This window comes from Lissotriton vulgaris, chromosome 10 (assembly GCF_964263255.1).
Source record: "Lissotriton vulgaris chromosome 10, aLisVul1.2, whole genome shotgun sequence".
In the NCBI taxonomy this organism is placed as follows: Eukaryota; Metazoa; Chordata; class Amphibia; order Caudata; family Salamandridae; genus Lissotriton; species Lissotriton vulgaris.
In genome coordinates, this window is record NC_141698.1 from 294,216,608 (window position 1) to 294,288,696 (window position 72,089).

Sequence of the window (72,089 nt, forward strand, 5' to 3'; positions counted from 1 at the left end):
GAAGCCCAGGTTGCGTGCGTGGTCTGTTGGCTTGGGGGCGGTGCCCAGGGCTGGGGGCCACCAGGAGTCGTCCCGAGCGGAGGGCGATGGTCCAAGGATGAGGATTTCCGTCTTGTCTGAGTTCAGTTTCAGGCGGCTGTTCTTCATCCACTCGGCGATGTCTTTCATCCCTTCGTGTAGGCTGGTTCTGGGGGTGTCGGGGTCTCTGGTGAGGGAGAGGATCAGCTGGGTGTCGTTGGCGTAGGAGATGAAATTACTATTCCAACTCCATCAAGTATAAACTCAGAGAAGGTGCTGGACAGTAAACCCATATAAATTAGTATTCCCACTCCACCAAGTATAAACTCAGGGAAGGTGATGGACATTCAACCCATATAAATGACTATTCACACTCCACCAAGTATAAACTCAGGGAAGGTGCTGGACATTCAACCAATATAAATTACTATTCCCACTCCACCAAGTATAAAGTCTGGAAAGGTGCTGGACAGTAAACCCATATAAATTACTATTCCCACTCCACCAAGTATAAACTCTGGGAAGGTGCTGGACAGTAAACCCATATTGATTACTATTCCCACTCCACCAAGTATAAACTCAGAGAAGGTGCTGGACAGTAAACCCATATAAATTACTATTCCCACTCCACCAAGTATTAACTCAGGGAAGGTGCTGGACAGTAAACTCATATAAATTACTATTCCCACTCCACCAAGTATAAACTCAGGGAAGGTGCTGGACACTCAACCCATATAAATTACTATTCCCACTCCACCAAGTATAAAGTCTGGGAAGGTGCTGGACATTCAACCCATATAAATTACTATTCCCATTCCACCAAGTATAAACTCAGGGAAGGTGCTGGACATTCAACCCATATAAATTACTATTCCCACACCACCAAGTATAAAGTCTGGAAAGGTGCTGGACAGTAAACCCATATAAATTACTATTCCCATTCCACCAAGTATAAACTCAGGGAAGGTGCTGGACATTCAACCCATATAAATTACTATTTCCACACCACCAAGTATAAAGTCTGGGAAGGTGCTGGACAGTAAAACCATATAAACTACTATTCCCACTCCACCAAGGATAAGCTCAGGGAAGGTGCTGGACAATAAACCCATATAAATTACTATTCCCACTCCACCAAGTATAAACTCAGAAAAGGTGCTGGTCAGTAAACCCATATAAATTATTATTCCCACTCCACCAAGTATAAACTCAGGGAAGGTGCTGGACATTCAATCCATATAAATTACTATTCCCACCCCACCAATTATAAAGTCTGAGAAGGTGCTGGACAGTAAACCCATATAAATTACTATTCCCACTCCACCAAGTATAAACTCAGGAAAGGTGCTGGACACTCAACCCATATAAATTACTATTCCCACTCCACCAAGTATAAAGTCTGGGAAGGTGCTGGACATTCAACCCATATAAATTACTATTCCCATTCCACCAAGTATAAACTCAGGGAAGGTGCTGGACATTCAACCCATATAAATTACTATTCCCACACAACCAAGTATAAAGTCTGTGAAGGTGCTGGACAGTAAACCCATATAAATTACTATTCCCACTCCACCAAGTATAAACTCAGGAAAGATGCTGGACATTCAACCCATATAAATTACTATTCCCACTCCACCAAGTATAAAGTCAGGGAAGGTGTTGGACAGTAAACCCATATAAATTACTATTCCCACTCCACAAAGTATTAACTCAGGGAAGGTGCTGGTCAGTAAACCCATATAAATTACTATTCCCACTCCACAAAGTATAAAGTAAGAAAAGATACTGGACATTCACTCCTTACAAATTACTATTCCCACTCCACCAAATAAAAACTCATTAAAGATACTGGACACTAAAACCATATAACTTACAAAAATTCTACAAAACACTCCCATTAATTTAAATATTTCATACAATATAACATTTAAAATGTTATTACAAATTTACATTTAATATTTTTAAATATTTGTTAAATTAATTTCAATTTATTTTCTAATTTAAATAAATAATTTCATATTAATTTTGAAATTAGTGTAAAAAGATTATACAAATTTAAATAAAAAAATTAAAATTAATTTAGAAAATAATTTCAAATAAATATCCAAATTTAAAATAATAACTTTGAATTATTTTCGATTTTATTTTCAAACAAATATCTAAATTTCAAGGAAAAATTTTAATTTTATCCCCTAATTATTTTCAAAAATATATTTAAATTGTTAAATGTAAATCTATTTATTTTCTAAATTAACTTCTAATTATTTTTTCAATTAAAATAAACATTTTCACATAAATTTAGAAATTATTCTCAACTAATTCTCTAAATTTAAATTGTTAATTTAAAAATAATTTCGAAATTAATTTCAAATTAATTTCTACATTTCAAAAAATAATTTCACAATAATTGCAAAATCAATTAAAAAAAATCTAAATTTAAATAAATAATAACAAATTATTTTTGAACTATAATTTATAAATATTTTAAAACAATTCCCACCCTATTCCCCTAAAAACCCCCGCTACTAAAACATAAATTTGTACTAAATTTTACAATTATTATACATTTATTTTGATTTATTTCTATATATTTTATAACACTTCCCACCCTATTCCCCTAAAAACCCACAACCCGCTCCTACATTTTTTTTATTTTTTTTTAACTATATATTTATTTATTTTTATTTAAATTATTTACATATTTTATTACATTAAATAACAGACATAAACAAAATGTTACAAAAATAAATTAAAAGTACAACATTATTAACATTCTACATTCCACAAATCGACATTCTAACAGTCGATATTTCCTCTTTAGATATTCTGACACTCTATTTTTTACATATACAAAAACTCGATATTTTCTACACTCGATACTAGTCGATATTCTATACTTCGATATTTTTGAAAACACTTAAAAATCGATAAAATTAACATTGATATTACCTACCTCGATATTACTGCCGTGTTCGTATTCTGTAGTCGATATTCTGTCCAGTCGATAAAAAAACTCGATATTTAGACTGCACACCAGTGTGACAACAGAAGTAAAAAGGCCAGTCCTCATGGGATGTTATAAATGAAGACAAGGTGGTACTAAGGAGCGACTAACAAGTGATATTGTGGTGCTCAATATATTGGGTACGATATTAAGGCACAATAATATTCCCTACTCAATATTCCGCACACAGCGGCACTTCACTTTTCACATTTTTGAAGAACACGTTATTTAACTTCAGTAATGGTCTTTCTAGGGGATGATACATGTAATAGCAGATTCCTCACCTTATGAATTTCTCCAGGTGCCAGACTCAATCAATCAAACTGCACAACAGTAAGCTGTGCCCCGTGACTCTACGTTTCGATTTGATTAACAGAGCCACATGTTTGCGCCAAACATGCATCCTGACATCAATTTATTTAATGATTTCTTTAGCGCCTGGATTTCTGTAGCCCATCCACAAGTATAAAAAACCAGTGCGCAGGTTCCTAGGTTGGGATCTTTTTAGATGAAGGAGACCATACCACAAAACAGGAAGGTTGAAGAATGGCAAGGAATCTGCAATTAGATAGAGAATCCACCAAAGAGCTTTACTGAAGTTAAGTACCTTGTTCTTCTGATGGATGCAAATAACTGCAGATTCCTCACCTTGTGAATAAATATCAAAGCAGTACCTCCCATGGTAGTGGATCTCTGAAATGGCTAAGACTAAAAAGACCTACAGGACAGAGTGGGCAAAATGCCCATCTCGACAGACTTTACTATGGAGGCAGTAGTACTTTCTGAATATGTGCACTGATGCCCATGTAGCGGCCTGACAAATACCCAGGACAGGCACTGCACGGGATGGGGGCGCTTAGCTCAGCTGACGATATTTGCTGTGCGCAGGCTTTTGTTAAAGCTTAGAAATATGTAAATAATGAGTCTACTATTTCCATTGGAACTATGTATATATTTAGGCCTATTTTCACTGTAGCCCATCAGCGACCATAGACCGTACTAGCATTTGGTCCTATTTCTATGTCAATGGCAGTCCCACTGTTTTTTGTTATTAAAATATGATTACCCAGAGCTTTAAGTGGGATAAAAATACTGGGGAGTCTCTCAAAGCGGTGTGGCCGATGTAATAAAGGGTGTGGCTTAATAAACTCTAAACTAAAAATCTGTGCTTAGCAAAGTGTGCAACCCATCTGGTATTTTGCTGTTTTTATCATTGCATCCTGATGTACAACAGGTAACATTACACATACAATACGCCAGGGATATTTGCTTTATCAAAATAAGATAAAATAGTAATAACTAAGGCTTCATTGTATATAATATTAAAAATGCTTCCCTGAAATGGTGCTACTGTGAAAGAATTATAGCGAGTCTCCTTGAATTTAAATCAAAGGCAGCACAGGGTGGTACTGCTGCAGAGTTAGGATTATTTCTTTCACCCTGAGAGTGAGGGCAAAAATGGAAAGCCCGATAGGGACCCGTTTCAGCACCTGCTTTTTAGAACTGCCGGTGCTGAGCACTGGCAGGACCCGGACCACTTAAAGCCCTGTGGGTACCCTAACAATAGCGTCTATAGGTAAAATGCTAAAAGGCGGTCTGTGGCAAGTGTATTATAAGCGGACAATATTAACTTTTGACAATAAGTGCATACCCATTTAACAGAAGAAATAGGGGGGCTGTATATAGGCTTATTTTGCGTCAGCCTCTGCAAATACTAAGTAGTGTCAGTAACCAGCAAAGTACAATCGATTTTTGCAGGGCCTCCGATTGTACTTTGGATTTAGAAGTGACAATGGCTAACGATTGCTGACAACGGGACTTTTCAGACCGCGCAGTGCTCCGGGACCTGCCACTTGAAGCGCAACATCCCTGCAGTGCTGGTAGGTGACAGTGACATGGAGCTGTCCCAGAGCAAGTGCCTGGACTCTGGATGCTAATCCCTACTGGAAAGTGATTCATGCCTATTAAATTCTGCAAGCACTGATTGTCAATCATCGTACTCCACGCAAAACTGTCTGAAGCTACAACAGATCTTTTTTTTTTTACATCAATGTCACCAAAAAGACATGCTCTCGCAAACTCAATGTCAAAACTTCAGCGACAGGCTCTAAATCACGCACATCACAGGATACCTATGTCGGAAGTGAATAGAATGGGAAGGAGCCTCATTTGAAGAGGGGCTTTAACTGATAGTCCATAACTGCTAAAACACAAGAAACTGAATGAGTGATGTGCGTGCGCTGGAAAAAAAGAAACAGCAATCTCGGTGGGGGAGGGCAAACAAGGCACAGGGAGATAAGCTTAGCATAAATTCAAGAACAGCGTCCCGCGAGTGGTGTGTCTGTACTAGAAAAAATACTGTGATCTTGGAGGGGTGGTGTGGGCAGGCAAACACAGCACAGGGAAACAAGCCTAGCATAAATGAAACAAAAGACAACATGCAGCTGCAATACTGAAAAAGGTGGGACATGATCCAACCATTAGCCATTTGCAGGCTATGATTTTGGAGTGACACAGACATAAGATAATCCAACTCGGTGGGCTGGTTCAGACCCCACAAAGTACATACAACATGTCATCCTGCAGTGCAAGCACTGTAGGCTCGACTGAAAAATGAGAGACTTGGGATTTGCCTTACTATTGGAAACAAAACTGGACCCCGAGTACACTCCTTAAGCAACTGGCCCTCAGAATAACAAAATCAAGCAATTAAAGCCATAATTAAAATATTAAAACAATTTTTCATCAAATTACTCTTAAGTTCAGAAAGAAAACTTCAGAGCCCTTAAATTCTCAAAACAATATAATCCCATACATTGTTATAAAACAGTGAGTGGTTCATTAAACAGGTAGTAAATTGCATTGGAAAATAACGCAAGGTCAGATTAGGTGCAAAAAACAGTGTCAATACCACCAGCATTTATAAAAAGGCAGCATGAGACAGTGCTCCCTAAATATCAAAACAACACAGGACTTTTTAAATAAATTTACGACTACATAAACATGCAAGAAGACAAGGAAAAGTACCAGAACCCCTTTCAGGGTGCCACAGAACAACCCATGGTTACTTGGCTATTCAGTGGGGGTTGAGGCCTTTTACTCCCCATGACCCAAGGGCCATCTTACTATGGAGTCTCAACAACTAGGACAAGTACTTTTTCAGCACTTGACTCTCTGGCTTAGCATGGTCGAGCAGTCCAAGACTCCCTCAATTGGAGGTGTCAATACAGGGTAACAAATACAGGCTCACAACTTAAAACCTGCTCATCAGCAGCAATAAATTATTGCCCAGCCAAATGCTCACTTTTTAGAAAAATTAGAAGTATTTGATTTCTACTATTACTAACACAAAGGAAAAATAGGACATTTACAAACAACTATACAATCACCCGGGTTATGGCTATGGTGTTCCCTTGCCATCTCCCTGTCCTACTTCCTCCATGCTCCAGCGATAGTGGTTATTCCATGCACTATGCAACGCACAGGGTATGCCCACCCACCCCAAGCAATCAGAGTATCAACAGTTCCCAATTACTATTTTTTAAGTCAACAGAATACCCGCACTCCAACACTAATTAGCAGCAAGTGGCCTAGGCTGAATGGCCTAAAATCAGTCTTGCTCGGACCTTGCAGGATAGGAATGACTGGAGTTCTGAGCAGGCACCTGACACAGGAACTGGAGCTTCAGCAGCTGATTCAGGTGAGTTTGCTGCAAACAGCCCAATCGGGTTGTACTCAGTGGTCATAGAGACTTCCTACGTGGTCATGACTCCACAACTGTTCCTCTTTGCAGGTTAAGTCTCTGATTCATCCTGCGAAAGTAGGTGAATCATTCATCCCAGGCAGGTGCACATGGTCCACTGTGGCCTCACTCCTCTTGTCAATGACTCTAACCAGCTCAGACGACTTGCTGGTCCTGGTGACCCCCTCTCGCATATGGGTTCAACGTATCCTTACTGTACTTGGGCTCTGGGCCAATCAGCATGGTAACTAAGGTCCTCTGCAGTAGGACCTCATGGCATACAAGGTTGTGGCCCCCTACCTCACACGGGCTATGGGCCTTATCTCAGGGCAGCCTTTGCTTGCCTATGGGAGCTGAACCGCAATAATCACCTGAGCTCCAATATTTCATTGTTAGACCTGACATCCTTGCCATGGTTTTCCCCGACATTTTTGCCTTCCATCCTCCTGTTTTGCTGACTTTAGGAACCTGCACCCTTACCAGCAGTAACCAGCATTAAAATGCTGTGCTCTCGCCTCTAAACATGGTGAAATCAGCTTACACCCAAAGAAAACATTTAATTTACTGGTATATGCCTAGTAATGTGGTTCTACCATTACTCAGGGCCTGTACATTAAACTCTACTACTGAGCCTGCAGCACTCATTGTGCCACCCACATTAGTAGCCTTTTAAACATGTGTCAGCAAGTCAAAAAAAAAGTCAAGTCAAAAAATGTATATAGCGCGCTACATTCCCATAGGGTCTCAAGGCGCTTGAAGAAGGGTGGGGAATTACTTGTCGAATATCCAAGTTTTAAGTTGCTTTCTGAATGCTAGGTGGTTCTGTGTAAGGCGAAGGTGAGTGGGAAGTGAGTTCCAGGTTTTAGCTGCCAGGTAGGAGAAGGATCTACCTCCCATGGTGGTTTTGTTGATGCGAGGTACAGTGGCAAGGGCTTGGTTGGAGGATCGTAGCTGGCGGGAGGGGGTATAAAAGGACAGTCGTGTGTTGAGGCATTCGGGTCCAAGTTCGTAAAGTGCTTTGTGTGCGTGGGTTAGGAGGCGGAAAGTGATCCTCTTATTTACAGGGAGCCAGTGGAGGTTTTTCAGGTGACCTGAGATGTGTTCTTTACGCGGGATGTCTAGTATGAGCCTGGCTGAAGCATTCTGGATGCGTTGGAGTTTTTTCTGGAGTTTGGCGGCGGTACCGGCGTATAGGGTGTTTCCGTAGTCCAGGCGGCTCATGGCCAGTGCGTGGGTGACCGTTTTTCTAGTTTCGGTGGGGATCCAGCGAAATGTTTTTTTGAGCATGCGAAGAATGCTGAAGCAAGAAGATGATACGGCGTTGACTAAGCATGGGCGAATTTTGCGAATCTCGCGTTCGCGAATTTTGCGGATTTGCGAACTCGCAATCCGCAAAAATCCGCGAATTCTCGCAAATTTGCGGATTTTTTTTTTGTGTGTTCGCGCGGGTTTCTGCCAGTTCGCGAGGGTTTTGTACAATTTCGCAAACGCGAACTTACCTGTCGGGTCGCAAGTTTTGCGAACTTGTTGTTTCTACGTGTCCAGCCTGTTTGGGACACTCTTCTTCATCACTGCCACCCTCTGTCACCACTGCCACTCTCTGACTACTCATGCCACCTTCTGGCCCACCCATGCCACCCTCTGTTTCATCACAGCACCCTCTGGTTGTCCAGTGTACATTATTGTGGCAAAGCAAAGCACACCTTCCCTGCCTCAAGTGACCTGAATTAATTTGGGGCTGATTAATGTGTCACAGAATATTTTTTTAGCTGGCACCTGCTTCCTTAGTGCTTCCTGATTAGTGATCTTTTGCACTTGCTAAGTGCTTTCATTGTTGCAAAATTAGTTACAACACCTGCCCTGCCCCAACTGACAATAATGAATTAGGGGCTGATTAATGTGTCACTGTTGGATTTGAACTTCCAGCCTGGCTCCTGCTTGTCTCCCTTAGCTGTAATTAAGGACCTTTGTGGCATATGTGTAACTATTCTGAGGGTCAGAGCAGGGTCACATAATAGTTGCAAGTAGGCAACTGACCTCTGGAGGGGCCCCTCAGGAAGCACTACAGGAAATGGCTACTAATGATGAGCTTGAACTTTTGAACCTGGTAAGTAGTTTCAGTTTTGCTAAGATCGTATTTCTGCAATTTAGCGCTTATTCGCGGGGCGCGAAGTTGAACTGGGAAGCCGCGAACTCACGCGAACAGTGCGAGCAAGCCATAAAATCCGCTGCTCGGGGATTTGCGGATTTTGTGGGAAATTCGCGAATCTCGTGGATTGCGAATTTACCGAAAATCCACAAAATCCGCGAGCGGAACGGATTTTCCGCCCATACTTAGCGTTGACTTGTCTGGTCATCGAGAGTGAGGAGTCCAGGATGACGCCCAGGTTCCGTGCGTGGTCCGTCGGGATGGGTGCTTTTCCAAGGGCCTCTGGCCACCAAGAGTCATCCCAGGCGGAGGGGGAGGTGCCTAAGATGAGGACTTCTGTTTTGTCTGAGTTCAGTTTCAGACGGCTGTGCTTCATCCATTCGGCTACTTCTTTTATTCCTTCGTGTAAGGTTCGAATATCGTCTGTTGCTGCGATAAGGGCGGTCTCCGTGCTGTGTTTGGCTCGGAAGCCTGACTGTGAGGAGTCAAGGGATTTGTTGGTTTCGAGGAAGGCGGCGAGCTGGTTGTTGACAGCTTTCTCGATGACTTTGGCCGGGAATGGAAGAAGCGAGATGGGGCGGTAGTTTTTGAGTTCGGTGGGGTCAGCTGTGGGTTTTTTCAGAAGGTCGCTGAGTTCTGCGTGTTTCCAGCTTTCCAGGAATGTGGCGGAGTTGAGGGAGCAGTTGATGACGTCTCGGAGGTGTGGTGCTATGATGGAGTCAGCTTTGTTGAAGATGTGGTGAGGGCATGGGTCTGTGGGGGATCCTGAGTGAATGGAGTTCATCAGGCGGATGGTGTCCTCAGTGGAGATTGGGTTCCATTCATTAAGGATGTTCAAGGGGAGTGAGGGTACGGCAGCAGGTTGGGTGGGATGGTCTCCGGGACGGTTGTCGAAGCTGTTGTGGATGTCTGCGATTTTGTTGTGGAAGAATGAAGCTAAAGAGTCGCAGAGGGCTTGAGAGGGGGTGATGTCGTTGGAGTTGGCTGATGGGTTGGTAAATTCTTTGACGATGTTGAATAATTCCTTGCTGTTGTGGGCGTTGTTATCTAGTCGGTCTTTGAATGCGGCTTTCTTGGCAGATCGGATTAGTTGGTGGTGTATGCGGGTGGCGTTTTTGTAGGTGTCCCTGGTGCTGGTGTTTGGTTTTTTTTTCCAGGCCTTCTCTAGGGAGCGACAGAGTTTCTTGGATTTCTTAAGATCATCGTTGAACCAAGAGGCGTTTTTGCTGCCTAGTTTGATTTGACGTTTTTTCAGCGGTGCTAGGATGTCGGCGCTGTTGGATAGCCATTGGGTGAGGTTAATGGCTGCTAGGTCGGGGTTAGAGGAGTGGGCGGGGGAGTTTAGAAGAAGCGATGAGGAGATCTGGTCGATGGTGATTTTGTTCCAATTTCTTTGCAGAGTGGGTTGAGGATGGTTGTGGATAGTGGTCTTATTATAGATAAAGTGAACGCAGCTGTGGTCTGTCCAATGAAGAGCTGTGGTATGACTGAATGAGACATGTTTGCTGGAGGTGAAGATAGGGTCGAGTGTGTGTCCTGCAACGTGGGTGGGGGTAGTGACAAGTTGTTTGAGTCCAAGGTTGGTGAGATTGTCCAGAAGGGTGGTGGTGCTGCTGTTGTTGCTCTTTTCCAGGTGGAAGTTGAGGTCTCCCAATAGGATGTATTCCTCAGAGGGGAGGGCGTGTGGGGTGATAAAGTCAGTGATGTCGTCACTGAATTGTGCACGGGATCCTGGTGGTCTGTAGAGGAGGGTGCCTCTGAGTGTGGTCTTGGGGTCGGTGTGGATCTGAAAGTGAAGGTGTTCGGCGCTGGCAAGGTTGACGTCTGAGATGGTTGAGATGCGGATGGAGTTCTTATGGACGATAGCGATGCCTCCTCCTGTTTGGTCGGTGCGGTCCTTACGGATGATCTTGTAGCCTTCCGGGATGGCAATGGTGATGTCTGGGGCTGAAGAGGCGTTCATCCATGTTTCTGTTAGGAAGGCGACGTCCGGGGAGATGGAGTCTAGTAGATTCCAGAGGTCGATGGCGTGCCTGTGGACTGAGCGGGTGTTGAGCAGGATGCATTTTAGGTGGTTGTTGTCGGATATCTGTTGTGTGTTCGTTGATGAGGAGTTGTTCTTGGTGCCGTCGAACTTGCAGGAGTTGCAAGAGAAGGGTCCATGGGTGTGTCCAGGAGCGGCTTGAGCGCAGGTGGGGGAACGGCCGGGGTTAAGGGCTAGAAGGGTGGTGGCATCGTAAGTGATGCGAGTGGGCTGGGCATTGCGGGAACCAGGGGGTATGGCGCTGGGCGCGGTCCAGGCGCGGACGGGCGTAGACGGGCTTACCTTTGGCGCACCTTCGGCGTGCAAGAGGCGTGATCGCTGCGCGTGAACGCTGCGCGCAAATGCATCTGTCATATGTGGATGGGAAGGGGGGAGGGGCACGGGAGGGTCAGCAGGGAGGCGGGAGCGGGGAGGAGCCACGGGCTGGGAGTGGAGGCAACAACAACAACAAAAATGGCCTCTTAATGAAGAAACGAAATGGGGCACAGCCGAGATCGGCAAGCACAGTTAAATACTTAAACAGTTCAAAAGAGCAGTCTCATGCACAGAGCAGCGCTAACGGCACCAAAAACGAGCAGCTTCTACACCAATTACGCAATTTCTAAGTGTCTGGCAAAGAGAAGTGAAAGTTAATTTATCGTAGGTAGGGCACTGAAAAGCGCTTAGCTGAAACGATACCAGGCGCAGAGGGGGAGCACTCGCAACACGGGTCCAGCAGGGTATCAGGCATCACTGAGGTAGGCAAGCTGGCAGCAGGCGTGGGAGCGTGTGTGAGCGACCGCTTCGGGACAAGCCCAGGTGGTCACAGCGCTAGGAAGGGAGGAGGGATGCTCTTAGTCTGTCTGTGGACGGGAGGGTCAGCAGGGAGGCGGGAGCGGGGAGGAGCCACGGGCTGAGAGTGGAGGCAACAACAACAACAAAAATGGCCTCTTAATGAAGAAAGGAAACGAGGCACAGCCGAGATCGGCAAGCACAGTTAAATACTTAAACAGTTCAAAAGAGCAGTCTCATGCACAGAGCAGCGCTAACGGCACCAAAAACGAGCAGCTTCTACACCAATTACGCAATTTCTAAGTGTCTGGCAAAGAGAAGTGAAAGTTAATTTATCGTAGGTAGGGCACTGAAAAGCGCTTAGCTGAAACGATACCAGGCGCAGAGGGGGAGCACTCGCAACACGGGTCCAGCAGGGTATCAGGCAGCACTGAGGTAGGCAAGCTGGCAGCAGGCGTGGGAGCGTGTGTGAGCGACCGCTTCGGGACAAGCCCAGGTGGGTGACACTGCATCCTGTGTGTGCAATTTAAACTGCCATTTCGACCTGGCAAAGTAAACCTTTCACCGGGTCTAACCCTCCCTTTTTAATACAAATAACTCACCCTTAGGGTAGGTCGTAAACGGCTTAAAGGGCAGGGTGCAGTGTAGTTAAAAGTTGGATATATACTTTTACGTTTTGCATGTCCTGGTAGTGAAAAACTCTTAAATTCGTTTTTCACTACTGCAGTGCCTGCTTCTCCCATTAGTAGATACCACAAGCCACTAACCTTCCGGAACAACCCAGCAGGGGCGATGCTATGCACCCACTTCCCTCATGCACAGATGACCAGCGGGACGGATAACACAATCCCCTGAAAGTATGTCCACAGGGAAAAAGGGATAGGGAGAAAATAACGAACTCTTGTGGAAGGATTGAGAAGACCTCTCCTGCACGCCTGTCCTGAACAGGCACACACCACAGCAGAAGATCCTATGTCTGGAAAAAGAAGAGTGTGTTTAAACAGAGGACAACCCTGTATATACAAACTGAATATTATACATGTTTGCAATCAATATTCACCACTCACTTTAATATTGTCCCTCTGGCCTTGGAGGGATCCGACATACAGGCCCAGTCTCTGTCACACCAGAAATGAGGTCTGCGAGAAAATCCAAACAGTTCGCTCGATGTACAGTAAATTCTCCACAGCAGGATGAGGGAAACAGAAGACCACACAAAATCTGTGTGTGAAACCCAATACGGAACTGCAGGGAAAATGTTGCACTCCTTATACATAAACTGGAATAAAAACAACTAAAGAGCACTCCACCGCAGCTCTCTCTGTGTGAGTGGAAGTAAATAAAATGATGGGAAGTTGCACTCCTTCTGTGAAATAAAGTACAAAATAAAAGAAACAAAATAACAAAATTATCATTGACACTTCAACTCAGCTCTCTGTGCGTGCGAGGGAAAGGTGGAAACAACGGTAATGTTCACCTGCGGAACACACAGTAGACCAACTAATTCAGTCAGAGTCCATAACAGTACTTGCCTCGAGAAAGGGCCCATATTGCAGGAATCAGGAACTGCAGCAAGGCGTGGTCCTCACAGCCCAGCTCGCCGAAGGGGAGGCTAAAAAATGAAGGAAGCAGGTGAGAAGGGCGGGCGGTTCCAGCAGCACTTCTCCCGCGGGATGAAGATCAATCCGGAATCCAATGAACAATGGCAGGCAGGTAGGCATAGTCGATTGACAAGCATCGGCCTGCACGCTTGTCTGGGTAGAAATGCACATAGCTGCTCCCCCACACCAGAGAAGCCCAGAACCCAGCAGAGAAGCCTCTTGGGATTTGTAATACCAACACCCACATTCCTCCGATCTCCAAACACACCCTCGCTCCATGCCGCCTACTAATGAATGATCGAACAGGGGCGTGAGGTGCAGGGGAGCGACCATATTGCGAGATAGCAATAACACCCATTGGATAACATTGGTTTACCTTATTACATTTAAGAAGTGATAACTTTCAATCAGGAGCAGGAAAGAATGTTGAGTTTGCTCTCTGAAGAATAGTAATTTAAAACCCTCTTTAATGGTAAAGTCAGATTTTAAGTCACAATTCTGAAAATAGCACTTTTAGAAAGCTAGCATTTTCTTTTCCAACCATTTGGTGAATGCATTCTGTTTCCTCTGTCACATGACTAGGTGTAGCTTGCAGTTGGTCTTCGTGTATTGCTGTGAGACAGTGAGACAAAGGGGAACATGTGTTAGCACATTGGCCACATTTGATTTGGTAATGGGACAGATTGTCGCCTATCACACTTTCACATCACAAAGACTCTGCCTCAGCATACTTATAAAGGGTTTCACATTGGTCTTTTGTGCCCCCAGCCAAGCTAGAGCAAGTGCAGGGGGGCAAGAATATCCAGCCATCTCCGTAGGGGAGGACTCAAGAAGTGTGGCACCAACTCTTTGGATATCCTCTGGACATTTGGAAGTCTCAGAAGGACTGATATGCTGCTCTGCTGCAAGAAGGACTTCTACTCTGCATCTCTGCTATTCTACTGCCCTGCTGCCTGAGTGAGAAGGACTGACTCCTCGGGCAAAAAGACTGGATTCCTGATCAGAGCCTCTAGGACAGAAAAGGCTCCAACCACCTTGAATCCAGCACCTGGACTACATCTGCTCTACGTCTTGTCCCCCAAGTGGTGCCACCCCGTACTGGACCCTTTAGAAGTGTGCCATTATTCTTGTGTCAGGTGAATGGGGAGTGCGAGAAGGCTGAGTGAAGAGGAGGAGGTGTGTTCAGGACCGGCATCTTAAAGGCACATTTCTGAATGTGCCTGAGCTCCCTGACTGTAACCCTGTGTCAGTACACAGCATAAGGAGACATTCAGGAATCAAGCTCATTACATGAGCAATAGTGATATTACACAAAGACATGTTAATTTTTTAGGTCACCGTCTAGACATCTTCGGGACTTTCAGAAAGTTGACCTGGGGAATGCATTCCGTCAGTGGCTTGCTATTGACTTTGTGGTTTGTACCTCACGTTTTCCAAATTTTTCTTTGCTGGCTTTATTTGCATTAGGCTGTGCAGTTTGAGGTCGTACACCCCCATGCTAAAACCCTGTTTAAAGTATTCTTCCACAACCTAGTTTTTAGTACTAAACAGGCCTTTAAATCTTATTCTTATCCCAGTCACATTTGCTGCCCATTCGAAGACAAAGGTCAAATGTCAAGCTGTGTTTTTGTGGGAGCCTGACTTTTATGTTGCTTTCAGGTGATTTCAAAGTGAGAGCGTTTATAGGAATGCAGCGTACTTCCTCCATGAAGCCTTCTTGTGCCTTTTTAAATGAAATTTATTTTAGACTTAGCCATCTCAAAATGTATATTCTTCTTCATCTGCACAAAACATTTGCACGTTTCTTGCTAAATTCTTCTTCTTTGGTGAGTTCATTTAATTTATGAAGCTGCCTTTTTAGGAACAAATTACAAAATTGCATTTCAGTCTCAGCATCAGCCTAACATATGGGGATTTTGGGCAATTTACACTGGTAATGGTCCATTCATTGTAAAGTACATGATAAGCTTTTTTCACAGGAAAGAGCCAGCCACATTGTAACACAATTTAACAATGCTTAATTTTCACGTTGATGTGTAAAGCATATGCTTTATTTATGATATCTGTGGCAACTTTTTTGGGAGAGTTGGATAGGTTTAAAGTCATTTTTATGGAAGCATTTGTGTTCATGTGTTTATGGTTAGCTACACAATATGTACGTATTCCATCTGCAACTGTGCTTTTATTTGGAACACATAAATTACTGGATATAAACAATTTTCTCATCTGACCTTGCAGGCACTAGTGTCATGATTTCAATTGCGCAGCAGGTGCAGTGGCACAGGAGCCAAAACATTTAGGAAACCCACTGAGCACCAATTATTACAATATTTTACTGCTACACAAGCAGTCACAAGTGCAGTTACCTTGGAGGCACTAGGGTCATGATTTGAGTGGTTCAGCAGGTGCAGTTGCATAAGGGCCTAAAGATCTAGGAAACCCACTGAACACCGATTGACACTATATTTTACTACTAATCAAGCAGTCACAAGTGCAATTATCTAAGTGGCACTAGGGCCATGGTGTGAATGAGATGGCAGGTGCAGTGGCACAGGGGCCAAAAGCTCTAGGAAACTCACTGAACACCAATTATTGCTATATTTTACTACTAAGCAAGCAGTCACAAGTGCAATTGCCTTGCAGGCACTAGGGCCATGATGTGAGTGGTGTAGCAGGGGCAGTGGCACAGGGGCCAAAAGCTCTTGGAAACTCACTGAACACTGATTAACGCTATATTTTGCTACTAAACAAGCAGTCAGGGATCCTTTCTGGATTGATCACAGATGTCCCTCATTTTGTTGGTCCTGACGAGACCCCTTATTCAGAGTCGGTTCGAAACGCCGTTGACGCTTTGTGAAAGCGAACCGTGCAGACAGCACCTATGAATGCATAGTGTTGTTGTAACATTGTGTCATTATTGTCTATTGGTCGCTTTTCATTTTTTGTATACACATTCCCTGGAAACCCTGTAAATATTGCTCACTTTATGTCACTTAATTGTTTTCTTTGGTTCTTTATATACACTTGGGACACACCAACCTGTTTCTGAAACGTAATGGATGATTTGTATGTCATTTAATTCTCTTGTTTGCAAATAATACAAATTTAATTTGGATATGAATACTGGTGTCACAAGCTTTACTTCTCTCTCTAGCATCCCCTCAGCCCTCAGCCTCTATCGCTATTATGCCCTGTGTTTAGTAGAAAGTACATGTATTATTCCACTTGAACCACTGTTTAGATATAATAAGTACGCACCCTGGTTCCTCTGTGAGTATGGTTCCCTTGTTCTCCTTTCTGATATTTTGCTACTAAGCAGACAGTCACAAGTGCAGTTGCCTTGGGGGCACTTGGGTCAAGATTTGAATGGTGCAGCAGCTGCAGCGGCACAGGGCCAAAAAGTTTTGGAAACTCACTAAACACTGATTATTACTACATTTTACTACTTAACACGTAGTCACAAGTTAATTTACCTTGCAGACACTAGGAACATGATTTGAAGAGAGCAGAAGGTGCAGTGGCACAGGAGCCAAAACCTCTTGGAAACCCAGTGAACACCGATTAGCGCTATATTTTGCCACTAAAGAAGCAGTCAGGGGTGCTTTTTGGATTTTTTGTAACCATTGCAAACAAAGTAACACATAGCCTAAACCATCACTGTAATAAAAGTTATAACCTATTGAACTTTTATATCTACCTACAACTTATGTTACATTCAGCGCATTTATATGGCACATTTTTCACAGTGTTTGTATGATCCAAAAATGCTTGTGAATATGGAAACACTAACACCCAAGGAAGGGTATTTTCCATTCTATAATATTAGCACTTCAGCTGTTGTAAACACTATATAAATACTTATAACTTACCATATGGAATTCTAGCCCAAGCACTGGCAAAGCGAATAGGTCTTTCCTAAGCGAGGTCTATTGGTGTTGTCAATGTTTTTAGCCATATTATTCAGCAGCGCTAGCTTCAGTGCTGCATACCTGAATATTTTTTGAAAGGCACTATAACTCAGACAATTCTGGCTGTGTCATACAGCTCTTTTCCATTATTTTCAGCCATTTGTAACATAGCTAAAAAACATTAGCAAAGCCAATAATTCTCATTTAGGAGAGACCTACTGACTTTGCCAGTGCTTGTTTAGGACTTATCGCTGAGTTATCAGCACTTTATCGCAGCCAAAGTGGCGATAAATGTATCGCCCTATTCACAAGCTGGTGCTAACAGCCGATATCACCAATTTTCCTACGATAGCAGCCACAAAAAAACATCGCCACAGATGACACCAACAACTAACGCTAATGAAATGAGGAGTAGGCGTTCCCTTGCAAAGTGCAGCAACAACACCACTTCGCAACATTCTAAACGACCAGCCAGATCGGCGATAAGATCCCTAAACATTCAATAAGGCGCGTTAGCAGAGGGATTTAACACCTGCTCTTACCTGGTGTTAAGTCGGAGACAACCTACACCATAAAAGGGAGCCCAGCCCAGACCCACACCTGAAGAACAACAGATGCCATGAAGCTACTGATCATGCGGCATGGACATGCAAGAGGTCCACAACACTCACTGCCAACACCCACAGGCCCACCACCCCAGAACCCACCAAAGCTGCCCTCCCCCACAGAGTACCACAGAGGCAGCTCAGACAAAGGCAGCGGACCTTCAGAATATGCACCAGCCTCTCAGAAGTAGAACCATCCCCTGCATCCTGACCATCATTGCCCACAGGCTGACGGTACCAACACAGCGGACTACAAACATCCCTCCGCAGACAAAGTTGCTGGCTGTGTTGCACCTGTTGGCCTCTGGTACCTTCCAGCCAACAACTGCCAGAGTAGGAGGAGCCTAACAGCCAGTCCTATCAAAGTTCGTCACACCTGTCTTGGATGCCATCATCAGCTTGGTACCCCAGCACCTTCACTTCCCCCACACTGTGCAGGAACAGCTGTAAACAAAACAAGGCTTCTTCACCATAGCTGGCTTCCCACACGTGTTGGGGCAATTGACTGCACACATGTCCTACTTGTGCCCCCTGCCGACACAGGACACAAATACCGCACCAGAAAGCACACACATTCCATCAATGTGCAGGCAATAGTGGACCACCGGGGACTCTTCACCAATGTTCTTCGCCAACTACCCAGGCAGTGTGCATGATTCCTTCATCTTCCGACAGTCCATCATCAACCAGCTTTTTGAGGCTGGCACCTACAGAAATGCATTGCTCGTTGTTAAGTACCAAATGAACACACCACACAACTCAACTTCACAATCATGCAAATCACAACTCTGGGAATGAAAACATTACAAACTCACATACAACATGGCAAACAACATGCCCACCTACCTGACAAGACAGCACAACTTACTATGGTAACCTGGGCTACTATGTACATAAGCCATCAACGGGATGGCACCTCAGCCACACAAAAACAGATTGTGGGGAGAGGTTGGAACCAGGCATGTGCAAAGGAGGCAAGTGACCCATGAATGAGAATTTACACAATGCCAAGTGTGGAGTGGATGTGCTGGCCAGACCGCAGTATGCAGACCACAGACATATCCATTTTGAAATACACTGCTGGTGTTTGGAGTGTAGTGGACAGTGCACGTGACTATGTCACCTCAGGCAGTGGGGTAGACCTCTGACATGTAGCTGTGTTGTACCCCCCTGTAAGCATAAGCGGAGTGGACTGGCGTATGACAGTCCAGAGTAGGGGTGTGGTTCATCAAACCGGGGCTCTGGGTGTGGTTAAGTTTTGACCTTGCCAAAGAAGTAACTAATGCGTGTGTCTCTGTTGTTGTGTCAGTGCCACCCGTCCCCTCAATGGACAATGTTGCAATGTAGCATGCTAGAACATAGAAAGCCTTACAAGGGGTAAGGACTATCCCTGGGCACTCTTGATGCACAACAGTGCGTAAATAAGTAAATGTTCAAGTGTACTTTAAAAATTGGCAATGTAGTTTTTAATTGGTATAATCCAAATGGTAATCAAAACAGTCTCATATTTGCATATTTCATCATATGTTGATGGCGTTTTGATGTAGACAATATATTTGAAGAATTTAAATCATGAATCCTCCAATGCACAATTCCATAATAGAATCAAGCCCCGATGCATTTTGTGCTAGTTAGCACTTCTTCAGGGGGAATATGTCTAGAAATGAGAAAAAGAAAAAGAAACGCTATAGAAAGCTGATATCTAGGAGCTGCATTAAGTCAAAAGACTGGGTAGGGAGAGTGCTCATAGTAATAAGTTAGCAGGTGCCCGTGAACTTACGGGTATTTATACGAATCAAAATAATGTACACCCGTAGCTTCAGGAAAACATTAAGAATATGGAGTTATTATGCAAAATAGAAATCAAGCCGTGTTAAATTGCATGCAAAGCCATGCAGTGGTCATAACATCCAGAAGTACCCGAACTTAAAATGTGGGAGAGTGAAGGCGGTGAAGACAGTAGTTATAAAAGTCAGGTAACGGGGTGAAAGACGTAATTAATGTGCCGAAAGGGTGCGGGATCTAGTGAGAAAATAAAAGGTAAAGTACAAAGTGCCGTACATGCAGTTAAATCGGTGCCGGTAAATCCCAGCCCGAAAATAGGAAAAACGAACCCGATGTAATACCTCTTACCAGGCATGGGAGTCAATCGGTCACGATAGGAAAGGTGGATGGGTCCGGTCCGACCGAACGGCAACCCGGAAAACGCCGAGCATGCGTACATGCTCCTAATTAGAAAGTAAAAGGTTGAACATAAAAATAGGACTCTGTGGTGAAACTTGAATCGGAAGGTAGCTAAAAGTGTGTGTTCAAAACGGGTGTAAACAATGGGATAGTTTGTATAGGAGAAAACAAAGATGGACGTGGAAAGAAATGCAAACCTGTAAAAGTATGATGTGTGGGGATCAAAAGTGTGTACACAAGGGTGCACAGGATCGGGGTGAATAAGAGAGAGAAAAGAGAAAATGAAAAAAGAACCCGTGAATGATAAGTCAATAAGTACAATAAATTGAAAATACATAAAGGGTATACATTTGGAAAAACAAAGGTCAATGGAGATTAACAGGCAAGAGAGAGATCAGGTAAATCTTAACACAACAATCAGAATGCTCAAGGAGTAATCATAAATGACAGCTAAATTCTAATCTGTCATTGAGTCCTTTCGGCTGTAAAGCATGAAGAAGGTATATCCAATGTAATTCACGTTGTAGTAGATGTTTACTGTTGTCTTTGTGAGGTACTTTGTTAACCACTTCCAAAATTAGAAAACTAATTTGACTGGGATTATGCGATTGTGCAACAAAATTTGCGGCAATGCAGGACTTCAGGTTCTTCGTGCGGATATTACTGCAATGTTCCGTCAGTCTCATTTTGATTTTGCGTTCTGTTTTTCCCACATATGGGAGGCCGCATGGGCACTTCAACATGTATACAACATTGGTTGTATCACATGTGGCGTTCACTTGAAGATGAATCGGGGTGCCTTTCGTGGGGTGAGAGAGAATGTTACCAGGTATAATACTGCTGCAATGTCCGCAGTTGTGACACGGTATAGTTCCTCTAAAAACAGTGTTTGTAGACAATGTTGGTTGTTTTAAAAGAGATTGTATATTTTTGGAACGTTGGTAAGCAAAAATTGGTGGTTTCTCAAAAATCTTATTGAAGTCAGTTTCCAATTGTAACATTGGCCAGTGTTTGCGAATCAACTCTTTTATTTTGGCTGATTGAGTAGAAAATTTGGATACAAATACAAGGCGTTTGTCATCTTCCTGGTGAGTGTTTTTAGGTTTCATTAAGTCTTCCCTTGTTCGAGCCAATGCTCGTTGTTCAGCAGTTTCAGTGAGATTTGTGGGATAACCCAGTTGGTGAAATTTGGTAATTATTTTCTGACTGTCTTGAGCATATAGTTCAGCAGTTGATGCAATCCTTTTGGCACGCAAGAGTTGTGAATACGGTAAATGACGTTTCAGACTTGGTTGGTGGAAGAGAAGTGTGGCTCAGGGGTTAGAGGCGGCAGACCCGGAGGCTGAGATCGGCGATCGGCCCTGGACCAGGGTTCAATTCCCCGCCTCTGCGGGTCTTGGGCTAAAAATTCCTCGGACTCGATAATTCTCGCTCCGGTGCCTTCTCGACTCACCGGTTCACACTCTGCGACTCTGGGCAATAGGTTGCTTAATATCCAGAACGGCCCCTCGTGGCGGGATGCCTGGCTTTCACCTTGTGGATACCCTGCCGGGGTTATCTCACAGGGGAATACCAGGACGGGTTCCCTAAGCAAGCCCCGGGACACCCACTGCGGGTAGCTGTGCGCTATATAAGCTCAAATACACTTACACTTACACTTACACAATGAAGGTAGTTGTTACGGTCTGTTTGTTTGGTATGTATAGATGTGACAAATTGATTGTTAATCAGTTTGATTTGTACATCCAGAAAGGATATTTCAGATCTGCTGGCAGTGTAAGTAAATTGGATGCGATCATTTATTGAGTTGAGGGTTTTGATGGCATTGGTCAACTGAATTTCATTACCCTTCCATACTAGGAAAATGTTGTCAATGTACCGGTGGTATGAACAAAGAAATGGTTCAGAGTCTTGATGTTTCAAAATGTGTTGTCTTTCAAAATAATACATAAACAAATTTGCGTATGCTGGAGCAGCACAGTTGCCCATGGCTACTCCAGATAACTGTAGATAGTGTTGATTGTTTGAAGATTTGAATAGCTGTGTTGGAGGGTGAATTGCATAAGTTCCAGAATAAAGATCTGTAAGTCGGTGGGTTTCCGAGTTTGTATGCCCCAGGAGTGCAGGCTCGGCCAAAGGGGTAAATGAGGGACCCCAAGCACGCTCAAAGCCCGGGATCATACATGCCAACTGTTGTGCGTGTCACTATTACCGCAGCATAAGCCAAAGGTCTACCCTCACCGCGTCGCTAGTTCATCCAGCAATGAACATTACATCTGTGTCCACCCTATCCTTACCATAGGCCTACACACACGTGGCCACCCACCTTCAATGCACAACATCACAGTGTTGTTGTCAGGCTTTCGGACATGCGCAGGCAGACATGACAATGGTGTGCCGTAGGAGTGCAAGTCATGCAACCATCCTACGCTCAATAGTAAATAGGCTTGGGGGGAGGGAGGAACAGCAATGAGGCTACGTAATATAAATTGATGCCGCTCATTTGCTACAAGAAGTACATGTCAAACAGGAATCACTAAGTCACACATATCACACACCAATGAACCAGTGAGCCTGCCAACACATCATGCAGAACCAATTATTGACTCAAGTCTCTCTGCACTGTCACAGGTGACCAAGGATATGCACTCTGCCCTTGGACGATGACATCCCTCCGTGCCCAGAACACACAGGCCCAGAGGCAGTATAATGCAGCCCACAAATGCACCAGGGGCATCGTGGAACGCACATTTGGCATGTTGAAGTCACGTTTCAGGTGCCTGGACTTCACAGGTTGAAGGCTCCTATACAGCCGAGACATCGTGTGCAAGATGATCATTGCATGTTGTGTGTTGCACAACATATATGTATGCACTTATGACCCATAGCAGAAAAGTTCCAGATGCACCAGGCGATGATGAGGAAGATGAGGCAGGTGGACCACACCCCACTGCAGGTGCAGTAGGAATAGCCTGTAGGAAAACCATCATTGACAGTTTCTTCACATGAGCATGTCAAATTGTCACAGTCCTTAGCAATCATGGGACAGTACAAAATGACCACAGGCACAGCATGTGCAAATAAATTCATTCCAACACAAGTTCCCTGAGTGCATGTCACTCCTCTGTACAAGCACATCACTCTGACAAGTGTAAGTGCAACATGTAGTGCTAACAATCTCGAAAATTGAAAATAGATGGTGGGTGTGTCATCTCTGCACAAAGAGGCTTTCTGGGGTGTCACGTTTTGAAATGCCATTTCTGTGTGTCAAGTACAGAATCCCACTCATCAGCGTTTCACATGTATCCCAAATCATTACATATAGGCTGTCATTTGTGACCTAAATTGACAACAGGGCTTCTTTTGGAGTCAGGTATATACCACCATGATGCAGGGATGCACCCGGTGACTCAAGTCCCACAACATGAGCAACATTGACCTAAGGGGGAATCACTGCCCCTACATTCGTCCATGCTTTCATACTTGATTAATCAAAGACATGACACATATGTGTGTATTAGAATGTATTATTCACGTTAAGTGGAGTGTTGAAGCTGTCTTGGTACTGGGCCATGCAGACAACACTTCACAATGTTGCCCTGTGGAGGGCCAGCCAGAGTCCTTTAGGGATTGACAAGTTACTCGGAAGGGGAAGAGTCCAGTCTGCAGGCTGATTGCTGTGTCATTGTTTTGCAAACAATATATGGCAGTCCATGTCGGGGTGCAAGGTTAGTGTTGCAGAGTGTATCGGGGACAGTGGAAGGTGTTATTCCAGGGCATAATGCAGAGGTCAGAACCAAGCAGAAAGAAGCCATATGGCGGAGATGAATGCTACTGCTTCCTACTTACCACTAAAGCAGATTCATCCTCATTTTCGACCTCTGACGTTTCATGTGCCTCACATGTGCGTGGTGGTGTTTGGTCTGCAGCACTGTGTGACACTGACACATCAGGGGCCGGAGATGTGGATGTAGAACTAGCAGCAGCATTCATCTGAGCAATGTCTTGTGGCATCCCTCCCATGATGAGGATCTGCAGGGGGCATGGAAGACCATCTACAGCTTTCTCATGTGCAGTCGTGGTAGCCTTTCTTTGCACCTGCATCCGCTCCATGTTCTCCAAGACCCTCCTTATGTTTCCCAAATCTCGGATGACATCGCTGTAGCCACTCTGACTAGACAATTGTTGTTGTCTCCGAGACATGACACCAGCGACGCCAGCCATGGATTGTTGGAGGGAATGGGGCGGACTGTGGGTGTCCGTTAGGGAGTGTAAGTGGTCCCTGATGGGACTTAGACACCCAAGTATGGCATCTAGTTTGGCTGCCATGAGTTCGAACCCCACCCCCACCTGTTCAGTCAGCTCCTTCTGGCAGTCTAACACACGGCGTTGGAACTCCATGTGTTCTTCGGTGAGGTGCTCAAAGCCAGGTGTGGTGGTGGGTGTTTCCTGCTGTGTGGCCTGTGCAGGGGTTGGGCTCACCTCGATGGTGCTGGGCTGACCGGTTACTGAAGGTGGGGTGCGGAGGGTGTCCATGAACCATTGGAGTTTGTCTAGGTCAATGTCCTGGGGGTCGTCTCCATCATCACTGACGTGATGTAGGGTCTACTCTGCAGGAGGTGTTGATTGTCCTTCCTCAATGTAAAGGGGAGATGCAGTTTCACAGTGTGTTCCATGTATGTTGACGCATTGGCAAAGTTAACATACAGCCTGCATAACAATGTACATTGTGACTGTTTGTGAGGAGATTCTTATTTGATGAGGGAAAGTGGACATATGTACTACATCACGGATGTGAGGTTGTACTCGTACATTGTCATCTCAGTTTCCAGCTATGCCAGATGTGATTGGCCATTTTGGACACACATCCGGCACCAGATGTGTCCTATGTTCTGTTGTGAAAATGTTGCAGTGTGTACCACATTGTTGTCAATGTTGAGGTGCTCTTATGTGTGTGTGCTGCATTGTGGGTGAGTCACCCCTGCAGCTCTGATTTGGCTGCCCCTCATCCCTTTCAGGCGGTGTGCCTTTGACTTCTGTGCTTCTACAGTGCTGAGATGTAGCGGACTTGGGTGAATTGGGCTCTTAGTCGAGTTGTGACTCTTGGGCATGGTTTGTCTGCAGATGTGTTGTTGACGTCAGGGGTTGTTTGTGCACATGCATGTGTCAAAGTGTGACCTGCTCCTTTCCTGAAGTGGTCCACACTCAGCCACCTCAGTGTTGTGGAATGCACAATGTCATGATGATTCGACTGCAGCCATGCTAATCGTCATGTACTGTCACTAGTAGTGTCAGTGTGGCTCACAAATACACATCTTTGCTGGGTTTCACACGTGTGCATGTGTTACTGGTGAGATTGGTGATATGTGTGGTGGGACCCCTTTGGGGACATGGGGTGCGGGGGCCTACTTGGTGTTTTCTTATGTGTGCTGCAGTAGGCCACAAAGATCAAGGGCATGATCCAGAGTCATTGTGGGTGTGCAGTGTGCTCTACTTAATTGTGCATGTGTGCCATTGTGCCCATCTCCCCCGTACCCCCAGTCCCTGGTCGGTACTCACCCTGTTCGCCCACCCGCGCACTTCGCCTTAAATGGCGACCGTGCGAACGCGCAGCGGTCACGCGCAGCGGTCACGCGCAGCGGGCGCGCCGATTGTGCGCCGAAGGCGCGCCAAAGGTAAGCCCGTCTGCGCCCGTCCGCGACCGGATCGCGACCAGCGCCAGGACCCCTGGCCCCCGAAGACCCCGGCCGACCCGCCTGACGTACTCCGCCGCCACCCTCATCGCACTCAACACCGGCCGACTCCCAGAATGCCATCAAGCCACTCCACGGCGCACCCACGGACCCTTCAGCTGCCACGCCTGCAAGTTCACCTGCATCCGGACCTGCCTCGCACCAGCACCCATCAAGTCGAACGCCAGCAGCACCCACCTCAAGTGCATCCTGCTCAACACCCGCTCCGTCCACAGACACGCCATCGAACTCTGGAACCTTCTAGACGCCACAGCCCCTGACGTAGCCTTCCTCACGGAGACCTGGATGAACGCCTCTTCAGCTCCCGACATCGCCATCGCTATCCCAGAGGGCTACAAGATCGTCCGGAGGGACCGCAACGCCAACCAGATGGGAGGAGGCATCGCCATCATCCACAGGAACACCATCCGTCTCACGACCAGCACCGACAACACCCTGAACACCGCCGAACACCTGCATTTCCAGATCCACACCAGCCCGAACACCACCCTCAGAGGCACCCTGATCTACCGACCCCCGGGACCACGCACACAATTCAGCGAGGACATCGCCGACTTCGTCAGCCCGCATGCCCTCCCCTCCGCTGACTACATCCTCCTAGGCGACCTCAACTTCCATCTGGAGAACAACAACGACCGCAACACCAGCACTCTGCTCGACAACCTCGCCAATCTTGGACTCAAGCAACTGGTGTCCACCCCCACCCACCTCGCCGGACACACACTGGACGCAGTCTTCTCCTCCAGCCCAGACATCGACTTCAGCCACGCCACAGAGCTTCAATGGACGGACCACAGCTGCGTCCACTTCACCTTCAAGAGAACGACGACCCACCGCCACCAGCAACAGGCCGCCCGCAGAAGCTGGAACAAGATCACAGCAGACCAGCTCGCCACCTCCCTGAGCCAGCACCCTCCTGCCAGCTCAGCGAACCCCAGCCAGGCCGCCGACAACCTCACGAAGTGGATCAGCAACTGCGCGGACGAGCTCGCCCCGCTGAGGACCCCGCCCAGCAGACCCGGCAGCAAGAAAGCCCCGTGGTTCACCGACGAACTCAAGAGCTCCAAGAAGAACTGCCGAGCCCTCGAGAAAGTCTGGAGAAGGGAACCTACACCGGACAACAGGACCTCCCTCAAGCTTGCCACCCGGAAGCACCACCAGCTGATCCGCGCCGCCAAGAAAACAGCATTCAAGGACCGGTTGGACAACAACGCACACAACTGCAAGGAGCTCTTCAACATCGTGAAAGAGCTCTCCAACCCCAGCGCAGGAAAGAACGACATCACCCCATCGCAAGACCTCTGCAACTCGCTCGCTTCATACTTCCACAACAAGATCGCGGACATACACAACAGCTTCAACAACCAACCAACGCACACCATGACCGAACAACCACCCCCCACCACCACCCTCCACGCCTGGACCCCGATCAGCACCGAAGACACCATACGCACAATGAACTCCATCCACTCCGGATCACCGACCGACCCCTGCCCTCACCACGTCTTCAACAAGGCCGACGCTGTCATCGCACCCCACCTGCGGGACATCATCAACACCTCCTTCGACACCGCCACCTTCCCTGAGAGCTGGAAACACGCCGAACTCAGCGCTCTCCTCAAGAAACCAACAGCGGACCCCACTGAACTCAAGAACTACCGCCCCATCTCGCTCCTCCCGTTTCCAGCCAAAGTCATCGAGAAGACCGTCAACAAGCAGATGGCCGCCTTCCTCGAGACGAACGGATCCCTTGACCCCTCACAGTCAGGCTTCCGAGCCAATCACAGCACCGAGACCGCCCTCATCGCCGCCACCGACGACATCCGAGCCCTGATGGACAATGGAGAAACAGCGGCCCTCATCCTCCTAGACCTCTCCGCGGCATTCGACACTGTCTGCCACCGCACCCTAGTACAGCGCCTCAGCAACGTCGGAATCCAGGACAAGGCGCTGGAATGGATCATCTCCTTCCTCGACGGAAGAACACAGAGTCCGCCTACCACCGTACAAGTCAGAGGCCTCCGAAGTCATCTGCGGCGTCCCTCAAGGGTCATCTCTGAGCCCCACCCTCTTCAACGTCTACATGAGCCCCCTCGCGGCCATCGTACGCAAACACAACCTCAGCATAATCTCCTACGCCGACGACACCCAGCTGATCCTCTCCCTGACCAACGACCCCGCCTCCGCCAGAGCCAACCTGCACGAAGGGATGAAAGAGGTAGCCGAGTGGATGACGACCAGCCGCCTGAAACTGAACTCTGACAAGACGGAGGTCCTCATCCTGGGCTCTTCACCCTCCGCCTGGGACGACTCCTGGTGGCCTCCCGCCCTGGGCACCGCACCCAAACCGACAGACCATGCACGCAACCTGGGCTTCATCCTGGACTCCTCCCTCTCCATTACCAGGCAAGTCAACAACGTCTCCTCGGCGTGCTTCAACATCCTACGCATGCTACGAAAGATCTTCTGGTGGATCCCCTCCGAGACCAGGAAGACCGTCACCCAGGCCCTCGTCACCAGTCGACTGGACTACGGCAACGCCCTCTACGCCGGTACCACCGCCAAGCTCCAGAAGAGACTCCAGCGGATCCAGAACGCCTCAGCCAGACTCATCCTCGACATCCCACGAACCAGCCACATCACCGGACATCTGAGAGACCTCCACTGGCTCCCCGTCAACAAAAGAATCACCTTCCGCCTCCTCACCCACGCACACAAAGCCCTACACGACCAGGGTCCGAGCTACCTCAACAGCCGAATCAACTTCTACGCTCCCAATCGCCACCTCCGATCAGCCAACCACGCCCTCGCCGCCGTCCCCCGCATCCGAAGAGCGACTACGGGAGGAAGTTCCTTCTCCTACCTGGCCGCCAAGACCTGGAACTCCCTCCCGACCGACCTGCGCCTGACCCAAGACCACCTCGCCTTCAGGAAGAAGCTGAAGACCTGGCTGTTCGAGCAGTAGCGGCACCCCCTCCCCCCCCCCAGCGCCTTGAGACCCTACGGGTAGTTAGCGCGCTATATAAGTGTCACTGATTGATTGATTGACTGTTGATGTTGTGTAAGATTATGTTGAGCAGTGTCTGGATCCCCAACTCCTGGCACCGTATCCCAACTGATGACTGTGGCCACCATTTTCTCCATATCATCCAGCTCCTGGTGTGCCGCCAAACCCCCCACCTCCAATCAGTGTTGCTGCTTTCATGTTGGCATCAAGTTTCTTCTTGGTTTTGCCCTTCACATCATTCCAGCGCCTCTTGACCTCTTCCATTGTCCTCCTCAATGCTGAAACTGCATTCACATGGTCCAAGATAGTCTGCCATATTTGCATCTTTGTTGCCAATGACACGTTGGAGGTGACGAACAGTTGTTGGTAGTGTTCTATCACCTCCGCAACGATGATACTGTTTTCCTGCTGACTGAACCGCATCTTTCTCTTCCTCTTATCGTTGGCCTTCCCAGACCCCGAGGTTCCTTGGGAATTGCAGGACTGGTTTTGATTATCGCAAATTTTTGTCTCACGATTGGCCACATCGTAACTTTTTTCACGTTTTTTTCAGCGTCGCATTAGTTTTAATGCGGTCATTTGGCAAGTTATCGTGAGACTTTCACATGGTGCCGCCAGGGTGAGAATACCACATTAACACAGTGTTATTTTCCCGCGATAGACTGCGATGTGCAAAGTTGCGTTAAGCTAATTTTGCGATTATTATCACACGTTCTTAAGAATATCCCCCCATGTTTTTTGCTTAATTTTTATTTATATAGTGCAAACTTCACCCCCAAGGTTTTGGGACACTTTATATGAGCACCAGTTACATTACACAAGCACATGTTCATGTTTTTTGTTTCTTTTTAGGAGAGTTTTGACCTACCACCCCTTCCCGTTATTGCTGCTTCCCCCTCCTACTGAAAATTGTTGTACTCCCTCCTATGGCTTGTCCCCTTGCATTTGGTTTAAAATAAAAGCTATTACGTGGTCAACGCTAGGTGGCACAGTGTGCACTTGAGAAAAACATTTTAGCAAGAGCCGCAGGTTCAACATTGGATTTTGCCAGAAGATTAGGATGCAAACCCCTGCTACCACTATTGAAGATTTATAATGACAAAATGCATTTCAATGACAGTGTACGGAAGTGTGGTATGGGGCTCTAAGGAAGGTACTGAAATTCAAGGGGATGAGAATAAACACCTATGAAACCTTTTAGCAGCTCCCTCAAGCTTACCAGCCTTTATGGTGCACGAGGAATTAATGCAGGGATACATCAAAGATAATATTGCTGCTACCCTTGATATAGTGGCTAAAAATATGGTCCAGACCTGAGCCCAACCTAAATCAAAGTATTTTAGAAGACTGCATGAAGCTAGATAGAGCTGCAGATAATCCCTGGATAAGTTATGTTTCACAGCAAATTTGAGCCCTAGGGCGTCCTGAGTTATTTTATCAACCAAGAAAGTTGTACCCTGATGAGATGAAAGCTATAAAAACTCAGGGGCATATTATCAAGAACGGCGTTTAAATGATTGCCGCTTTAGGGGCAGGAAACTGCTGCTAAAGCGGCGATAATGGGCTTGATAATATGCCCTTGTGAATTCCCATAGAAGCCCATGTTCTGGTGTGAACATGGGCTTTTATGGGAATATAATATGCCCCTCAATTCTTAACTAGAAGATATCTGGAAAGGGAATCCAATGAACTTAAGAAACCTACATGCATACATTTTATGATTATAAGTCCTGGGGTTTTAGATCAACCTTTTTGGTCTTTTATTAATAATTTGCATCATCGTTTTATTTGATGTAGATTTAGATTTAACTGTCTTCACTGGTCCCTTACTGTACCCAAAGGTTTCTCAAAGTTAGGAACCTTACAGCCTTGTGCATGTGATAACTTTTCTGACCAAGATTTGCTGCACTTTATGTTTTTCTGTGATTTTTATAGCGATCTCCGATCAAAATATATTTTACCTCTTTTAAGAAATTGCTATTTTGCAAAAGGAAGAGGGGCCCTGATTTATCTGCAAATGCTACCGTCCCCACTGATTTGTTATGGGGTAGCTAGCTACTTATCCTGGGCAATACGCAAAAAGAAAAATATGGATTGTCCATAGAACTGACTTGGGTTTTATTGGTCTGACTAGGAAATGTCTTTCATTTTATTACTCTGATTAATTGTATTTGTATTCCTAATCGCATTTGTACTGTAGTTCTAAATTTAATACGTATAGGTCTTTTTCTGTGTAATGCACTTGTATGGCCAGAACGTGTCTGAATATAGTTTTATATAGAACGGAACTGAACTGGTCAATGCTGGGCACATCATAGCACTTTTTTCTTGACTTTAAGCAATGTTGCACATCAGCCCACGGTGCTGTGCAACATGGATTCAAGTTAAGAAAAAACGTGATATGACAAGGTCAATACTGGCCCCATCATAGCACATTTTTTAATTGACTTTAAGCCATGCAGCAAGTAGTGTGAACCATTGAAAAAAGCCAATATATCTCACATAGGCGAAACCTATTTGGCTTTTCCAATGCTTGTTTTGACATGATTCTAGGCTGAAGACTACTTACAAATATGGTTGAGTGACAGGTATGTGAAAGGTACCCTCTATGGATTACAATCTGAACAGGATAAACTTACGTACCCAGTGTCTGACGCTGTATTTTGACCAGTGGCGGCTGGTAGAGAATGTGGGTGGCAAGGCGGGTGGTGGGAGGTTGAAAACAACAAATCATTAAAAAAAATCCCTTACCTCTTCCGCCGTCTCTCCTTTGTCATTTCTCCACTTCTTTTCCTGACTCTGAGTCCGGCATAGGAAGCACACAGGCTCACCTAAGCCATTCATGATGCTGCTGTTACCATGACAGCGGCGTCGTGATTGGTCTGAGTGGCATGGTTCAGCTCTCATACAGGGAGTGGGAATGTGTGCATGTTCTCCACCCATGCTGTGCAATACAGCTGGTGGAGAACATACAAAGTGTGCATGACTGTCTGGCAAGCCCAAGACGGCCGGCCAATCCGTCATGCGCACTTATTGAGCACAACCCCTCCTCCTCCATGTGACAATAACATTGTTATTATCATTTTATTTTTCCTTTTTTCCACTGCTCTGACAGCAGTGGGGCGACTCTCCTCCGCCACCCCTGATTTTGACTATAGTTTAATGAGGAATCTCTGCAGAAAACTCTCTCAGAACAGGAAGGAGGAAAACATGCAGAAATAGAACTATTAAATTCTGGTTCTGCGTGTTATTTCCCATTCTGGCAGGAATGACGTTTATTAACAGCGCAGAGGAAGAATATCCGTCTGGAATAGTTGAATCTAACCCTAGTAATTCAGCCCACCCACACCACCACCTGTACGCTGCGCTACTCGGGTGTTAGTGCTGGCATTATTAAAGTCTTGCTTTACGGGTCTGCTCCTTGTCTTTGGCAAAGTGCCTTCCTACTGTGCTGAAAGGCTCATCTTCTGTGCTGCAAAGACCTTGTTCTTCTCCTGTATGTGGCCTCCGCACAAACATTATCATAAATAGTTCTCTTTACAAGTTTCCACATGATGTCAAAAATATCTCTTACCTGAAGTCTGTTTATGTATATTTAAAAAAAAATCTTTTTACGCCTTTATTAGTACCCAGGGGCGAATTTAGTGGCATAATTTTACACTTGTAATTCACCATAGTGCAGGATCCAATAATTAGTGGTTGAGCAATTGCCAGATCAGTCAAAGCTTCGCCCCGGAATGGGGGATATCGAGCAAATAGTTCAATTCCGAAACTCACACCAATTCCCTGTGTGACTGCATCCAAGTTTACGTGGCTAAAATCGTGACGTGAAAACTGCAGATTTTTATATTATGTGCCTGACTTATTCCAATATGGGTGAAAGTGGCACTTGGCACCCAAATTGACATTTGGAACTTTCTGGTAAGGAGGGGGAGGGCCTTTGTATCGTTCAAACTAAAAGAGTGTGTACAGGTAGGGCCGGTTCTAGGATTTGTGAGGCCCTGGGCCAAAAGGGAATGTGCGAAGCCTCTCTAATTTATGTAAGTGACCCCTTGAAAGGAGGCCATTCAGAGACACTGCGGGAGGCCCATTGTCCAGCATTTTAGCGACCCACAGTTTTAACTTTCAACCCAAAAGCAATTTTCACACCCTCAGCCCGATAGGTGTGAGAATTGCTTGTGGGCTAAAAGTTAAAACTGTGGGGGCGGTAATATGCTGGACAATGGGCGTCCCACAGTGTCTGTGAATGACCTCCTTGCATTTGGGACAAGAGAAAGTGTCTCCCTCCCCTAGGCCTCCAGACACCATTCCTGAGGGGCCCAGGGAGGGGGGACACTCCCCTGGACCCTAATTGCAAGGAGACACCTTTCTTCAAAATTGATTGCTTAGGAAACAACAGTAAACACCTCCGATGCGGGGCCCCATGCTGGTAGGCTGAGTGCAAGGCCCTGGGCAGGTGCCCACTCTGCCCATGCCTAGCGCTGGCCCTGTGTAGAGGTAACTAGTAGTTAAATAAACTCTCTCTAGTGATCACAACATAGAATGCACTCATTTCAGGATTGAAGACTTAAAGGTAGCTGTTTCTGCTGGTTTCCAAGACTACACTCTAAATTATAATACATTCCCAAGCTGCAGTCATGATGTTCTGTCTCATAATGAGGTAATTACTGAGCTGAACTATAAACCATCACCAACAAACTTTATAGAAAAATTACACGACAATATTCAATCTACTGCACAGGGCAATTTTCAATATGTTTTGTGCAACAGATTGCTATCTACATACGTTTCCTGAGTCGCTTGGAGAAAAAAAATTACATTCCTTGAAGGGGATACGCGCTCTCGATCAAAACATATTTTGGCTTTTTTCCCTTTTCCTCTCTGAGACTGTGAGCTAGTGTCAGCATCATTAATTTTGTCTTTATTGTCAGAGAACCCCCACAAGACAAGATGCAGCATTACAATAACTCGTCTAGCCATTTGGATGTTTTGCAGACTTCCTGGTCACGCCTGTGGGATTCCCAGGGGCCCTATTATAGGTGCGGAAAACTCACATTTGGCAATTCAAAGTGGCTTTAACGCGGGGCAGCCCCTTTGTGGCTTTCCTAACTTCCTGATATTCAGCATGAGCTGTTCTCTCAAGCCTCCAGTCAAGGAACGCACGGCGATGAACGACTTGCAATCCTCTCGCTCGCCCTTCGACTACTTCCCCCCCCTCCCACATCCTCACATACATTCAGTTGTGTGTCCACTCATCGCCCCATGGTATGCTACGAGTGCGCCGATTTCCCCCACGTGAGACTATTTTCATGCTTATTTTGTTCTATTAACATTTATACAACGATTCATTCTGCATGCCTTCCAAATAACGCGAGTTGAGTAAATAAATACATTTTTAAAAAGCTCAGCCTTATACTGTTATGTACCACGTCCTCCTTGGTGGGATTTACAGCACAGAGGAGCGCAGGCCAAGTCACGAATACGTCTAAAACCCAAGCGGTTTAACTAGTGGGCTTCATTTGTGAAAGAAAAAGCATTAAGGGACAGATTTACAAGCCCCTTGCGCCACTTTTGCGTCATTTTTAACATGAGAAAAATGACGCAAACGTGGTGCAAGGGACTTGTGAATATGCCCCCAAGTGCGTAAGAGCAATGTTTCTCGTAGGAGCTGCCAATGCCAAGGGTGTTTACTCTAGATTTCACCTCCCGACTCTTTCCACCTACCTCCAATTCTTGCCTCTTTAACTCACTCTTGCACAGGGGCCTGGCTAGACCTTTTGACGCCCGGGGACTTTGCTGCCCCCAGCGGCAGCAGGTGAGAGGGGGGACGCTGGCGATGGTCCCTGCGTTTGACTCCCTTGATGGCCGCAGGTAAGAGAGGGGGGGAGGGGTTCCGTCTGCCGCCCACAAAACTCGTGCCGCCCGGGGCAGATTGCCACCCCCTTGCTACGTCACTGCTCTTGCAGGTTCGTTTTCTCCCCTGCTTGCTCCCTTAGTCACTGTTTCAGTTACCCTTTCTCCTCTTTTTCCCCACTCTTGCCTTTTGCTCTCTTGCTTTGGATAAAAGTCCAAGGTTCAATGACAGATTGGCCCATGGACCAGTCAGGCACTGCCTGGTGGACCAGCTTGAAAGGACTAGCATGTGGGCTGTTTTTTTTTTTGATTTCTTGGTCTTGTGGGCCATGACGGGATCAAAACCATCCAGCCTACATACTGATCCCTCAAGCTGACCCACCTGGCAATACCAGGATGCCAGACAGGCCAATGCAGCATTGCTTACAAGGAAGGTTCTTGTCCCCCCAAAATGACCAGTGCACAGCACTTGCAAAAATTAAGCACTCTTTTCAACATTTGCTCCTATGTTTCTTAGACGTGGTGTGTAGAGAGCAGTGCCCAATTGTGACTGTATGTTATGCATGCACCTAGTAGGGTATCCATAGCGAGCCTAGGAGGCCTGAACCTTCCCAAATGGTGAGGCCGAGGAACATGTTACTATTTTGGCGGGGAACATGGCGGTCGCGCAGTGAGCGGCCGCGAGCTCCCCAGGAGAGAAATGCATTCTTTGTCATGGTGAGCATCCCGTCCGCCCCCACTCTCGCAACACGTACCTGGCAGAAAGGCCAATTAAGTTCTGATGGTTTCTCTGTGGTCTCTCCGTGACGGTGGCTGCTGCGTACTCTCCTGAAGTGGTCAGCATTGGGATTTCACGCTTGGAGGAAATCACCAGGGGCCTACAGAGCAGCAAGTGCACAGGCTCATGGTTACTACAGCACAAGTCAGCAGGGCAACCAGGAAATCCTTCCACCCTCCACAGCAGCAAATTCAGAGACATGCAGCAGCTCCCAGGGGAGCAGAAGATGGAGAGACTGGGAGGCTGCTGAGGAAGACCAGGGGGCTTGGTGCCCCACTCATATGGCTGGAGCGGTCAGTTTTTCTGGCAAGGCTGGTAAGGCTGGTGGCAAGACCTTGAGGTGCACATTGAGTACCAGGACTATAGCGGCAGCGAAGGTAAGTTCTGGGTTAGAATTTCCTTCTCTGTATGTCTCTGCCACTGCAAAGGATACAGTGAAAGGGCAGTAATGTATGCCTGGAAGGGCAGTAGATGTTGAGATCATAGCCCAAAAAATTGGGAAGTCTACAACTCCACTTGGTAAGAGCCCCAGTGGTAACGGCAGAAAGGTTCCGGTCCTCCAGATCAAAGTTACTCCTTCTCTTAAATCCTTTTTTAAGGTCCTGACTCTAACGGCCCTACAAAGTGTGGAGGGAGGCTCAGAAGAGGACATGAGCTGGCAAGGCTTGAGTACGGAGAATTCTACTACTACCAAGAATCCCCCCAAGGGAGGATCCAACCTCAATACTTGATGGGATAGAATGAAGGACCCCGTCTTGGGCACAAACTGAACACCCCTCCGGAGATGTCAGACCGCTGCGTGGTGATTTCTCAGCATGCAAGGACACTCCTTGTCAGCGGAAGTGCCTCCTCTGCTAATCTATCAGGATTCTCATCTTTTATAATAGAAAGCAGCCTTGCGATATGCGTATAAATTAGTGATTTTATGGATATGTAGAAAGCTCTCTCGCCATTTGGATGAAGATAGAGATGACATTTTTAATAGTGTGAAACAAGACCTTGTGCATGATGTTCAGGGCATTGTGATAATGTTGTGCGAAGCTAGATGTGTAAACAAGTTTAGTATCAGGGAAACTAATACAGTGTGCTAAAGGTCACAGCTGAAATGTTTAGAGTGCGGACAATGTAAGAAATAAGCCGCTTTGCGACATGGGCCTAACTTAGGAATATAACACTTTGTTGCTGGCATAGATGCCTCAGCCGGAAATCGTAGGTCAGATGAAGGCCTGTGCAGTGTAGCCCAGGTCATCACTAGAAACTGATTTGAGGCTCTTGCAGTAGCAGAAGAGGCAAGATTGATGGATGAGCACCGTCAGCAGGTGACGGCTGTAGGTGGAACACATAGTGCCCAATTGTGACTGTATGCTATGCATGCAACTAAAAGTGCCTCCATAGCGAGCCTAGGAGGCCTGAACCTTCCCAAATGGTGAGGCAGAGGAACATGTTACTATTTTATTTCCATATCCAACTGTATACCATTTACTATTTTGACTTTACCATATATTTTTATCTGCTCTCTATGTACCTCATGTTATTGTTGGGATGCTTACTCTGTAAAGCGCTCTGACACCTTCAGGTCAAGTTCGTGCTATATAAAACTCATACATAAATGAATGAATATACTTGTTATCTATGTTGTTAACATTTGCTGTTGTAGGGCACTCTGACTCAGATACGCTGTATTGACTTGTTATCTTTGATGTGAACATTTACTGTTGTAAAGCGCTCTGATACCTTCAAGTCTAATAAGCGCTATGTAATAACTCTCAAATAAATTATTAAATAAATATGCTATCTTGGCCTCATGGCCCATGTCGTGTGAAGCTCTATTGAGATCATCAGCATCTGGATCTCCTCAATTAATGAGCTCATTACATATCGTTTTATTAGCAGGCAGGTCATATTGCACTTCTAGGGAGTTGTTTGGTCCAACAACCTTAACAATAGGCATGTTAAAAGTAAGCCTGAGGGAAGCACTACTGATGTTTGTGGTTAAAGGTCGAGGATAGTATAATGAATATGATATATGAGTAGCATCACATACCCGTCCTGCTCAAATTCTCACCAAGCAATATAAGCTTCTATTTTTACATCATCTTCTTCCACCAATCCTCAACTCTATCTGAAAATAATAAAGCAAGGAGAGGCTACTTTTAGTACAACTTCTATCTGCTTATCCACTCATTCAGGCAATCGCCGCACCCTCCATTTGTCCCAAGGTACTGTTAAATCCAGAGTACGGGACAAGAGGAAGTTCAAAATGCATTTGACCAGAAGATCAATTCAGCCCATGAATTGAGGAACTGCTGCTGCCTCTTGGTCTTTCTTTCTCTGAGGATGTGATCCTGAACAGCCGCATTTGTGGCAAACTACAAGGTTATTGATTTATCATCAAAACCAGTATCCCTTTTTCTTGGGTCATCATCAACTGGCAGTAAATGTAGGCTTGTGGTGATGCAATCATTAACGTTCTGCAGTTCTGTTTTGCACACATTTAACTCATGGAGTTAGGTCTGCTTTAGGGGTTCCCTTCTGTCTTAATCATACGATTGAAAGGACAAGGGTTTATGATATTCTTAACACACCATATCTACAAACTTCCATGCAGCAAACCCTTTTTTTATTTTTTGCTCTCATTGACCTTCCCACCTTTGTCAGACATTTGTGTTCTGTTTGCCTTGGTCCTTGGGGGTCTCTAGCTTGCAATGGTTTGCACCTTTGTCCAAATAGGGACCCTTTTTTCTAGTCAGGACAGGGGAGATTCACTACTGAAATAACCCCTGCTCACCCCCTTGGTAGCTTGGTACGAGCAGTCAGGCTTATCTCATAGGCAGTGTGTAAAGCATTTTCACTTAACCAACAGTAATACAGTGAAAACACTACAAAAGGGCACCGCACCAGTTTTGGAAAAATAACCAATATTTACCAGTGCAAACAAAACCAAAACGATAAAAGACCAACATAAAGTAACAGAAATATGCTCTTTTCAAGAATGACTTAAAAATGCAGTTCCTTGGAGCCAGTAGCTCCGTCCAGGGTTACTGTGGTGCTGAAAACAGCAGCGTCTGTGCGGACCAGTGTTAGTGTCAGCAGACTCGTAAACAGTACCTTTGGTTCAGGCCGACCGTGTCGGTGAGGGCCGGTTGTGGCAACCGTCGCAGTTGCGATGTGAAGCATAGCGGTGCGGCATGCAGTGCCCTCAAGTACTGGTGCAGGCAATGGCTCGGTGACAGTAATCCAGTGGCATTGGTGAGTCCAGGGCTATGGTGAGGAGTGAGGCAGGGCTCGATGTGGTGCTGACAGATCTTGGTGCAAACAACAGTACCGGTTGATGGGAGCTGGCGTCGGTCGGCCGAGACTGCGGAGTGGGATGGGGCGGTGCATCATGGGACTTACGAGCAGTGCCTTAAACCACAGTGCAGTTATGGGTGCGAGGTTAGCGTGCAGCATCATCGTCTGTGAGACCAGGGCAGCGGAATGAAGCGAGGCGGTGCCCACAGGTCGTGGTGCAAGCAGCGGCTTGGTGGCAGCGGCGGTCGAAGTCGTCGGGGAGACCAGGGATGGATTTCAAAGTGCAGCAGTGCCTTTAAGACACAGAGCCAGCAGAGGTGTTGTTGACAGTGTCAGCTATTTTCCCCCTCTATGGCAACTGAAATCCATGGTTCCAGAGGCGCTACCTAGAGGTAAGTGAAGTCTTTGCTGTCCCGCAGACGTCATGAACAAGATACAAGCTCTATTTCAAGCCCTTGGAGATACTCAATAATAAGTGAAGAAAGTTCAGTCTAGTCCTCTCGCTGTCCAAGGCAGAAGCAGCAACTGTAGGCCAACACAGCACAGGGGCAGTACTTCGCCTTGCAGTTCTTTCAGCTCTTCTTCTTGGCAGGTTCCCTGACCCAAGCGAGTTCTCTGAAGTCTTTCATCTCCATGAGACTTCCAACAGCCCTTGGAGAAAACTCTAACAGCAGGATGATGAGAGTACAATCCAGTCCTTTCCCTGCCCAAGACAGAACAAGCAAGCAGCAGGCCAACACAGTAGAGCACGCAGCAAAGTGGCTGTTCCTCCTGATAGCTTTTCCAGATCTTTTTCCTGGCAGATTCCTTAGCTCAGCAGTAATCTATAGTTCTGGGGTCTGGGCCCCACTATTTATACCACATTTTCCTTTGTTCTCTTGTGGCAGAAGACTCTCAGCTCAGTCCAAACCAGTTCTGCCCTCTCTGGCCCAGCTTCCTGGATGGAGATGGAGACAGCTTTGTACAAGGGAGACAGGGCCTATTCAGGAGCAAGGAAAATCTCGTCCCACCACTCTAAATGTAGACCAGGCCTATTCAGGTGCTAGTGAAACTCCTCCCACTATTCTGAATGCAACCCAGGTCTATTCAGCCCAGCCCTGACTCATTCAGGAAAGACAGGTCACACCTCTACCCCCCAGAGGCTGTCTACAGTGAATGCACATCCCCAGCCCCTGTTACTCCAAAGCCAGGCAGTCAATCTACAAACCAGCAGATGCACTCAGGATGGCTTAGCAAGAAAATACCAGCTTTCTAAAAGTGGTATTTTCAAACATGCAATATAAAAATCATCTTCACTAAAAGATACATTTTTATATTCTCAGTTCAAGCATACTAAACTCACCCTTCCTACCTGGTCCCAATAGGAAGTTATACTCATAAGATGTTATAAATAAACTACCATTCTATCCTATGGGACAGATGGCTTTCCATAGTGAAAAACAAAATACTGTATTTCACTGTAAGGAAATGTTCCCTACACTGCATCCTGCCATGGGTACCTGGGGCATACTTTATGGGTGACTCAAATGTAATAAAAGAAAAGGTTAGGGCCTGGCAAGTGGGTGCACTTGCGAGGTCGACATGTCAGTAGAGACTGGGCGCAGACAATGCTGTAACAGGTCTGAGAACCCTTTGAGAGGCTGCTCGTGTGGGTGACACCCTTGCACCCTTGAAATTGCATTCTCAATTTGCGATTTTCTAATTGCATTTTTCAAAGTGCAATGTGTAGCACATATATGCCCTTAGGGCATGTATGTGCGCCACATGTGCACCCATGCTTATTTCAGGGGTGCAACAGGGTGTCCTTTTGACACCCTTACACCCTTGAAATTGGATTCTCAATTTGCGATTCTCTAATTGCTAATCGCAAATTGAGAATGTCTTCAAATTCATTCCTATGGGCCTCTAGGCCCAAAGGAATGAATGGGGGGTATTCCTTAATTGCGAATCACAATTTGAGATTCGCAATTAAGGAATATGTAGGATTCGCAAAATTTATTGCAAATCCTACATACATAGCATTTTGCGATTCTCAAATAGCGATTCACAAAAAATCGCTATTTGAGAATAGCAAATGAGGATTTTGATACATATGGCCCCTAATTATAAGACATTTTGCTGCCAATCAAAATGTATGAATTTAAGTTATAATGAGTGGGTGTTTTATCACAATTTGTTTCACCAAAGATTCAGCTAAATAATTCAAAGTGAGTTGTTTTTATGATTCGTTTTTGGCCAAAACACAAAAAATATTAATTTGCAGTTTAGAACGGATGAAGACATTTTCAAATTCTTGTTGTTAAGAAACAAGTTGATCCATTATACCCAATGGTATTATTACTTACTGATATTATTACTCTGACTCATGCCCTTCACTGTCCATTACTTTCTAAGGTTCCTGGCATCTACCAGACAGTGACACTACAGTTTTCTCAGTCTAAAAGTCAGTTTTGAAATTTCTTTACACCCTCCACCGAATTGATTCCTCGTTCCTTAGACCAACTCCTATCATACCCACAGTTTTCCCAAAAATAGCTGTAAGATGAGAAAATATTTAAGATTAATTTAAGATAGAAGGATATCACTTAAAGAACTTTACCAGTGAGTATTCTGGTTATAAATACTGCTCACCATTTGTCCCCCAGAAAACTTTACTTGAAAGAGGCAACCTCCAGGTAGTTTCATTGATTTAAACGGTCTCTGAAGGAAACAGAGACATTTTCTATTTCTGCTTGATGTGACTTTTCTTTTTTTTAGAGAAGGCCATTCAGCTTTAGGGGAATGATGAACCCAAAACTGCTGAAGGAAAGTAGAGACAGAATCACCTGAAAATCATCAGAAAAAGTTAGAAAATGGCCTAATGTGATGCTGTTAGACCTGGCATCTTTGGCGTGGTTTCCCCTCTTTTTGCCTCTGCCTCCTGTATTTTTGACACTGGGTGGATTTTGTTTTTGCTGGTATAGATGCTTTGGGCACTTTGCCACTGCTGATCAGTGTCAAAGTGCAAGTGCCCCCTGTGTAAATTATGATGGTAATTGGTTATCCATGATTGGCATATTTGTGTCACCAAGAAGTCCCTAGTAAAGTGCACTGAGTGTGCCAGGGCTGGTGATAACAAATGCTACTAGTGGGCCTGAGGCGCTGATTGTGCCACCCACATGAGTAGCCCTAAAATGGTGTCTCAGGCCAGCCATAGCAGTGTCTGTGTGCAGTCTGTGAACTGCCATGTCCTCCTAGTCAGAGTCCCCACTGATCAGGCCTAACCCTTCCCTTTCTGTGCACATTGGTTACCCCTATGGAAGGCCCAAGGTACCTCCTTGGGCAGGGTTTAGTGTATGTGGAAGGTAGAGCATGTACTAGTGCATGTGACATGCCCTGGTAGTGAATGACAGCCATTTTTCGTTTTTCACTATTGTAAGGCTACCTTGCCCATAGGCTAGCATGGGGAATGCTGGCTACAGTAGATACCAGCATATCTTCCCATAGGAGCAAGGTAGGACATAAAAGTCTGGTATCCCTGAACTCAGAATTTAATAACACATCTTTTAGGAAAGGTGTTTTTTAAATCCTGTTTTTGAGAACAGCACTTTTAGAAAGTTGCTGTTCTCTTGTCTGACATTTCTGTGTGCCTTGGCCTGTTTGTGAATTGACTGTCTGGTTTGTGAGTGACAGGGGATGGGTGGCTCCCAGAGGCTGAGTGGGCCATCCCTGGGCTGAATAGCTTCATCTGCATCTAGAGTGGTGGGAGGGGGTAGCACCTGGGCCTGAATAGGGCTGTGCCTGCGTTTCACAATGCTGGCTCCACCTCCTGCTGGGCGGCTAACGACCCTGCCCCTCTCTCTGAAAGGAAAAGAGAGACCAGGAAAACAAAGTCCTCAAGGAACACCCTGAACTGGTTCAGACCGGGTTCAGAGCCTTCGTGCACAAAGGGAACAAAGACTTCTAGGGGTATAAGTACAGGACCCCTGACTACAGAAAATTAGATCATCCTGGAATCAAGAAAGAAGCTCTGCCAAGGAGAAAGCTGGAAGACTGAAGAAGGAAGACTGTCCTGCAGTTGCTTTTCTGGACTGGACTGACCTGCAGTTGCTGCCAAGGAGAGGGGAAGGACTTTGTTGCTGCTTTGTCCCCTTGCTTGAAGAGATCTCCAAGGGCCTGGTGTGAGCTGGCCTCCTATTAAGAAGTCCCAGGAACAAAATTACTTCACCTCCAGCTTTCCCTGAACTCTGCTGAGAGAGTTCTGCCTTTCCTGAGTGCTGAATCTGACTGAGGGGCATCTGAAAGTTGTGGCCTGCTGTTTGGAAAGCTGGAGAACAAGAAAGTAAGACTATCTGCAAAATGTCACGCATCGCTCGCTTGCCGAGCACATCCCTGTCAGTGCGAGGAATTCCCACTGCCGCGAGGATTGAGATCGTCAAGAACCGACGCACCCTTCACTTGAGGAACGCATCGCTCCGGTGCGGGAAAAGTGCCATCGCTGCGAGTATCGTCGCAGAGCCTGCCATCGCTGGGTGAGATCACCGCACCGCTTGCTTGCAGACCGCATCATGTCGCTGTGAGTATCGTTGCACAGCCATCACATCAAGGGGCCACGAGAGGAGAAAATCAACCCTGCACCGCACATCGCCACCGCACCTGAGATCGTCACTGTCGCGAAGATCGTCGCATCATGCCTTTGCGAGACGCTCACTATGGAACCTACGCACCGGAATCCATACAAGGTATCGCCTCCCTCCCCATACAGACCGGATTCGTCGCAACACGCCCGCTGCGTCCAGCGAGGCTGTCGCATCGCCTCCTCAGGGTCTCAGGAGTGACGCATCGCTTGTTTTCCACCGCACCAGCTTCTGTTTTGGAACTTTGTTGCATCTAAAGGTACTGTTGGCTAAACGTGACGCAACTGTGAACTACTCTAACGCAACTGTGGATTATTTTGACGGAACCACTAAGAACTCTTCAAAACCATATCTTGAACTTTGTATGTTGGATTTTTGTCGTTTTGGTCTTGTTTAGTTTAGATTAAATACTTCTATTTTTCCATACTGTTGTGGAGTCCATTTTTGGTGCTTTCACTGAGTTCCTGTGAGTGTTGGTACAAATACATATACAAATACATACCCCCAGATGCATCCATTTTGCGATTCCTTATTAGCGAAAAATAAGGAATCGCTAATAAGGAATAGCAAAATTCTCAATTTGCGAATCGCAATTAGTGAATCGCAAATTGAGAATGCAATTTTAAGGGTGCAGGGGTGTCCAAAGGACACCCTGTTGCACCCCTGAAATTGATCTGTGCACATATGTTGCACACACACATGCTCTTAGGGCATGTATGTGCGCAACATGAAACTTTGAAAAATGCACAAAAGTGCATTTTTCAAAGTTTTTGCAAATTACCATGAAGTTGAACTTCATGGTAATTTGCTACTCCTATTAGCGAAATCGCTAATTTTTTAACTTGGATGCATTGCATTTAAGGAATCTCAATTTGAGAGTAATCGCAATTTAGCAAATTCTTAATTTTCAATTTTTGCATTTGGGATGATGCATCCCAAATGCAAAAGTACCGGTCACAAAGGGGCAGATTCTGAGAATCTGCCCCTTTGTAAGTGGATTTTACCTTGATGCATCTGGGCCTTAGCACATTGCCTTTGATAAGCCTGACTGCTTGTGCCAAGCTACCAAGGGGGTGAGCAGGGGTTATCTGATGAGTGGTTCCTCCTTACCCTGACTAGAAGCGAGGGTTCATATTTGAACAGTGGTACCTACCCCTGCCAACTAGAGACCTCCAGTTCTAACAGATGCCCAAGTATGTGCTCTACAAGCATGTGTCAAAGTGATTCCCCTTGCCTCTTTGTAAGATACCAAGGTGCATATTTACTAGGAAATGGCGCATCACGGCAAGCAATTTTGCAGCACCAAGCTGCGTAATTTTAAAAATTCAGCGATGCGTCAAACATACACAAGAATATGGTGCACCCCTGTTTTTTCCCTAGCACTGCAGCTAAAAATAGATGGCTAGCACTAACACAGACACCCATGCGCCATACTGCGAAGGTGCCTGCATTGCAGGGATGATTAACTGTAACACAGGTACCCTTCCACCATAGTGCAAGGGTGCCTCTATTGCAGGGAATCATCTCTGCAAGGCAAGCACCCTTGCAAGGGTGTCTGTGTTGCAGGGAATGGTTGTTTATGTACAGGAAGGACACCTTCCTGCACATAAACAATATTTAAAGGTGATTAGCTCTTTCTGTGTGAGTCTGTGCTGCAGAATTCAACACACTAGGGGGAGGGGCATATTTACAAGCCCCTATCGCCACCGGATCATTACTGTTTTGATGCCCTGGTGGTGTAGCACAATTTTCCATATCTTCAATGCGGCACTAAGCCACTTAGCATTCCTTAACACCCCCTTGTAAATATGCCCCTTTCCGCCGCAGAACTCTGCGACAAAATGGTGTGCAATGGGAGTTGCTGTCAGTGTTTCACAGCAACATCCATTGCTTTTTGATGCTGCTCCAGATTTACAAGGCTGAGGCAGTGCCAAAAACGAATGCCATGGAATACCAGGCATTAGAATGGCGATACAAGGAGAAATTTTTCATTTCACCTCGTTTGCTCTTTCCATGTGTACTTCAATCAGCAGCACACAAAGAAAGAACAAATCACCATTATTGACCTTCCTGCACATAAACCCTCATTCCTGCAGTGCAGGCACCCTTGCAACATGGCAGCAGGGTGCCTGTGCTGGTGCTAGGCTCCGAACTCTTGTGAATTCAACGCATCCCTTCCGGCATTGTTTTGTAAATATGCCCTGTAAAAAAAGCAAAAAAGAGGAGAAATAAACCTGCTTCTCCACATTGCACCAATCTAACGCCTGCTTTTGAATGGCATTGGTTTTTGGCGCTGCCTAAGATTTACACATCCTTGTAAATCCAGGGCAGCTTTAAAAGGCAAAACCCATTGCACGCCCCTTTCATGCAGATATCTGCGTGAAAGAGTACGATATTTACAAAGCAGCATTAAGACATGCAAAGTGGCTTAACCCCACTTTACATATATAGAGCAGGGCACTGCGCTACCGGAACATCGGAAAAAGTGCCATTTGAGTGGAACAATTCCCTTGTAAATATGCCACCAACACTCATCTTCTTTAAGTTCTGCCACTGTAAAAGTAATAAAGTGGACACATACTGAGAAGGCAGAAGAGCCAGTGTAAAATCCCAGAAAACAACCGATTAATCGGGGGAATGTACAAGATTGGATTTCACAATTATTATTTTTATTCTTTCAAAACACACCAACATCGATCTCTTAAAGTTAGCCTTGCAGCCATTAAAACTGTGCCTTTGCAACTGAAAGCCCCAGAAGAAAATTGTCAAAGATGAAGGATTGGGCCTGCACTTGGAATCCATTTAAATTCATTCCATCAAACACAACATGAAAGGCCTGCAAAAATTTAATGTACACCCTTAGAGTATAATATAAGTATGAATGGTGTATCGCTATAGAAATCTATTTGGGGACACCTCTCGCAGAAAGTAGCAGAACCTAACCTTCCAAATAAAGAGGCACTAGACAAACACCTCAAAGAACCATTTGTTCCGTAGCAGCCACCAGCTATTGGAGGAGTACAATTGCATGAGCTCCAGTCCTCCTGGACCTCTTTAACACCCTAGTCATCCATTGCCAGGAAGGGATTGAATATTGTAGACTCCAGTGCTATTGTACAGACATGCCATAGAATGTTCAGACCTTGTAGAGACTGATATTCTGCTGGAAAGCAGATTAGTTCAGCCATAGTTTGGTGCACAGCTTTGTAATCACCACAGCAAATTCAGGGAGAATTACCTAAAGAACAAAAATATCCCATTGAAGCCCTACGTCTCCAAGTTACCCCCTCCCCCACAAACAATAGAAAAGCTTCCATGGACAGCAAATGTAATTCTGTACATCAGTGCAACCCAAAAAACAAAAGTAAAAGAATGTGGTTTTCCCAAACAAGTTAACCCCTTCCCTGCGCATGATGGAACCAAGCTGTCCACAGGCGGCGTGTGCTCATGATGGCGTGTTCCGACATGCTGTGGCCGCTCCGCCCATGCGGCACTGATTCCCCGCCTGTGCGGGTGAATTAGTGAGTGGGGGGGGTCATGACGGAACCACGCTGTCATGAGCACAGCTCGGCCGTGACTCATGACGGCGTGGTTCTGTCACGAGCATGGCGGCGCCATGCTCACACCCCAGGCGCCAAAGAAGAATTAGCGCCGTGGCCAAGGGGTTAACCATGCCATCTGCTGCTTGACTGTCAATCCTCATTATGACCCTTTGACACTTCAAGAAAAGAGAAAGACCTGGTGCCATATTACACAAGTGCCCTGGAGGCACACCGGGTATGTGAGCTTGCTTTGAGCATCCCCAGGTCCCTTTATTAATCCAGAAGGGCTGCAGATACTTGCACACCACCCCCTGTAATACTGATGGTGCACATGTAGAACCAGCGCTATCTCGAGGGGGCATTCCCTCATTTGCATGGGGTAAATGTGGTAATCTCTATGCCTTTGATCCTGTGCTATCCTATAGACGTGGGAGCAAAGGCAAAGTAGCCGTCAGGAGGCGCACTGACAGTGCACCTCAAAAAAAATGGGACATCTGTCAGACATCCCTCTGCAAGCTAATGCAGCCACTCACTGCAAGGGGATAAGTCTCTTATCTTCAAAATGCAGGGGGCATTGGGCCTGCACTGTGAAACACGGAGCAGCTTTGAGTAGCACTCCATATTTCACCTGAATGTGCTTCAACCAGGGCAGCATGAGTTTGTAGATGCCCTGGGGGCAGCACATTATTTGCATTATGGTGCACTGTTCCCAGTTTGCACCCAACGCACAATCCACTTTTGCACCTTTTGAAAGGTTTGCCATGGCACAAACAGGGAAAGTGTGACACATGCATGATACAGCTACAGGTAGTCTTATAGAGTGCAGTGAACTCGTTCTGAAATCAGATGTTACCTCTACAGAAGAGACCAGAGCTTTATGACTGACAGGATCCTAAGGCCCTCCCCCGCAGACACAGACCACTTGCATCTCTCATTAGAATCATTGAAACAGCTGGGTTCAGGGGATAATTTTTGGCGAGATGTGCTTTAGACAACCACCCTCATAGTGTCGGCCCCATTTTGAAGTGTGACACCAAAATCCCTTACTTCCAGGGAAAATCTTTCATCTCCTGCCCCATATCTCCAAAAAAATCATCCCTGAACCCAGCTGTTTCAATGATTCAGTTTTTATAATTACTTCCTGAGTGGTGGACGCACATGAACCTCTGCAACGGGTGCGTTACAATCTTAAGTTATTGATAAACACAGCACCCCCCCACCTTCCTTTCCTCCAGGTGAGGGCCCAGTGCGGCTGCACCAGCTGCACTGCCCTAAAGCCGGCCCTGCATAGGATACACCTCCTAGAGAGACCCAGGGCTGAACTGAACTGTTCAGAACCTGCTGCAGGAGAGAAATGTAGCAACAAAAAAAAACACGTCTCTACTCCTAGAGCAAAAAAAACTGAGAATCTGCAACACGATTTGACAGCATTGGGAAAAGTTGCAATTATTTTAACAAGCGTATTCATTTTGTGTGTTTTTTTCTTCAGTGCCATAACAGTGGTGTCATTTGCCCTTCGAATTTCAGTCCCTTAGGGTCAGCTCACCATGTCATATATAACTCGTATTGTTCAAATCATGTACCTCCGGTCTGGGGTATCGCACTGTAAATCACTTATTTCAAATATATTTTGAGAGAAAAATCAGTCTTGGAATTCTGCCACAGCATACATAGCCATAACTTCTTGTAATTGCTAGACTCCAATTAGTGTCGCTACCTCCTACCAAAAAACTGGGAGGACAATTGTATAATAAATATCTTAGCAGGATAGTAGTTATATTCTGCACTTACTGTATATAGTTCTGTCATTTCCACTGCCTCTTTCCTCAAACAGCTTCCCACCCCCACCGCCCTTCTCTCCAAGATTTAATCCTTTGCCTTACTTCTTGCAAGTTCATCTCAACCGCTCGCCATAGGTAAAAATCAAATAACTTGCGGCTTCCTTTATTTCATATGAGGGAAAAACATCTGGACCGATTACTCGTAAATGATGTTTAAAAAAAGAGAAAACTCCTCGTTCTGGGCTCCAAGGCCTAGCGGTGGAGCGAGAATTAGTGGGGTGAGGTGGGGGAGGTAGGATGAGGGGATATGAAGGACAAGCTTGCGGTCAGAGGGGAGCTCCCACCCATTTCCTTTCCTTGCCCTTCCCAGGCATGTCAAGAGCGTGCAGCCAAGAAAAACGCAGCCTCTCGGCAGCTCGCAGGCAGACAGCACCACTTACTGAGCATAATAATTACAGCTGTTCGAAGGGCGGCGTGTGCGTGCGTGCGAGCGCGTGCATGCGTAATGATCGTACGAGGTTAACGGGGAGTAACGTGATCTGCTGTATGGTAGCTAGCGAGCCGCCCTCTCGTTCTAGTGAAGTGCGCGCTTTTCAGAGTCTGTTCTGTTCCTAAAAAGATATGTGTGTTTATCTCGCGTATTTTCAAGGCACGCCGCAGCTGGGTTCATTTCTTTGAAGATAAACCCGTTATCACCCGAGCAATGGAATTAGTCGGGAATTGGCAACAGTCATTAATTTTATCGAAAGCGACACCTCTAACATTTGCAACGGCTTGACGTTGTTGAGACAGAGAGGACACCTTTCCAAAAATGAAACCTGAAACGCATTTTTAATAGTTATTGTGTTTCTGTGGTCGCCGCTGATAAAATAAATGTGTGACTGAGCCTTACAGGCATGAAAAAGTGGGACCAATCCCTGATATTATATACCTACGCACTGCTGTACTTGACAGGGCTTTTAGGCATTCACACACCAACCTTCCTGTTAAGAACGCAATGTACGTCTGACTACGCGTGGTATACACGTGCATTGTGGACACATGGCAATTTTATTAAGCTTTTTGAAAGCATGACGCCTGCACAGTGTAAACGAGTATTGGCAATGCCAATAGGTTTCGACTATGTGAGAGCTATTGACTAAGACAATACCTTTTACCCATGTTGTGCAGCGGTGTGGATACTGTTGGCATGGCTACTAACAGTTACTTATGTGGCGTAGAGTTGAGCTGCAGGGAGTGGAATAGCACAGAGTACACTGGAATAGAGGGGCTTCCAGTGAAGTAGAGGGGTGTGGAGTCAGTGGCATAGCTAGACAGTTTGCCGTCCATGACGGTCCCTGCTGTGGCCGCCTCGCGGAGGCCGTATGTAAGAGCGGAGGGCTGGGCTGGTGATTCCCTGCAGTGGGCGCCCAGCGACAGCCTCAGGTAGGAGTGGGGGGAGGAAGGCCGCTGTCTCCAGAAGTCGTGCCACCCGGGAGCGTTCCGCTCCCTTGCCACACCTCTGTGTGGAGTGACATAGAGTGGTGTAGGGTAGTGTGGAATAGAGTGGCATAGAATAGTGTTTCATAGAATAGAGTGGCTGGTCTGGCTAAGAGTGTAGTGGAGTAAAGTGGCAGATAGCAGAGTGTAGAGTGGCATTGTGTGGCGTGGCAGAGAATAGCATTGAGCAGCAGGCAGTGGTGTGGAGTTCAGAGGAGTGGAGTGGCAGAGATTGGAGTGGCAGAGAACGGAGTGGCGGAGAATGGAGTGGTGGCGAGTAGCTTGGCATAACGTATAGTGGAGTAGCGTAGAATACAGTGGTGTAGAGTAGTGTAGCTGTGGGTGTAAGTAACTAAAGCTTCAACAGAGACAGCAGATATGGCGAAAGCATCACAAATAAGAAGCAAAATGCTGCTTTTAAAAGTAGGGAAGTGCATAGGATATCCAGGAATAACACTAAAATGCTTATAAAATTAAAAGAAATAATAGTGTGGTGCAAAAAGAGGAGGAAGAACAAAGACGAGTGTTAGATTTGGGGGTCTCTGGTTGGCACAGGTAGGTACTTGTGACAAATAGGGACCCTCTCCTCTAGTCAAGAAAAGGGGATTACACTCCTAAAATAACCCCTGCTCACCCTCTAGGCTGCGTGGCGCAAGCAGTCAAGGCATATTTGAGAGGAGTTGTAAGTTAAGCAGTTGTGACCACATACAGTAACCCAGTGACAATACTACAAATGGATACCACGCAGGTTTTATATAAAAAATAAGTAGACTTTATATAGAGTTACCACAAGACCATTAACAACAACAATACACACTATGATTATTTTAAGATGGTAGATTAAGCTTAGTTCAGTTCAGTTCTTAGATGCAACACTCTGCGTCAATGTACCTTAAGTTGCGTTGCGCTCCCACGACAAGCAATGTCACAGCGATGGGAAATGCGGCAAAGTTCAGATACAAAGAAATAAAGACGTGAAGATCTTCCAGATGCGGCCCGCTTCTCGGGGATGCAAGAAGTTCTTGGTCTGATGCGTGGACTACAGCGGCGACATCCAAGATGCGATGGCAGCAGCTCCAGCGGCGACGCTCTTCTCCCATGATCCGTGAAGCTTCCGCTCGATGCGACAACTACAGCGGCGACATTAAAGATGTGACAGCAGCAGCTCCAATGGCGGTGTGCTTCTCGGGGATGCGAGGTGCTCTTGATCGATGCGGTGCAGTGCGACAGTTCCAGCGGCGACACCCTCCTTCTCCGGAATTGCGACGGCAGGCACAGCGATGGCGACTTGCTCCGACCTCGTTGCAAGATTCTCCTCCTGATGCAGTGCAGTGCGACAGCTCCAGCGGCGACACCCTCTTTCGGAGTTGCGACAGCAGCAGCAGCGACGGCGACACACTCACCCTTCGTTGCGGCACGCTTCTCTTCAATGCGGTGCAGTGCAACAGTTCCAGCGGTGACACCCTCCTTTCTCTGGAGTTGCGACGGCAGGCACAGCGACGGCAACACGTTTCTTCTCGTTGAGTCGCGCTTCCAGCTCCTTGCACCACGCAGTTCCTCAGAAGGCCCAAAACAGAAGCAGGCACTTCCAAAAGTACTCTGAGGAGCTGGGAGTGAAGTCTGTTGTCCCTGAGACTTCAGCAGGAGGCAAGTTCTTTTCCAAGCCCTTGGAGATCCTTCACAAGTTGAAAGCAAAGTTACAAAGTTCCTTTCTCCTTCCTTTGGCAGTAAGGCAGCCACTGAAGGCCAATCCCCCAAGCAGCACTTCAGCTTGGGAATAGTCTCTCCTCAGTTTCTTAAGGTTCCTCTCCTCGGTAAAGGTTTCTTCTTGTAGTCCAAAGTGATCTAAATTCATGGGATCAGGGTCCCAATACTTATACCCAGAAATCCTTGGTTCTCTGAGGGGAGAGGGGCCTTTGCCCAGTCCAAACCAGTTCTAAAGCACTCTGTTTACCAGACCTCTCCTTTCTTTTCACAGAGCAGAGCAGAAACTTCAGACGCCCCACAGGAGGTGGAGCCTGCATTGTGGAAGGCAAGAACAGTCCTGGAGCACTTTGTTGCCAGGACTCCTTCTCTTCTTTCAGTGTGTAGGGCAGAGACATCAGCCTCTTCCCAGGGTGTGGAGCCAGCATTGTGGAAGGCAGGCACAGCCCTTTTCATAGTTCAGGTGCACTCCTCCCTCCCATCAAGATGCAGATCTCTCTATTCACCACTGGGTGACTTAGCCTGTCTCCTGGAATTCCCCAGCTCTGTCACTCACAGAAACCAGACATGGGAATACACAAACTAGCAGAGGCAGGTTTGAATGGTTAGACAAGCAAATACCTACTTTCTAAAAGTGGTATTTGCAAACACAGAATATTAAAATTAACTTTACTAAAATATGTATTTTATTATTCCGAGTTCAGGCAAACTAACTCGAATTTCTACCATGTTCTCTGAGCCTGTTAGGATTAAAAAATGTAACAATTCTAACAGCCTACTCTGGCCTATGGAGAACAGGTAGCCTTCCAATAGTGAAAAACGAAAATGGCTGTAATTCGCTATTCGAACATGCCACACACATCAGGGCTTGTCCTACCTTATACTTACAATGCACCCTGCCCTTGGGCCTAATATAGGGGTGATTGATATGAAGAAAAGGAAAGGTTTAGGGACTGGCAAGTGGGTGCACTTGCCCAGCCAGCATGACAGTACCAGACTACACGCAGGCTCTGCAATGGCAGACCTTAGACACATTTTACAAGGTTGCTTTTGTGGGTGGCACAACCAGTGCTGCAGGCCCACCAGCAGTATTTGGAGTACACGCCCTGGCACACTCAGTGCACTAGACTAGGGTCTGACAAGTAAACCAAAGTAGCCAAACATGGAATCACTAAACCATACATCAATTTACAATAGGGAGCACTTGCACTGTGGCACTGAATAGCAGTGGCACAGTGCTCAAAGCATCTAACACAGCAAAAACACACAAGGCAACAGCAAAAGTGGAAGGGAGACCCACGTCAATGGTGCCAGGTCTAACAACGAGGAAGAAAACTTCCTTGGTCCATGCTCCAGAGAGAATCTAACACAAGAAAGGAAGGCAAACCTACACAAGCTATGCAATTGAAAGGTTGCAAATAAGAGGGAAAATGAAAACAACTAATGGTATGCTGTGAGAGGGTTGTAAGCCCATTGAATTGTTAACAATTAGTCTTGCAAGCACAGCACATGTGCTGTGTAGGCCAGACCTAAAAGGAGAAAGTAACGTTCATCGACTCCTTACTGCAAAGGAAAATCATTCCAGCTCAGAAAGCACCATGCATGGAATCAGGACAGCCACTGCTCCCCGATCCTTTGTTCAGGCCTTCATCTCACCAATGAGCCTATACATAGACCCACCCCCTGATTTACCATCTGCTATCTGCTCATTAGACTCCATTGAATCGGTCTGGTGTTATGAGTTTAGGTGTAGCTTATTGAGACCATGCCCTCCTACGCAAAAATTTTGTCAACAAAATTGAGCATGTATCAGAACATTTTTCAAAGTAGTATCAACGAAGACAATAATATGTATTAGATCTGAGATATACAGTTTCATTTGCTGGTACTTTCATAAGAAAGGTTGTATGACCTATATCCATTTGGCTCATATGCAGGTATTGCCTGTAGAATCAATGCTGATCAGAAAGGAGCATCCATGAACACTTTATATATTTGTTAGCCTTTACAATATTAGCATGATAGCTATAATGCTGAGGAAGTATAATTTCTAGAAAGTCTTTTGATATCCGGAACCAAAAAAAGTTGAGTGTTCAAACTGTGAAAACAACGTTATACCACAACTGTGACTACAAATACAATTCCTGCATCCACAAAAAACACGTTTCTATCCCACTACACTCACTGAACTCAATAGTTTGTGTTCTCCCCTTTTTCTAAATATTATTTTCTCCCCAGAGCATAGCTGAGAAATCGGAGTTATATAATATAACATTCCAATTACCCCATGGCTAAAGGATGTCTCTCCAATGGGATTCACAAACTTATAGAAGGTCCCACATATAAGATGTGACAAACACTGGATTTCATCTTTGCTTCATTTTTTTATTGCTGCATAAAAGGTGCCCAAAGTTCTGGCTAGACCACTTTTACATAATATTAAACATATATGCCATACAATTTGCTTCCATAAGCAATATTCCTAATTGGATGACATTGCACCAATCCACAATATTAAACAAAGATTGCCTAGACCTAATTTTACATGGTATAAGTCTGATTTGAAGCAACAAACATGTAAGATTAGAGAGAGCATGGAACATAAACTATGATATAACAAGAAGGAGGAATACTTTGCTGCACTCAACATATAATATATAAACCATTAGATCAGATCACTTTGCCCATAGTATCACCTCTTCTTGCTGTTGCCCTACATGATCTGCACAGTTATTACAGAATTAACATCCCATATCTAAAGCAGCAGTATGATACCTACATAAGAGCTTTGTGGTCAACTCAGAGATTGCTTTGAGAAAGAGGATCAGAAAATCAGAGAGGCCTTCCCTACACAGAAAGAAAGATGCCTGTTTGTCTGAACCTTTGGGAATCAAGTTGATAGTTCTTGTAACAAATGTACAGATTACTGTGACCAAGTCCCTTCTGGTATGGTTGTGGATAGTATGAGGAAAACCAAAACAAGGCCACTTCTGGATCCTCGCAGTGCCTAAATCATGCATCTAGCCACCAAGTCTATTAGTGCTAAGTTGGTAGAAATCTTTTTTGTCACCTTCATTCACAGACAGTAGCCTCAATAATGCAAGTATAATACCGTTGCTTAACCCCTTGGATGCTGATGACGGAACCGCTCCGTCATCAGTTGCGGGTGCGCTGTGCTGATGACGGAGCGGTTCCGTCGTGGCCTGCTCGGCACACCTGCGCGACGCGAATTCCACGCCTGCGCTGAGCGTTCCATTGAGCGGGGCGGGCCATGACGGAACCGCTCCGTCATAAGCACAGCGCAACCGACGCTGGTGACGGAGCGGTTCCGTCACCAGCATGCGGCCGCCACGCGGCCGCCCCGCCCCCTTAGCACTGCGGCGGAATAGCCGCCGCAGTGAAGGGGTTAAATACAAGAGTCAAGCACACCTTTATCTGTCCAAGAGTAGCTCAATGTCTATCCGACCCTTGATGTCTAGCATAGCGTCAACACATAACTGCCCAGTTACATTCTTGGAGAGACACAAGCTGGGTTGAGGCCAAAGTGTTATTACAGAGATAGAATTAGCTGCGGCATTAGATGACCTTCATAAGGCAGCGGATGAATAGCCCTTCAAATGCTCTTACATTTTCTTGCAGCTTGTCTCCCACATAATTCTACCAGACCTCCTCAAGGAGGTCTGCATGGGAGGTAGTGTCCCCAAGTGGTTTCACGCTTTTCTACAAGACCACAAACTAGCCGTCATGATGGGAAACTACAAACCTAAAAATGATATCTTAACAATATGAAACAGCTAAGATGATGAATCCTGCAAGGATCATCTATTCACCACATGTTATTTTAAATATACATGCATCCTTTAGCCATTTTGAGCTATAGTTTTGAAATTACTCTACATAGTTACATTGATGACATTAGGATGGAAGGTGATTTGGGGACTGCTCAGAACCACCTTCTGAACTGTATTACTGGGTGGATCAAAGATGATGAACAACTCCAACTGAATGATACTTAAAAAAAGAAGTAGTAGTAATCAGTAAAACACGAGAAATTCTGTCTTCTTCATAGTGGACGAAAAATATGGTTCACATGCCCTCCTCCAATTTATACAACATCCGCCCACAGAAGATGAAAATCTTAGCTTTTTGATTGACTAACTGTTCTCTTTCTGCAGAATCCACCAGGGTTGCTGGCACTTGTTTTGCAGCTATAAAATGTAAGGAAGGTTCTCCCTCTTTTGCCTCCTGACTGCAGGAACACAGTGGTTCAGGCAGTTAGTACCTCTTGACTCAAATATTGTAATTTGCTTTATGTTCGATGTTATGTGTATTTGTAAAGCGCATTATCACCCGAGAGTGTATCGTGGGGAGGAGCAGGTGTGTGCGCCTAAGCCTTCCTATGGTAGCTTTGTTAATTGAAAAGCCAGATCTTCAGCTTCTTGTCAAATTCAAGAAGAGAGGATGAGGATCAGATGTTGTCACAAAGCACAGCAGGTTGACTAACCTTGTGAATCAGGTACAGCAGTAGCGATGTCATAGCTAGTTTCTCTCCTCCCTAGGAGCGGCACCCCAAGTGAGTCATATACATGAACACTCCCCTATGAGGTCCTCACCCAGGGAAGGGGAAAAGTGGAGAAAAATATACATAAAGGGCAGGCAGCCAGAAACCATGTACAGCATGAGACGACAGGATAGATACCATTTATTAGGTCTGTGTCTTGGTTCCTGCAGAAAAACACAAGAGACACATATGAATAGACACCGCCCCTTCCTTCTAATACTTAAAGGTATATATGTCTGTGTAAATGTGAAAACTCACTTATGATAGCTGCCACAAACGTCCAAGAAGAAAAGGTCACAAAAGGCAAAAATAAAGTAAAAGAAAAAAGAAGATATCTACCCTTAACTCGGGATTAGAGAGCTAAAGGTAAGAGTTCTCAAAGTTGTTGCATTAATCAGGTAGAATGCGACTTAGCTCAAAAAGGTGGTCTCTTCCAGCTCTGTAGCGATAATCCAACAAAATCCAGGAAGGACTTCTGGAAACAATACCTCTTGCTTCCTTCTTGGTGTCCCCTGAACAATCCGAGCCTTTCAACCCTCTAGGGATAGTCAATGAAAGGTAGTGCCCAAAGAACAAACAAAACGAACTAAATAGGCAAGAGCCATAAATTGCCCTAAAAGTTATGGCTCATAATAATTGTCAATAACCCCTGTAGAATAACGAGGTTAAACAAACCAAGTCTCTGTCCCGAAAATACAGCGTGTGCAGAGAGCGTCTCTCACCCAGCTCTCCAGCGCGGCTCCGAGTGGCGGGTCAAGGGTCACGAAGCTCCGTAGCAAGCGGAGAGAGAATCTCCTTTCCTTCTCCCAAACATGGCCAAACACCGCATGTGAACAATGCGACTTCCAGACAAAGTCCAAAGGTGGAAAGAAACCGAGTTCCAGGCAAAACTTCGAGCAGGTCATAATCCGATAATCACAAAGGGCAGACACTACAGGTGACAAGCACCGAGTGCTTCCAGCAAGAGGCAGATATGGAAAACAGAGGCAGAGCGGATAGGGAGAAAGAGAGGACAGACTACTCACAGGCATTCTGGGAGATGTAGTTTAGGGGCTAACACGCCTAAAACGTGACAGAACCCCCTCTCAACGACCGACGCCTCGGCGGTGCACCAGGCTACGAAGGATATGTGGAGTGGAAACGCCTCAAGAGCCCAGGACAGTGAAAATTGGAGAGCGGTTCCCAGGATTGTTCTTCTGGCCCGTACCCCTTCCAGTCAATCAAATACTGCATGACACCTCTCACCCTTCTCGAATCAAGCACAGCCCGCACCTCATACTCTGCATCCTCTTCGGTTTTAAATGGCTGAGGCCTCCCTGTAGCTCTGGTACCCTGCACATATGGTTTCAGTAGAGACACGTGGAACACAGGGTGTATGTGCCAGGAAGGGGGTCATTTCAACTTCATGGCTACTGGATTAACCACGGCAACAATGGGATACGGACCAACAATCTTAGGTTGTAAACGAGTATTCCCTTTAAATTTCAAGTATCGGGCACTCAACCGCACCTTATTGCCTACTGTGTATGCTGGCTCGGGGGATCTCCTTCTGTCTGCCTGTATTTTGTCGCGGTTTTTGGCTGCCGCCAAATGCTCTTTGGAATTCTGCATGATAGAAGTTAGATAGGCATGATGTTCTTGAATGGTAGGAAGGGAGGAGATACCTGGTCAGTCAAATGGTAGAAAATTGGGATGATACCCGTTAAGGCAAAAGAATGGCGAACATCCCAAGGAAGAATGAGTAGCGTTATTGTAGGTGAACACCGCCATCCACAACAGCGTTCTCCATTCTTCCTCCTGCTGGAGGGTAAAACACCTTAGATACTGCTCAAGCGTTTGATTAAGCCTTTCAGTTTTGCCATCCGTCTGCCGATGATAACTCGTAGACAAACGAGCATCGATTTTCATAATGTCACACAGAGCTCTCCAGAAGTTAGAGGTGAACTGTGTTCCTCTGTCCGTAATAAGAACAGAGGGAACCCCGTGTAACCGTACCACGTTTTGCAGGAAGACTGTGGCTAATTCTCCCGATGTGGGTAACTTAGTCAGTGGGATGAAGTGACCCATTTTGGTTAGATGATCTATAACCACTAAGATGGTGTTGTTGCCGAAACTGAGAGGCATTTCCACGATAAAATCCATGGATAACGTGTGCCATGGTGCAGGGGGTAACGGTATAGGACGTAATAATCCACTGCTCCGTTGATGCTGTGACTTGGCTTGAATACAAATGGGGCATCTGGCAATGTACTCTTTGATGTCCTTTCGCATTGTTTCCCACCAAAAATAACTGGAAGTGGTCTGAAACGCTTTTTGTACTCCCAAATGTCCGCTTAAGGAGGAATCATGCGTCCATTGTAAGACTTGGATCTGCAGTTCTTTCTCAGGTAGATACAATTGTTTATCCCCGAATAGTAACTTGTCTCTCACTCTTCTCAGTAGAGGTTCTTTATCTATCCAGGATTGCACATCCACAGCTTCATTTTTCTCTTCGACTTTCTTCAGGAAGTCAGAGGAACATGTGATGGCTGAAGCAGATGGCGCGAAGGTGGCCTTTTGTAGAATGAGGGGGGAATCTTCGACATCTGATGAGAGATCCCTCAATGCAGATTCCGGTCTTGAAAGGGCATCGGCCTTACCGTTGTGTGGGCCTGGACGGTACTTTATCACAAAGTCAAAATCCGAGAAAAACAAGGACCACCGTACCTGGCGTGGCGTCAAGGCTTTCGCGCTTTTCAGGAAGAGGAGATTTCGATTATCAGTGAAGATTTCAACAGTATGTCTAGCCCCCAGAAGATGATATCGCCATTCCTCGCATGCCCTCTTAATCGCCAGCAGTTCTTTGTCCGTAATACTAAAGTTATTTTCGCAGGAGGACAATTTCCTAGAAAAGTATGCCACGGGATGAAGCTGACCGGTGTATGGGGTTTCGTTGTGATAGGATGCCTCCTATAGCATAATGAGAGGCATCTGTCTCTATTACGAAAGGCTGACTAGCATCTGGATGCCTTAAGATGGGTGCTGTAACAAAGCGGGTCTTCAGTGTTTGGAAGGCGTGTTCAGCAGGGTCCGTCCACTTGAAGACCGCTCCCTTCTTCAATAGATGAGTTAAAGGCTGTATGATCTTAGAGAAGTCTTTGATGAATCTCCTGTAAAAGTTTGCAAAGCCCAGGAAACTCTGCAAGGCTTTCACACATGAGGGAGATTCCCACTGAATGATTGCTTGTATCTTCTTGTGGTCCATCCGTAATCCGTTCGGACCGATGACGTAACCTAGGAACTCCACTTCTGTGGTATGAAACAAGCACTTATCCAATTTAGAAAACAGCTCATGTTGCTGCAACCGTTCCAGCACTTCCATCACGTGCCTAACATGATCTTCCCGTGTAGGTGAATAAATTAAAATGTCATCAATATAGACGATGCATGAGACATCCAGCAAACCCCTCAACACCTCATCCATAAAGAATTGAAATGCCGCAGGGGCATTGCACAGGCCAAAGGGCATGACCTGGTACTCATAGAGGCCATATTTGGTGCGGAAAGCTGTTTTCTACTCGTCTCCCCTGCGGACTCTCACCAGATGATATGCTCCTCGCAGGTCGAGTTTAGTGAAAATTCTTGCTTCCTTCAACTGGTCCAACAGGACGGGTATCAAAGGGAGAGGGTACCTATTCTATCTGGTTACCCTATTGATCGCCCTGTAATCAATGCATGTTCTCAATCCCCCTTCCTTCTTGGGAATGAAGAATAGAGGAGATGATGCAGGGGATGTAGAGGGACGTATGAATCCTGACTCCAACAGCTTCTTCAGGTATTGTTGAAGGTAGGTGTTCTCTGACTCTGTTAAGGCATATATCCTACTACAGGGAATACTGGCCCCTGGTTCCAACTCTATTACACAATCATATTCCCTGTGTGGAGGTAACTTGATGGCTTCTTTCTCACTGAAGACATCCTGGTACTTCCTGTAGTCTTCCGGAAGAGTCGTGACAGGGTTAACCCCCAATATTCTCCCTCTGCATGCTAGCGTGCTTGCAGGGGTTTCCATCCGGATTTCTTCATGCAAGCATGAAAGGTACAATGATCAGTACAATAAGCAGAGCTAAGGGTGATAGTACGAGCTGCCCATTTGACTACAGGATCGTGTTGTGTCAACCACGGCATTCCCAAAATTAGTTTGAACTGAGGAGCATCGATTAAATCAAAAGCTATCTGCTCGAAATGGTGTTGTCCTACTTGCATAACCAGAAGACGGGTATGATAACATACTGGTCCTGATGTTAGATCTGAACCATCTACAGCTTTCACAGCTTCGGGCATTTCTTTTTGAATGCACAGGATTCCCAATCTCTTGGCATACTGTAGATCTATAAAGTTGCCCATGGCTCCAGAATCCAGCATTGCGTGTACCATCAAAGGCGTTTCTCCTGGCCATTGGATGGTAACGCATAGATTCATGTGTGGCACCGATGGTTGCATGGTGTTAGCTATAGCGTGATAGACCTCTTCATCCACATCCTGGCTCACACAAGGGGTCTCTGGCTTGTTTGAGCATTTTCGTTTCCAAACGCACTAGAGGGATAATCTACTGCAGGTATGTTTCTCGCACTTTTGGTTTTTGATCTATAGTTTTTGATAAAGCGCCCAGGCTTCCCGCAATACATGCAGAGTTTCTGGTTACGTCTTCGAGTCCGTTCCTCTGGACTCAAAGAACCCCTTACTCCTCCTATCTACATAGGTTCTGTGGTATCGAGCGATGGAGCACTCTCCGATACAGCTCTAGGCTTAGAAGAAGGAAACCGCAGCTCATAACAATGTTTATCACCTTTTCGCTCCTGCAGTCTATGATCCAACTGTACAGTAAGATCTATTAACTCCTCACACGAGGTAGGCATATCCACCACCTGGGCCAGAACGTCCTTTAACTCCCCTCTCAATCCTTGGCCCTTCTCCTACCTCACCGCCAAGACATGGAACTCCCTCCCGACCCACCTCCGCCTGACCCAGGACCAGCTCGCCTTCAGGAAGAAACTCAAGACCTGGCTGTTCGAGCAGTAGCGGACCCCCCTCCCATAGCGCCTTGAGACCCTCCGGGTGAGTAGTGCGCTATATAAATGCTTTGATTGATTGATTGATTGGTAAAACAAGGAAACTCTCTTTTTGGTTGGCCAATCAGTTTCGACAACAAGACAATTAAAGTTAGTTATATAGGACAAAAGATCTTGTGATCCCTGTTTGAGCGTGATAAGTCCCTTATCTAAGGAAAGCATGTGAGCCTTGCGGTCAAATAATTTACGCATTTCCACGCAAAACTCATCAAAATTAGCTAGTACTGGATCATTCCTATCAATCAAAGGAAACAACCAACTTGCTGCGTTGCCTCCTAAATACGACAACATGAACGCCGTCTTAGAATGGTCGACGGGGAAAGACAGTGGGTTTGCACATGAAGTGCTGCTTACACTGGCCCAAGAACGTGCCAAATTTCTTAGTATCCCCTAAGAACCTTTCTGGTGGTGCCAATGGTAATTGTACTGGTTGAATAACCTGAATGGTGGAAGGGCCTTGCACTCCTTGAGTCATGGGGGAAGGAGTCTGGATGGGAGGAGGTAATGTAGCTTCCCTAATGTAATGGGCTCCTCTAGAACTGGTGGGACTGGCCCGAGCTATTCTGGCAACCTCACGTCTAAGGGTACTCATCTCATTTCTCATTTTGTGATTCTCCCCTCTGACTGCGTCTACTTCCACCTTTAATGCTGTAAGAGCATCCAACACAGATGTCAAGACTGTGTTGGTGTCCATCGCTCGGGCTGTAAAAGAACGTGGTCGTGTCACTCTGTCGCAAAGCACGGCAGGTTGACTAACCTTGTTAATCAGGTACAGCAGGAGCGATGTCGTAGTTAGTTTCTCACCTCCCTCGGAGCGGCACCCCAAGTGAGTCATATACATGAACACTCCCCTATGAGGTCCTCACCCAGGGAAGGGAAAAAGTGGAGAAAATAAACATAAAGGGCAGGCAGCCAGAAACCATCTACAGCACGAGACAACAGGATAGATACCATTTATTAGGTCTGTGTCTTGGTTCCTGCAGAAAAACACAAGAGACACATATGAATAGACACCCCCCCTTGCTTCTTATACTTAAAGGAATATATGTCTGTGTAAATGTGAAAACTCACTTATGATAGCTGCCACAAACATCCAAGAAGAAAAGGTCACAAAAGGCAAAAATTAAGTAAAAGAAAAAAGAAACAATCTACCATTAACTCGGGATTAGAGAGCTAAAGGTAAGAGTTCTCAAAGTTGTTGCATTAATCAGGTAGAATGCAACTTAGCTCAAAAAGGGAGTCTCTCCAGCTCTGTAGCGATAATCCAACAAAATCCAGGAAGGACTTCTGGAAACAATACCTCTTGCTTCCTTCTTGGTATCCCCTGAACAATCCGAGCCTTTCAACAGCTCTAGGGATAGTCAATGAAAAGTAGTGCCCAAAGAACAAGCAAAACAAACTAAATAGGCAAGAGCCATAAATCGCCCTAAAAGTATGGCTCATAATAATTGTCAATTACCTCTGTAGAATAACAAGGTTAAACAAACCAAGTCTCTGTCCCGAAAATACAGCGTGTGCAGAGAGCGTCTCTCACCCAGCTCTCCAGCGCGCTCCGAGTGGCGGGTCAAGGGTCACGAAGCTCCGTAGCAAGCGGAGAGAGAATCTCCTTTCCTTCTCCCAAACGTGGCCAAACACCGCATGTGAACAATGCGACTTCCAGGCAAAGTCCAAAGGTGGAAAGAAGCCGAGTTCCAGGCAAAACTGCAAGCAGGTCATAATCCGATAATCACAAAGGGCAGACACTACAGGTGACAAGCACCGAGTGCTTCCAGCAAGAGGCAGATATGGAAAACAGAGGTAGAGCGGATAGGGAGAAAGAGAGGACAGACTACTCACAGACATTCTGGCAGATGTAGTTTAGGGGCTAACACGCCTAAAACGTGACAGATGTGGAGTGGGAGGGCATTCCATGCTTTGGTAAAGATGTGAGAAAACACCTGACCTCCTGATCTGGTTCTGTATTTGCTTGGAATGTGTGTGAATTGAAGTCCTGCGGAGCAAAAGTATCTGCGTGGGTGGTGGAAGGAGATGCCACTGTTCACTTAGGTGGAGCATGAGTTGTGTTGTGCTTTGAATGTGTGTGTGAAGAGTTTGAAATGAGAATGCTTGTGAATCAGGAGCCAGTAGAGCTAAAGGCTCATAGGTGAATCCCAAACCACTCTTTGATCAAAACCCCAAAATGTTTATTTGAAATAAAAATGCTCTGAACCTACTAAAATCTTCAAGAAGCAAAGAATTAACATGGACATATTGGGTCCATGAATAAGATGGATCCTAGCAGTCACCCCTACTAGTTTGTGGAATTGAGAAACGCTGCTATCTGGAAAGGCTGGCAAAGATTGATGATTTTGCCAGAAGCAAAGCTTGACCCACCCTTTGTTGGTTATCTTGTCTTTCTGCACGTTGCCCTGTCTTTAAGGGGATGGACTGGACGCTGTTGCAAGCAGACTGTCCCAGGTATAGGGGGTCAAGATTGGGCCTAATCAGGGAAACTTGTGGAGGTTGCGTGGGCAGAAGGAGGACATGTTTTTCTTGGGCTCAGGACCTTGGCAGGGGTTTTGCAAGAGGATACAGTTCAGGGCAGAGGAAGGTGCTGTGGTAGAGCAGGGGTGGAGGACTGCTACTGCGTGGTGGTAGCCCAGCAGCTCCAATGGGTTCTCCAAGCAGCAGCAGAAATAATTTCAGCAATAAAGGGCCACTGAACACCATTTTATTATTTTTTTAACTTTACACGTTGCAGTTCATAAAGCTTGCGCATATTAAAGAAGTATGTGAAATTATATATTTAGCATACCAAAGTAGGACAAAGAAGAATTATTCTATCAGAAATTTCCAGCTAGTTTTGAAAGTCAAAAGCTGCTGTCAAAGCAACAAACCAAACAACATCGTACATTGCTTAGCAACTACAGAAACTAAAATCAGGTTTTTTAAACAACTGGTCAGAGAATTAATAAAGCAGATGCTTGACCTGCTTGGGAAGACCATGTTCAGCCAATCAAGGTTCATGAACACTTAGACCCAAACTTCGAATTCCATCAACCATCGTATTGTATTGACTGTGACACAAAGCATTTTCTTATATGTTATATTATGAGGGAATTTATAAAAGCGCTCATACAATAAAAGGTTCCTTGGCGCTAAGTTAAGAACTACCACAGAAGTTGTGTCTAGCAATAGGCCTGGGTGAAAAGCTAGGTTTACATTTTTTTTCTAAAACACATATAATCAGTCGTCTGTCTGATCTCGATCGGCATGGAGTTCCAGATTTGGGGACCCAACTTAGAGAATCATGAACCACCCATTCTTTTGCGTTTAAATCTGGGGACGGTCAACAAATTCATTTGTGCCGATCTGAGATTCTGTTTTGGGAGGTAAGGATGGATCTTTGTAAAGAGAAATTTGAGGCCCCTGTCATTGATTGCCTTGAAGATAATACAACCCGTCTTAAACAGGTCTTAAAAAGTGCCTGGGTTGTTAAAAGATGACTCTGGCAGCTTGATTTTGTACAGACTGAAGCTTATAAGTTTGGTTGATTGGAGATCAAAGTAAATGGCATTGGCATAGTCAATTCTGGACAGAATCATGGCCATCATGATTATCATACTTGCTTCCCTAGTGAAAAATCTTCTGATTTTTCTGAAATGTATTAGTTGATAAAAGCAGGATGACGTAATCATATTCATCTGGGATTGCATAGAAAGGATAGCATCAATTTGGATGATGAGACCCTTTACAGCACTTTTGGAGATTTCTGGAACTCCTAATGTTTCGGCCAGTGAGTTGGAGTCCAATGGTTTAGTCTATTTTTGGAAATTACTATCTCTGTTTTTTCAAAGTTCAGTTTAAGGTGGTTGTGATTCATCCAATCTTTGATGAATAACTGTCCTGAGTCTCGTCAATTGAAAAAATCAATTGCATGTTGTCCGTGTAATTGTACATTTTAAACTTCATTTGTTGGAGGGAGTAAATCAAGGGGAGAATATAGATGTTAAAAATGGTGGGGGCACAGGGAGGAGCCCTGAGACACCCCAAAGGTTGTGGTGACTATGGCAGAGCTGTAGTGTGCAAGCCTAACTGATTGGGTACGATCTTTCAGAAAGGATTTCATCCATTCTAAGGCAGTGCCTCTGAGACCTGCCGCCACCATTCTATCTGCTAGTATTGCATGATCCAGGGTATCGAATGCCACTAACAGGTGGTGTAGGACCAATGCTTGCGTGCAGCCCCTGTCAGCTCCTTCCTTCAGGTCGTCCACAACACTTGAATGACTGATGCAGTCGAATGAGAGGGCTGAAAACCTGCTTGGTAGGGATCTAGGAAATTGGTCTCTTCAATGAAGGCACGGGGAAGTTTAGCTACATGTGCCTCAAGAATTTTTTGCAGGGTAAGGGAGAAGCGAGCTGGGTCTATAGTTGTCTAACTGTTGGGGATCCATACCAGCTGTCTTTTGGAGCGGGATTAAAACTGCTTCTCTAAACGCATGAGAGACCAAGCCTTGCATAAGTGAAAGGTTGAGTAAGGCGAGGGTGCTGTCTGGGAAAATGGTATGGATGTCTTTTTGTATTGCAGTGGGGCATGGGTCTTTAGGTGAGTCTGATTTTACGATTCCAGTTCCTGGTCATTAATTTTGGGCCAGCTGAGGGTTTGGCTAATGAGAGAGCACTTAAGGTAAAGCTTATTAAATGGTGATCTGACCATACGCACGGTTTGATTGTTAAATTGGGAAGTCCAAGGACCATAGACACCGCGAGGGAAAGGGCTTTCTCTCACACCAACTTACCAGCACAGCCGATTCCGGCTCTGTGACAATGGCAGCCAAACAAACAACAGACAGGGGTAGATTCTCTCACATGCACTGAAGCAATTAAAGACACCTCCCCCCAGTTATAAACCTCCCACCGGCCTCAACCCCATACATTTTAAATTCTTCTGTGCATCCCTGAACTAGGAAGAGGCCAAAATAAACCACATCAGGAACTTAAACATAAATGTATACAATGGCTTGCCAATCATAGGCACTTCCGGTATGACAGCGCAGGAGAGATTCTAACCACACGTAGAGTGGGATGGATAGGGTGGAGGCCCAAGGATATGCAAGAAGACTGCATACTGATCAATTTTAGAAACCCCTGGGTTGCCCAAGAAGTTTAAGCAGAGACGATGGGAGACAAACAAATACCACTCAAGCTCTCCCACTGGGCTATTTTTTCCCTCCTAACAGGGCCTACCAAGACACAAGGCATCAGGGGTGGGGCTGGAGACATGATAACAACCACCATAACATAGCCGCCTTGGATCATTACTGGCCCAGGCAACCTATTTTTAATTTTCCCACAGCAAACAGATGTAGCAGTCTAGAAGGAGAAGGTTGAGTTGAGGTTCAGGCCCCTGTCCCTAATGTACAGTTGCGCTCCCCTTTGAAGAAAATCAAGATTTGTGTGAATGATACAGGCCCCTGCATGCCACTCAGGGAAGGAGAATCCTGTGGGAGCAAGAGTGGCTCCCCTGGAACCACTCAAGATGACCCCAATATGGCCAGACCGGCACTCAATATTTTATACTGAATAGTGGGACCCGCACGAATGACGATTCTGGACCCTGCAAGGCTTTACCAGAATCAATTCCCCCAACAACCAATAAACCCAACTGCCCCGATCACCCAAGGACTTGGGTCCTATCGTGGAACATAGCAGGCCTAAATGTAAGACAGACAACCCCGAATGGGGCAATTTCATAGACAAACACAAGATCTGTCTGTTCCAGGAGACGTGGGCAAGAGGGGATGTTTTGAAATTGGGCTTTGCCACTTTCAATATTCCTGCAACATCTGGGGGAGAAGGGAGACCATCGGGAGGACTGAGCACATGGGTGGGAGTCCATCTAGGCTGCACAGCTAAACAGATTGACACAGCGTCCAATAATATATTGTGCGTCCAGTTGCACTTCTCCCCAAAGACCTCCATCCCCCTTCTAAATGTGTACTCTAGACCAGTTAACCAGGGACAGGAGTCAAAAACACTTGATGATCCAATGACACTTCTAGCCACCATAGCAGACAATCACATGGTGATCATAGGAGGGGACTTTAACTGCCAGTTCGAGCCACTGGATGGCATGCTCCAGGACAGCCTTTGCGAAGAAGACAAATATTGGGCCATGTGCCCACCAATCAAAACATGGTCCCCCCGGTGATGCAGATGAACTGCCTCGTCCTAAAACATTCTTTAAGGGCTTGCAATGGTAGAACACAGTCGGATACATCCAGTAATTACACTTTTACTAGAAATGGGCGAGGATCCTTAGTGGACTATTTTTTAATTGACTCCAAATCCTGGCACAGGGTAATTGATTTTAAAGTCATACCACAGCATGATAGTGACCACAACACCCTTGCATTAGAACTTAAGGAGTTTAATCCCGGGAGTGCCACGGGTATACACTCCTCCACTGATAATAGCCTGACTCTTACAAACTGTAGGAGAAGAGTACGATGGTCTGGCATAAACCAGTCCCAAGATAGACTAAGTTCCCTCTACGAAGCCGTCATCCTGGTGCTTCTGACTACAATCAATTCTGTACCTACCAAAGGTGCCAGAATTGATCCCCAGATGGTCACCCAGAACCATAAAAAGCTAATGGAAGTCACAATAGATTTCTTTTTTCCTACAACAACAATCAGGCCAAATAGGAAACCCCCCACTTTTGGTATAATGACCACTGCTGTAAAGCTAAATCAACTCTGATAACATCTATTAAGGCCAATGACCGCCCCTTAATTAAAACATCTAGAGCGACCTACAAGGCCTCTGTCACCGAGGCAAAAAAAGGGTGGGAAAATGACAAGTGGGACACTCTGCGAAGTTCCCTGGGTGTCCGTGACATGAGGACCTTCTGGAAAGTCGTCAACACAGGCAGTTCTGAGGTCAAAACACTGATAGAGCCTAACTTGGAGGCAGACATCTGGCGGGACCACTTTGAGTCTCTCTATTCAAGGGGGAGATACCGATAACTCGGCCGCCAAGGGCTGTTCTGAGGGAACAGACCATTCGATTGAACCCAAGCACATCAATGGAACCGAAGATGACACCCCCACCATAACCTTAAATAAGATAACTGGTGCTCTCTCTAAAATAGCCCCGGGCAAAGCCCCCGGACTAGATAAGATCCATGGAGGTCTATTCTGCAGTGAACCAACTGTTTGAACGCCATACCTTTGGGTGTTCTTTAATACCATACTCCAAGGTATTGCGATCCCTGCTAGCTGGGCTGGAGCCAAAATAATCCCCATTTACAAAAAGGGCTCACCGTTACTGCCAGCAAATTACAGGCCGATTAGCCTCATAGATATCACACAAAAATAAATTGCCTGTGTGCTACTGCTCCAGCTGTAGAGCTGGATAAGGGAACACCAGATACTCACTCCCCTACAGGCAGGGTTCAGAGAAAATATTTCCACATTGGACCAAATCCTCAGGCTACAAATATTACATAGGAAGATCGTGTGTTTGGAGGGTGCAGCCTCTACCAAATATTTGTAGACCTGAGGTCAGCATTCGATCTAGTCCCAAGGGAAAAGCTTGGGGCAGTCCTCCACGGAATGGGGGTTCCTACCTATGCCAAGTTATAGAGCAGTTTCATGAGGGAAATTATGCTCAAATTAGATTCGGCAAGGAAGTAAATCTTACGGCCGCCATTCTTGTAAACAGAGGCATCCGACAGGGATGCGTGCTTGCCCCCACCCTCTTTAGCCTCTATATAAATGGCTTAGTTGACTTCCTACTCACAGAAAAAGACCTAGATGTTCCCAAGTTGGCATCACACAAAATTCCAGCAATGATGTTTGCCGATGATACCCTACTAGTAGCCAAATCACCTATGCGTTCTGCAGGGAAAGATGACTGAAAATGAATCTCCAAAAAACCAAATTCATATCCTTCAATACCACCAAAAGTACCCGACCAAATCCATCTTTAAATGGTAAAACCCTAGAGAGAGTATCCTCTTTCAACTATCTCGGCATCACCATTACAGAATCCATGGACTGGGGGACCCAAATAAAAAAAAAACCTGAAATTCGCGCAATTGTCAGGGGGCCTAATGAAGCTCTACTGAAAATCTTGCCACTAACCTGTGAGTCCTGCTATTGAAATATATAAGGTCCAAGCAGGGGAGGGGCGTTGTACAGAACAGAACTATGGGGACACCGTAGCTCTGAGAGCCTTTCACAGATAGAAAACACCTTCCTCAGGCAACTGTTTAACCTCCCTCGGAGCACCCCTCTCACGCCGCTCCGATTAGACCTGGGCGTTAGGGCTATTGCTGACCAATCCAACCTTAGACCTCTTTTTTACTGGCAGCACCTGTGGGGTACTCCAGAACTTGCAGAATATAGGGAGGAACTAAGAGAGGTGATGAGTCTACCAGGGGCGGGCAAACTAGGGCGGCTCTCGTATATTCGAAACACTTCAGTTGGTTTGGGATGGGGCGAACTCTGGGGTGACCCGGAGCTTGCCTGTGCCTCAATCTCTAGAAAATCATTAAGGGTTTATTATGGGGAGTTTAAACTAGCCCAACTGCAGAGCAACCCCTTAGTAGGTAAGCTGACTGCAGCCTTTTTAGAAACCAAGGATAGGTACAACCTTGAGCCGGCACTGGATGACATCAAGCCAGCAACTGCAAGAAAGCTTTTTTTGCAATTTAGACACGGGGTCTTGCCACTTCGTTCATTTACAAATATGTGGAGGAGGGCTCGCAAAATTCTAAGGTACCCGGCATGCGATTGCCCGGCATAATCAGTCCTCCAGGTGTTTTTTAATTGCCCCGGTTATCATAAAGCAAGAAAAATATGGTTGAAACAGATCTGCAGAAACCTAGGTACTAGTCACTGCTGCGAGGCTTTTAGGATACTCAAACATGATACTAGTATCCCAATAGTATACTCAGTAGCAGGCTTTTTATTTTCTATGTAGTGTACCCGTAGAGCACTCTGAAAATCATTTCAATAAGTAGGGCCCTTAGTTCTGCAGAAACGAAATGGGGTACTTCCAAGGGTCCCTTACTATTACTGTTTAACTGAAAATATCTGTATTGATGTACCTTACCTACACTACGGATCCACTGTATATAGGCTAGCTGTACCCAAGATCTGTTTTTAGCAACTACGAGTACTTTTTGGAAAATGGACTTGTTATTTATTCAATTTGCACAATGCACTTTTAATTGTTTCATCGTATGTACCCAATCTAGCTCTTAATTTTAAATGTATCTAAACTTCACAGATTCAAGTATGCATGGTATTGAAAGCCTTGTTGAAACCATCACCACCTGCATATACAAATTCGAAAATGTCTTCTTCACAAGTGGCTAAGAGTTTGAAGCAGTGAGGACTGGGTATGCTTCAGGGCTGGACTGGGAACAGCAACCAGCCCTGGCTGGTTGCTGCTTGACTGGCCCTTTGGGGGGGGGGCTGCTAGCAAAAAGCACCACTCCTGCTTTTCTTACTGGGAGCGCCGGTAAGAAAAACGGCCCCAGCGAGTATAAAACCAGCCTCCACCCCTCTGGCCCGCCGGGGAAATGCCCAGTGACCACTACAGCCAGTCCGGCCCTGGTAAGCTTTATATCAGCAGCTCTTACCGCAAAACCTTGTCTAGTGCCCTCTGGCAGAAACAAACAAGATGCTCCCCTGTGCAGCCCCACATTTGTGTGAAATGTGTTTTAGCCTATACCAAAACCAGATACAGGATTGAGATAATAACAGTTGGATCTAAATATTGCATACGAAAATATCCTATACAGCGGTTTTAAGTCCATAAAGGGTACGTTAGGTATTCCCCTTGAAGATGGGCACCTAACATGCAGAGTTTCGTATTTTCCGAACTAAAATCTACATTTCCAAGACCACATCCGATATATTTCTCTTGCGGGTATACACAAGGAGGTATCACTGGTCGACAGGTACTGGGGAAAACTACAGGGGTTTGGACTATATGCGCTTGCTGATGAACTGGTGTAGTAAAACTCCACACTATATCAAATTCCCATTCCTGTACAAACAGACGTTTGTGCAAGGGTTGATATTTTCCAGCACCCTTTCAGTCAGGGTATTATAGTGCATTATGCATAAAGAATTACATTTTTGTATTTTTGGATTAAAGTATAAGAAAAAGTTGCTATCATTTTTTGATTGCACGAAACTGTGAAATAGTGGGTGGTGCAGCAAAATTGATTTCAAATAAATCTCACAGACAAAAACTGTAGCCCTGTTTTTCAACATTCAGCCTTGATAACATCAATCTTTAATAAATTACATAAGCATCTACACATTTACATTAAGCCTGCGACTATGTGAAATTATTGAATTCTGTGCAATTATTTCTGAGACACGGTCGACCACAAACTACTCATCAACGTTCTCCAAGCAAGGGTAGGAGCAAAAGTGGTGGTCTCACAATGGTTCACCTCCTTCTTGCAAAACTGCTCCCAAAGAATAAACATCGGAAACTTCACATCCGACTTACACCCTATGATCAGAGGTGTTCCCCAAGGTTCAGTTCTTTCACCCGCACTGTTCAACATTTACATGGA